This window comes from Pomacea canaliculata, linkage group LG6, assembly GCF_003073045.1.
Source record: "Pomacea canaliculata isolate SZHN2017 linkage group LG6, ASM307304v1, whole genome shotgun sequence".
Taxonomy (NCBI): Eukaryota; Metazoa; Mollusca; class Gastropoda; order Architaenioglossa; family Ampullariidae; genus Pomacea; species Pomacea canaliculata.
The window spans coordinates 7010097-7082185 of NC_037595.1; the positions used below are offsets into that span (position 1 = coordinate 7010097).

General features: G+C 39.8%; 3 protein-coding genes and 1 long non-coding RNA gene across 18 annotated transcripts; 2 read left to right on the forward strand and 2 right to left on the reverse strand.

Moving 5' to 3' along the window:
* Positions 1–374: 374 nt before the first annotated feature.
* LOC112567276 lies at positions 375–6844 on the forward strand. Of its 2 annotated transcripts, none has more exons than XR_003099781.1 (10): positions 375–1472; positions 2257–2407; positions 2626–2851; positions 3069–3286; positions 3616–3787; positions 4731–4798; positions 5100–5138; positions 5522–5618; positions 6150–6278; positions 6729–6844. It is a non-coding gene; the product is annotated as an uncharacterized LOC112567276 (long non-coding RNA). The 2 variants fall into 2 exon arrangements; XR_003099782.1 differs by lacking the exon at positions 375–1472 and adding an exon at positions 1755–1889.
* Positions 6845–9999: 3155 nt separating this feature from the next.
* Positions 10000–33889, forward strand: LOC112567026. Of its 3 annotated transcripts, none has more exons than XM_025243468.1 (5): positions 10000–12041; positions 25498–25833; positions 27139–27332; positions 27636–29937; positions 30816–33889. In XM_025243468.1, the coding sequence occupies exons 2-5, from the start codon at positions 25536–25538 to the stop codon at positions 31406–31408; spliced, it is 3387 nt and encodes a 1128-aa protein (XP_025099253.1). In that variant the 5' UTR covers positions 10000–12041; positions 25498–25535; the 3' UTR covers positions 31409–33889. The 3 variants fall into 3 exon arrangements, with proteins under 3 accessions (XP_025099253.1, XP_025099252.1, XP_025099254.1); XM_025243467.1 differs by lacking the exon at positions 10000–12041 and adding an exon at positions 23967–24122; XM_025243469.1 differs by lacking the exon at positions 10000–12041 and adding an exon at positions 24007–24116.
* Positions 13089–23758, reverse strand: LOC112567027 (fatty-acid amide hydrolase 2-like). 8 transcript variants are annotated; one of them, XM_025243472.1, is made up of 11 exons: positions 23348–23758; positions 22522–22560; positions 21866–21901; positions 21183–21549; positions 19057–19276; positions 18687–18896; positions 18172–18291; positions 17285–17439; positions 15886–15984; positions 15470–15654; positions 13089–14673 (listed from the first exon to the last, which is right to left on the reverse strand). In XM_025243472.1, the coding sequence occupies exons 4-11, from the start codon at positions 21363–21365 to the stop codon at positions 14262–14264; spliced, it is 1584 nt and encodes a 527-aa protein (XP_025099257.1). In that variant the 5' UTR covers positions 21366–21549; positions 21866–21901; positions 22522–22560; positions 23348–23758; the 3' UTR covers positions 13089–14261. The 8 variants fall into 8 exon arrangements, with proteins under 8 accessions (XP_025099257.1, XP_025099256.1, XP_025099258.1 ...); XM_025243471.1 differs by having other exon boundaries at positions 21866–21904; XM_025243473.1 differs by having other exon boundaries at positions 21866–21923.
* A 304-nt stretch (positions 33890–34193) lies between the features above and the next one.
* LOC112567029 (guanine nucleotide exchange factor for Rab-3A-like) lies at positions 34194–54678 on the reverse strand. Of its 5 annotated transcripts, none has more exons than XM_025243479.1 (12): positions 54622–54678; positions 50731–50951; positions 50147–50278; positions 48762–48939; positions 48385–48480; positions 47898–47975; positions 46949–47188; positions 46448–46576; positions 44133–44212; positions 43137–43236; positions 42588–42654; positions 34194–41969 (listed from the first exon to the last, which is right to left on the reverse strand). In XM_025243479.1, exons 1-12 carry the CDS (start codon positions 54661–54663, stop codon positions 41902–41904), a joined length of 1431 nt encoding a protein of 476 aa, XP_025099264.1. In that variant the 5' UTR covers positions 54664–54678; the 3' UTR covers positions 34194–41901. The 5 variants fall into 5 exon arrangements, with proteins under 5 accessions (XP_025099264.1, XP_025099265.1, XP_025099267.1 ...); XM_025243480.1 differs by lacking the exon at positions 54622–54678 and adding an exon at positions 52021–52162 and having other exon boundaries at positions 50731–51032; XM_025243482.1 differs by lacking the exon at positions 54622–54678 and adding an exon at positions 52021–52132 and having other exon boundaries at positions 50731–50997.
* Between the last annotated feature and the right edge of the window lie 17411 nt (positions 54679–72089).

The following is a 72089-nucleotide window of genomic DNA, read 5'->3' on the forward strand; positions in this document are numbered from 1 at the left end:
CCGCACATCAGTTGAATCCCTTCATGTCTGAGTGGCCGGCTCTAATGTCGAACAGTGTGTCAACGGATGTGTCGAGGACGCGTCTTCCCCGCTGAAGAGCTCGCTCCTCCAGTCGCCCTGCCCACTACTTAGGCCGCCATACTCTGACTTCGTGTGAGCATCTACACCACTAGCACAAATACATGCTCACCTGCTTTTAACCGCCAGAGACTAGAAGAAAGCGTGTATAAGTACAATGCTTACTTATATATTTAATACACATTACCAACTTTTATAAAGACATTTACATTAAAACATACAAGTACGCATAACCATTATTGAACATGTACTATACAGCAAAACGTAGGTGACGCATAGATACCTCTATATACATTCTTGGCGATTAGAGATCGTCTTATTATTATTAATCACTTCCTTATTTTTGATTTTTTTTCCTTTCAAACAGTATACTCAGCAAACTCTTTCATCCAAACAGGATACACATCAAATCCAGTCTCTCAAACAGTATATACATCCAATTCCATCGTTCAAACAGCGAACTCAGAAAAATTAATCTTTCAAACAGTAAACGCAGCAAATAAAATATTTCAAACAGAATAAATAATAACTTGGATGTTTCAAACAGTCTATATAGAAAATCATCCTTCAAACTGTACACACAGCAATCTTTCAAAAAAAAAAAACCACTGCACAATTAAGAAAGATAGGTATCAGTGTTAGAAAGTCTCCGGCTGTGAACAATTCACACCTTCACGAGACGTTTTCTGATGTCGAGGACTTACTCGAGGGAGCAGGGGTTGGTCTGCTTCAGTCGCATCGATATAAGTAGACCTTTCGCCTACTTCGTCTGGGGTCAAGTATGTTCCGGCCTGTGTACAAGAGGCCATCATTTCTTAGGGCCAGTAGACCGTGAGCCCGAGTACAATTTTTTTTAAAGTCCTTACTCCCCCTCTCCTCCACACCCGCACCCCCATCACCGGCCGGCCACAAGTGCCCCACGCCCAAAGCCTCTTACTGTGGGGTCAGCGCACTTAGCAGCCAGAAACACAGTAGAAATACACGGAGTTGATGAAGGGGGAATTTTCTCATTACCTCCTCGATGACGGAAGACTGATGTGCTGCCCTGGGCTGTCTGCCTGGATGTTGGCCGGATTACTGGCTGGCCTGCTGGGTGCTCGTCACGAGGACAACTTCTCCCCGTGGTGTACAAATCTTTAGCTGATGTTACCTTTTCCTTCTCCTAATGTCGAGCTGAACAGATCATCGTTAGTTCGATTCCAATGATTCCGCTGTAAAGTTTTTATAGTGTAAACAACAACAACAACAACAACAACAACAACAGAAAGAAAGGAAGAAGGAAAGACGAAAACAAAAACTCTGTGTAAAGAAAATGGAGATACGTGTCTGCCGCTTATCCTGTGTCCTGATATTTATCGTAGGCATCACGGATTTCTTCTTTGAATCGCCGAAAGGTGAGTTATGTATTGTCGCTGACTTCTTAGTTTTGTTTGTTGTGTGACTATGGTTGGTATCACAGCATATGGCAACGGATTCCGAGCTCGTTAAAGAACCAAATGACACTATTTATAGATTGTTACTTCCCTTTAGTAATGCGAATGCTGCATATTGGAACAGATATAAATAAATATTTTCATAAGAATGCTAGGTAAAGCATGCATAAAGATTTTGATGGCAAAAGGTAGCCTAACTTGCATTAATTACTTTAGCGGAGTCAGTTCTAGCATCTGGACCTGAAAAATTTGTGGTTTGAAAATAGTAACCAGCATTTAAGATTATTTTCTCTCTCTGCATCCCCCTTTCCACCTTTTGTCATGCTAGTGATTGCCTGGATAGCAAAACATCTGCTGCTATGGCCATCATCGCACATCGTAAGTCCATTATCATTCCCATCTCTGCTTCAGTCGTAGTAGTCGTTGAAATGACATCTTCGTTTCACACACCACGAACCTAGACAAACTTTGTTTCTGCTTTCTTTGAAGCTTTCCTCACCAGCAGTACAGTATGGTTTGGATGACTGTAGTTCAGATCTCGCTTCGACCATGTGTTCTTTCTCTACACCTGTTTATTTCTGGTGTGATGAGGTCAGAGGTCAGTCTAAGCCTGTGAGTCCTCTCCTAGCCATTGTAACACGACCATTCGAGTTCCCTAACCTTTTCCTAACCGACTTATTTTTTTCTTGTTTCTCAACACACAAATACTCTACACACTTCTGTTATTTCCGGGTGGCACCATCAGGAGCGGTGAGTGCAGCCAACGTGCAGGAGAAGCAGGTGAAGGTGTGCAACACCCATGTGGCACACAGCACCTGTCGTGTCCCTCCGACCACAGCATCGCCATCAGGGAGGCAGCCTTCAGCGTGCGCCAGCAGCCCTCGTCCTGCAGACAGGTACGACCTCGCAGCAAGGGACGTCACTCTCAAAAACAACCACACGACTGAGTTATTTTCTCCGATAATTTACTGTTGCAAATATACTAGTAAAGATAATAATAATGTGATAGCAGGTGATTCTTAATCTTTGTGTCCATGGCATCTGCGCACCTGAAGCAAACTTCCGAGACATGCCTTCCTCCTCATTTAAACTATTTAATTGTTTATTCAATCAGTCCCAGACCTGTGGCGGACAGACCCTGTGCTGCGCAGAATCGCAAACCCAGTCTTGTGTCTTCAGCTACTCTCCGTCTCATCTCGAGGCTCTGCACCGGAACTGCTCGGGCCGCACATCTTGTGACGTCAGGACGGACCGCACGCAGGAAGAGTCGGTTGCTTGCCCTGTGTATCGTCCAGAAACCACAGTCAGCCATACTGTACTGGACTACTTCTGTATCAACGGTAAAGACCTCTTACGACCGCATGTGCACAATGTCTGTGAAAATTAATGCTTAAAAATTAATCAAAATGTTATGGAGTTTATAGCAGTGGGATTTTTCCAGGTGAGAATTACGAGACCACAACCTTTGTCCCGAGGAAACCCACATTGTGAAGAGAGAGAAAGTGGAGAGAGAGAGAATGGCACTCAAACCTGTATCCCCTTCTACGCGTGTTTCAGATTCGATCATGATCGACATGTGCATGCCGGGGGAGACAACCATCACCGGAAGGAAACTGTTTGCGCACCTAGATTGGCGCATCCAGCGGAGAGATCCGCTAGGCGGCGCTGTGTGTCGGTGCACGGCAGAGAGCACGCACTGGCCCACCACCAACACCATCGCTGTCTTCGTCGTCGACGTGAGGCTCAACGTTGCTCGTCAAGCTCAGTGCTCGGAGGTGAACACGACGGCAACGTTGACATGTTCCCATCATACACATCGTCTCACACACACACACACACATCTAGAAACAAATATTTTATATATCTATAATGTACATATGTGTGTGTGTGTGTGTGGAGAGAATAGACTTTGATTCTTTACTAACGATACTTAGTTTGTTTTTAAGGAAATATACAACACAGACAACAACACAGACGTTGCTTAAATACTGCACACGTATAGCAAACAGCCACATTAAAACCTGGAGGAGGTCTACACTGCGAATTGGGGTGATGGTCACATGCATACATAATTCTCTTTACATTGTGTCTGTCTGTCTGTCAGACGGTCATAATGTTGCGGTCGGGACGCGAGTCACGCCGGTTGGACTGTGTGACCAGTCGTGACCCTCGCCTCGCCTTTCCGTTCGTGGCTCTCCTCAATCACAGCAACGTGGCCACCATGGAAACCTTCCTGGCGGACCAGCAGCCCGAGTTTCTCTGGATCGGCTTCGAGTGTGAGTAGGATCAGAACATACATTTGTGTGCGTGCATGTGTGTGTGTGTGTGAGAGAGAGAGTTTTTTGTTTTTACTTTGACACTGACACATTTTCTCAGTTGTCGGCATAAAGACAAAGGAGATTACATATGTATTTGGAGATATACACCGATGGTATTCTCATCAGATATTGAATGATGTAGCTTGATGATGTTGACATTTATTGTTTGCTCGTAGGCATAAGGATGGAACTAAGTTAACTCTTCAAATTTTTAATATATGTTTAATACATTTAAAAATAGTAATATCTATACAATACATACACAGATGTATTTGTTTAATGTTACCTATACCGACGCGTCCATTATATTATATAGCCTGATAAAGTATACATTTCTAGACTGGTGATTACAGTTATTTGATTTGATTGTGTAGTATAATTATTTAACTCATTGAAGACGGATAGGCTAGAGGCAGTTTGATCCACTGGTACGAATGGGATCCCGGCACTGCAAACTAATATCGACATCGTTACTTCTGGTTTTCGAGGCCTTTGCGATAAATTTGGGTAACTTGAATACAGTTGTGCCAACACCTCGTAATATTTTCAAGGTACTTATTTCGATTAATTGGCATGTATACAAGTTGGTTGTATATTACTTTGAAGAACAAAGGTAACATTTGTCAGGGTGTATGTATATTGTAGATTTTATTGGTAGTGTGTGCGTTATTTTGTTGCATGAACACTTGCAATCGAAGAAGCAAAACAACCATGGATGACCAGAAAGACAAAAATACTAGGAAGACTCTCGGCCAAAAAAACCTGCGCAGAGCCCTCTGTCCGCCAACCTAACGGCGTGTGCTCATGCATATGTGTGTGTGAGTGTGTGCGCGTGCAAGTGTAGGGTACACCAACGCGAGGACATGCACCTGCACTAACATCATGATGTTTGTCTTCACAGCCAACGAGCAGGAGGACATCCGGCTGACCTGCGGCCTACAGGGCTATGTCCCCTGAGCCGCGACACAGGTAATTATTGTATACAAATTTCTTTTTTAGTTAATTTTTTTCTTCTGTTCGATTGCTTTTGGGCTTCTTTAAAGGAGTGGAGAAGTTATTCATTATACTAATTTAAATAACCGATGTCACAACGCTCTCTTTAAGAAAAAATTGCAATTTTAATGAACACTTCATTTTTTTTTTCGTTTTCTCTCCATGCTTTAATTTCTGATTATGATTTCTGACGCCTAAACACGTACTCGTTAACTGGAACATAAGAGATCTTAACATTCGCACTTGTATTCCTTTTTCTTTCTTTTCTTTCTCGTAGAGGAGACAGAGAGCAACGCCACAGCCAGCGTGTCTGAAGGTAAAAACGAAGAAATAAAGCAGCAGATATAAACGACGACGACGAAGACGACGACGATGATGATGATTATGATGATAAACCTCGTTTTGGCCTGCGAGAATTCGATTATGTGTTTTTCGTGCAGTGAAACCATCTCACTCACAGGTCACCGCGCCCCCTTACTCCCACTCTTTATCCAATTCCTCTTCATAATGATCGCATTTTGTATATGTCAAAAACCTTTCATTTTCGTTGTGGGTAGGATGTCTTTGGTTTTGATAACTTTAAATAAAACAGTGAAAAATGTACTCGCACCGCTCCCGTAAGCCCTCCATTTCGTTCTACAGCTCAAGATGACTGCACATTGTTGTCAAGGTTCATTTTTCTCTCTCCTTTCTTTTCAGAAAGCGAGCAACATGTTGGAGCCATCGCTGGTGGGGTTGCCGGCGGCGTGATCTTGTGCTTTGTTGTCGCTGTTGCCGTGACACCGATTGTTGTCAGGTGAGCAGCGTGGTCCTACTGCACTCGATCACGGAACCATGTGCATGACACAAGGAAAAGTTACGTGAGTGGCTCACTGGGTAAATTATCGACCGGCTCGCTGGTGGGCTAGTTGGCGGATAACGTTGTGGATTGATAAAGTTGTATTATGTAACGACCGTGCTTATTTGTAAAGAGTCTATCTTATCTAATATGAGATTTTTTATTGGAGACTCCACCGACCACACATCTCTTCCTCCTCAAAGATTGCAGTGAAAATGTTTACACGCACCATCGAAAGAGATCTTGTGATTTGTCGCAAAGTATATACGCCTCCTAATATTTTAATGTCGTGTTTTGAAGATGTTTGGAGGAGCCAGTTGCTGGTGGTCTATTCGACCAGCTAGAACGACTTCGTTGTTTTCTTCTTCTGTTCGTTCCATTTTACCTCGCTGGCTTATTACAGTACTATACTCCTTCCTGTCTTTCTTTCGTTGTTATTTCATTTCTACCATTGATTGATTGATTGACTTGACGAAGTCTTTTTGTCAGACGCTGTAAGCGAGGTAGACACGGACAGTACAGCGAGCCTGGCGATTCCGCTGATGTTTTTGGCGATGTCTACTACACCACCCCTGACGTCATTAACGGACAACGGCCTTCGCCTTCCATGCTGAACAGGTGTGGCAGAATTTTACTTGTTCCTCATTACGGTTCTTTCAGTCTTTTTACACGCCCTCTGCTGTCTCTCAACATTTTGTTTAAACGTGGGTTTTTCAATTCTCTCTCTCTTTGTGCATTATCTTGTTGATATTTAATTACAAGTCCCTTAGAAATATATCACTTTCTCTAAACATTTTAAAAACTCTCTCCCTCTCTCCCTTCCTCTCTCTGTCATATACATCATCTATATCATCATGTGAAAGTAATAACCAAGTCGGTGGTATGCAGTGAAATATCTGTGATCATGATTGCGACTTCGCTCGTTGTTGGTTAGAGACGAATACCAGTTCCTTGTGCAAAGAAAGATGACAATAGGTGATTCGTAAACAGAACTAACCATTTCAGCCGTCTGATATTTTCTGTATGATTTGTATAAAATTAATGAATACTCGTTACTTTCAAACACAGAGACGGCAAACTTCCCCCAAAGACGACCACGGTCTCCGATTACTACAACAGCGGGACAGGGGGAGGGGACTTCGCTCTCTACATCAGTCCAGCAGACGTGAGAGAAAAGAAACGGGTGGTGTGTCACGTGGTGTGCTTCAAGAGTATGACGGCAACACTGTGCTTTTGCTTGCGGTCACTGGCCTGTATAAAATGAGAACTCAGTAGTTGTACTACTTTCAAAAGTCTCCGAGTGTAAGCAGACATAATACTCAACATGGCCTGTATTTTAATGCCTAAATTTAACAGAAAACTTATGTTGACATTATTTTTAGCATTATCACTGTAATTACATAAAAATTGTGCAGAGTTTGAACTTAATTCAATCCTTTCTTAGTGTCGTTGGAGAATGTCCTGTTACTAACATTCATTGTTCATTCTAAGTTTCTTTTTAAAAAAATGAGCTGACAATCATGTGAAGTATCACATAAATATCGCCTAGATGACTTTAAACCGGATAGACTGCTATTTAATGCTGATGTTTTCCCCTTGTCATCTCTCTCTCTCTACAGACACCATGCAAAATTGGTGTTTCTTCTTCGTCCTATAAAAGGCACTGAAAACAAAGAAGGTTGTTAGGATAATGTGTACCCCAAAATAGGGAGGCTACCTGGGAGTGAATCTCACGTGAATCCCTATTTTTAAAATAACAATTCTTCCTCCCTCTCACAACATGCTATTCGCAGTAATTTTATGGAGCAAAAACTATATTATGCGCATGCAACAACTCACGCCCAAGCCTCCATGAATACGATAAACATCAAAAGCCATTTCAAACGCCGAAATAAAAATGACCTTTTTAACCTCTCAAACTCAGGTGCGCATCGTGTCGACACCAGACATTGCAGACAACGGCGGTGACAGCTATTCCTCGCCCTTGGATTTCCGCGACCGACGTCGACAGCAAGACAGCGTCGACAGCGACAACAAACCGCCGACTCTGCCACCCAAGCTGGAAGCGCGAGCGTCAGCCGTGGGCAAGGCGGACGCAGAGGAAGGGTACGCAACTCTCGAGAGGAACAGAAGCGGAAGTGCAGTGGAGAATGAAGAAGCAGACGGCAGTTACAGCCATCTTGGTCCGGCGCCGGGAGTCGTGCAGCGCCAGCCAGAGCTCAGACAAGGCAGCAATAAAAATGTCAGCACCGCTGAGGACTGTCTAGAGGAGGCCAGGTGTAAAGAAAATGATGCCTACGTAGGTGACGATGTTTTTGATTGAGGTTTTGCTTATTTGTTAAGCAGATTTTTTTAAAGAAAAGTTTTTAAAAAAGAAAGAAAAAAGACCTCACGCACTTCATTACCTTCCTCAGGTATTTGTGCAGCTGTAGAGCTGATCGGTCTCCGAAGCAAACAGGGGATCTCTGTATTATATTCATTTGAGAACCGCTTTGTTCATCTGCCGGGTTAACGTGATTTTCGAATATACTCTAAAGAGATGTGTAGCTTTTTTTTTTTTTTTTTTGGTAGGTCGGTCGTTTTTTTCACTCTTATTTAATTTTGTTGTTGTTTTGTTTACCGTTGGCAAGACCTTTCAGCCGTTCTTTGAGACGAATGAGGACGTGATTTATGCGTTTATTTATTTATTTTGCTTTGTTTATGTTTTGATACCAGAAGCATTCTTTGAAGTGGGATATTTGTTGGTCACACAGTCCGAAAATAAAGTAATATGCGAGGATTGTCTGTCGATCTTATGGAAATGCATACCGTTTGTCCGATCCTCACCTCATTTGGCAAGGATGCTCTTGTCCTGGAATGTCGTAGCCTTCATATATATGTTGCTCCAGCGCATGCTTATTTATTTTTTTTTTTTACAATTATTTTCTATATTCTAAGATGTCGGTTGCACCAAATAAAAGGGAAAAAAATGTACTACGCAGAGTCAGTTGCATCCATTACGCAAGGTAGACATGGACAAGGTGGTAATAGGAGATAGTATTGGCGAGAGAGAGAGAGTTCAGAAGGTAAACGGATGTCGGTGAAGGAAGTTGAGACGGATGTAGATATATCTGAGAGAAATAAAGCCACGACTTCGTTCTAAGACTGATTGTCTAACTGTGACTAAGCCAACCGGAGACACTCTGGTGGTATGATACATCCAAGTGGTATGCCAAGTGGTGGGTGATAACACCTTTCTCCCTGTCGCTGTAAAACCTGGGCACTTCGATCAAGGCATCAGCAAGTTCATAACTCTCAACGAATCATAAAACAATTTCAAGGGGAGTAATCGTTAAATTGTAGGAGTGGGAGGAAATTGTCGAAAGTGAAAGGGAAAGGCCAAATGTCCCCATCTCTTTTCTTTTTCTTCTTTCACGCGCTCGCACACACAAAGATGCAGGCTTTCGGAAATGTATTGATACATATACTCCATTTCCCTCTGTTCAGGCCATTTAACCACATCTTTGCATGTGTGCATAGAAAGTTCTCAAGAGTATGCAAATTTAGCTAAAACGGAAGAAGTGCACGCAGCATATGAAAGGGTTTATTCACATCCCCTCCCTCAACCCGCGCGTGCGCACGCACACATGGACGGAAGCAGGCGAGCAGCACCGGAGGTAAATGACAGATAAAGGATGCTTAAGGTAGTACTGTGAAAGAAATCTTTTGTCCATTTTTCCAATATACTATTTTATTAAGGTGACCAGACGTTTCGGGGGCGAAAGCGGGACACGTGCCGATGATGGTGTCGTCAACGTCAAAGAACGTCGAAAAAAGTGATTTTTAAAGACAACCAGGACATTTGATGGACTTGCCAGAAAGCCAAAAAGCGGGACATTGGGCGTCCCTCCCGATGAGCAGGCGGGACAAGAGGTCAAAAGCGGGACTGTCCCGCCTAAAGCGGGACGTCTGGTCACCTTACTATTTTATATATGTCATCACGGGCAGAGGCAGTTTCACCTAGAGTCAGAAACCCGTGCAAACTGTTTTAAGTACTGCGCATGTCAGAGACAGGCTCCAGTCTATTATCAGGTGAGCTCTGCATTGTGAGAAGGGCGCACACATGTAAAGATGCCTAAATTTAGCTGAGTAGATGAGAAAACTATGTTACCAGGGCCCGTAGTAAGAAATATGTGTAATATCGAAAGCAGATCTTCTGGTGTTCGGAGCGATAACTAAAGAATTTGTTATTTCTGCCAAGAGTAAAGGACAAGCAGTTACTCATTGAGCATAACCTTCCACTACGTCTCAAACAATAATAACTCTCCTCGCAAAGCATACTGCACAAGAAGTCAGATTTTTATATAACTTTTAATAACCACAACAAACATAACTTTTGTTAAATTTGTCATCCTAAATTGCTGGAAGGTGCAAATGTGTGTGTGGGGAGGACTGACGCAGAATGTCTCACGATGGCACAATACGAAATTATGCATATATATATATACACACACACACAGGTAGAAAGTAGGTTCATGTGCATTTCTGGATCCCATTTTTTGCATTTTCGGCGAAATATCATGCATGTGACTAAGTTTACTGTAGCGGTTTGACTTCTTACAGCTTTGATGTCTGCTCATCGCTATGTGTACAATATCGGATCAACGTCTGTGCTTATTCCAAAAAATGTTTTGTAATTAAAGTGTTTGGTTTACTGCATTTATGTTGCTGAAATGTTTGAAGGCATTCTGACAAAGTTGATGCAAAATATTTGCCACCAAAGCTGAAAGTCATCAAGCAAAGCTTGAAGCAAAATTATGTTTAAAAATGTGTAACCCCATTCCAAAAAACGACATATCCTATTGATCAAAATGATGATCATGTTAAATAGGAAGGGACATCAATTCTAAGTCATTAACTGTGATACAATTGCATATTTACATGCATATTTGAATCACGAACGTCTAACTAAAGATTTAATTAATTCAGTAAAAATGTGGAAAAAAAGTATTTCAATTTTTCAATTGAAGAATGAAAGACCACCTCCTCCACTCGCCATTTTTAACCGCTTGACCAGCCTTAAGGCAAATAAATGTAAATTTTAACAAGTGTAGCCTGATTTTACAGAAATAATTAAACTTTGGGGAAATTCCCTCAAAAACAATGTTACAGCGTAACAGAAAAAAACAAACAATTATAACGGCTGTCAACTAGGAAAGTGAAGAGCGGTAGCAGAAGATATTACGAGCTTTTTTATTGTCTCTTAATTATTTTTGTGTACATTGTTGACTACAGCTGGAATCTGTTTCGTGCTCTTGATGTTTGTCATTATTTTATAAGCTCTGTATTAACACGTGACACAAGCTTACATTTCATAAGCTCTATAGTAACATGACAGTCAAGTTTACATTTATATTTATACTTGATATCAAAGTACTTGTACCCGGTCTTGCACTTTTGCTTGCCTCAAGGTGGGAATACTTTGGAACTAGAGGGCTCCTCAAAAGGAAGGTTTGCTCACTTCGGACAAAGAGACAAGAGGAAAAACTCTTGATTCAGACACCATTCAGCTTTCACCAGGGGAGAGGGGCGGGAGTATATTGGGAGAGAAAACTCCTCTCTTATCCTTCCATAAATTAACATTATATTTGCATATACCACTGCACGAACCTACTTTCGCGACGTTTTGTGAGACACCAGTAGAAAGTTGAGCTTTCGTTTCTACTGCCTGATATACAGTGTATATAATTATATGCTGGTTTCGTCTTTTCGAGGTAATTGTGGGTACGTGTGGTAATTTCTAGAAAAGTGAAAGCGCTAGAAAAAAAAAAAAAGGACGTATAGTCGAGTTCTCAAAGGCCGACGTGATATTAACGTTGACATAACGTTGAGGTATGTCTCTCTCTCTCACACACTCTCTCACCATCTAACCTTTGCCCTGTTACGCAAGAACTAGAAAGCCCCAGTGCGTCACTGTGAACTAGTGTTGCCAATCACACGTGATGTAACTGTAGTATCCACACCACACCTTCAACAAACACGTTGTTTGTCAGTAGCCGACGTTATCCGATTGGCGGGATATAAATAGATCATGGTGAATTCCGTTTTCATTGTGCAGCAGAAGCGTTGGTTCTAAATATAGTAACACGAACTCTCTCGTACGGTTGAGTTGTTAGACAAAACCAAATTATATCTCGAGTATATTACTCATTGACGGGTACGTGTGCCCACAGTTCACTCTTTAGAGAACAGTGTCATTACTTCCTACAAGGTGGTGAAGTCGAGTACCTGACATTATCATCTCTAACCTTCGTTTGTGGTCAGTGAGTAAATTTGCTTTGAGTGAATTGATCGCATCGACTGACGACATCAGAGAGGAAAACTGCCGTCCAGCTCAGTGAGGTAAGGTCTTTTTTTAAATGTAAAATCTCCGAGATAAATTTTAATGGGACGCACGCTCGAGCGAGTGCGCACACGTGTACAGAAAGACGATTAACATTTATTGATGTGTATTTTTTGAAACAATACCCGTATCAATATGTACATCATTGTGAATTTCTGAGGATAACAAAAAATTTGAGCCGCCTACGGCCTACGCGCAAAATAAGCAGTTTTGTGTGGGGGATAGGGGGTGGAGAGGGAGAAGGGAATTTTGAAAATCAAGTCCGCCTTTTAACTTGAGAAAAACCACCCATGAGAGGAGGGGAACTAACCTCTACTATTAAAGTTGCCACGTCATCCCACCACGTGCAGGACAAAGCAACAAGATAAACATTGTCAGCATAGTAGGTGGTTTCGTTCTCTCTTGCGTAAGATATCAATGCCTTCAACATTTTGCAGTTATTTCATGATTCAGCATACAAAACTACATGAAAGTTTGACTAAATGACATCGTTTAACTACTTATTTCACCATTAAAAAAAAATCCTCTCGTCATTTGGAGATATCCAGCCGTCGTCGTGAAAAATAAAGAATTGCTATTGTCTCTCTCGGGAACACGGGTGCAAAGAGACAGGTAGCTATAGGTGTCTATGGCATTCGATATTTGAAAGATTGAAGAGATGATAAAATCCTTGTTTTACAATTCGTTACATTAACTTTGCTAAATATCATTTTTAGAAATTTCTTGTGACAACGTAAACTAGACAGGAAGAACAAATGGTCCCATGCTTTTTATCCACTTACACCTTTGATTGGTAGTTTATTTAATGAAGATGTAACCTTTACTCCTTCCTCTGACGGTAGTTATTATTTAACACACGCGCATCTTGTTAATGGACATTTGACTATATTTGATACATAGTTCGCACACACACATACACACGTTTGCAAGTTAGAGGAGGAGGGTAGTATTAAAGAAGGTATCGAGTGGTGACGAGAGAGGCGACAGTTAACATACTGATTTATACTTAAAAGTCGGCGATTTCATTTAAATACTGCCTTTAAGTCTCAAATTGCGAGGGATTTTTATTTGCACATCCTATAAAACAACTACCATGATGATTCATTATAAATGAAAGTTATGATTTGTTTGAGGCATCAATAATTACTATTATGGCGCAGAAAGATCACGCAGAAGTGCTGAAATTGTACTAGTCTCCGCCAGGCTCATCTGCATTTTACTCCCGTCCTATAAAGCTGTAATGTTTTTACTAACATGCTGGCTGCAACGTTTTCATTTATGAACCCGTATCTTCTGGGGTGGGCAGATTTTTCCAATTACAGCAGGACTCAAAACCTTCTGATCTGCTGTCGGGGGCACTAGGGTATAGAGGTATACCCTGGGTTTACTTCAAGGGCATAGAGCATCTTGCAACATGAATAATAAACTGCAGAAAAAACAGTCTACCCTTGAATGAAAATTGCAAACATCTACCAGTTTTTTTTTAAATTTAAAAATCATTAGGCTAAAGCATGTAGACTGGCTATCACATATGACAATAAGTATTTATCAAAGCTGAGCCCTTTGACACTTTCAGGGGGAATGTATTGAACAGAAAAGTGAGGTGCAACAGTTTAGTATTTGGCATTCGTACTGAACAAATGATAGTGATCCAAACAAGGGCATTCTAAAGTCTAGGACTCCTAAAGGCTTACAATTTCTCTAAGGCATGAAGCTAAACAGGACTACAGAGCTGTAAATTTCTGTCCTATGAAACAAATAACAAAATGTACAGTAAACCTTGTTTTGCTCTGCCAAGGTGGGGCTAAGGATCACAGTGATTGGATATAATCAACAAAATCCTTTGAGAAAAAAATAGTTGATAGGCTTGAACAACAGTTTGGGAGCATGTTATAATTGGCTAGACGAAAAAATTATTTTAAACATGTCTCTTAAACGCTCCTGGCAAGTGGCCAGGCCAAACATGCTGATAACTTGTCCTGCAGATTGCAATGTATGTACCTGTCAAGGACTTGATAGATCCTGAGTTGCATGTATAGGTTCCAGTTGCTATCCCCCATTGCAGTTTCCAAGAAGTTATGGGCTTCAGCCACTTGTAAGAGGGATATAGGATCGATGTAAATTTAAGGCCTGGACTTGTTCTTGCCTGTTAGTAGATGGCATGAAAGCTCTCAAAGCTGTTGGGATTACCTGGATGTCTTTTGGTATGCACACACTCATTAACTTCCTCCAGGTGTGACCCATCCCCCAAAAGCTCGTTCAAGTTCCTGGGCGACAGCAATAGTTAAATGGTCTTGATATGGTGCAGCTACTACTTGCACTCCAAGTGGAAGCCCATCAGGACTTAACCCCAGTGGAACCTGGGTCACAGGCAATGCCAAAGCATTGAAGATGGCAGTGTAAGAGAAGTTTAAGGGGGTTAATAGTGGGTAGTTGTGGTAAGGGGCTGTCACAGGATGAGGAGGATACAGAAACACGCCGTCGTCTCCCAGGAGAGTGATCAAGTTTTTACGTAATTCACCAAGCAGGAACAATAAATGGGGCAGACGAGGATCATTCTTTGGCAACAAATTTTCAACTATCCCAAGACCAATGGCAGGAAGAGTGTGGTCTGACCGTCCACCCAACCATCTGTAAAAGAAAGTGATATTACTTTTGAAGCAGTACTACCTTAGGCAACTACTATAGTAGAACTTATGACAGAACAATAGCTCAAAGTTATGAGAAAGAAAATGTTCCCACCTCATTCCATTGTGAAATTGCACTTTTTTATAAATCCGAATAAAATTTATTTTGATACAGATTTACCCACAATTGATATCTTCAAATTCGTGTCTTCCTTTTCCCCTGTTAAGGGATGTAACTATTTTCAAATGTGATTCCTCTAGCTAAATGACAGGATTTTGTCCATTTTTGCATGCACAGTTTAGCAGAAAAAATGATTGAACATGACAGAAACTGGCTTAGACTGATGGTGCGACCTGCTTTTCCGTCTCAGACTCAAAGTGTTAAAGCTAGTGTCAATAATGTGTCCTGCTCTGCGCCTCACTACTAGCACAGTTACTACTGTGCCCTGCCCCTCATTATGCTAGTAGCAGGTCATCTTACAGGTGGTACTGTGCCCTACCCTGCACCTCACTACTAGCAGAAGTCATCTTACAGCTGGTATTGTGCCCTGCCCTGCACCTATGCTCTAGCAGGTCACTTTACAGTCAGTATTGTGCCCTGTCCCTCATCATGCTTGTAGCAGAAGTCACCTTACAGCTAGTATTGTGCCCTGCCCTGCCCCTCACTGACAAGTAGCAGGTTACATCCTTCCCTCCTACTACACACACTGCTCCTGCAGAAAGGGATGTAACATGGTTTGCCAGCTTCTACAAAAGGAATCCTATGGGAGGCAAAAAAAGTGCAAGTGAATGATACAGACTTGAAAATTTCTTTGAAGCAGTTGATCTTCTGCCCAGTGTCCTTCCCTCCTGCCATGAAGCAAGCAAAAGGGATCTCTGCATCTGAAGCCATTTTAGCTGACCACAGATCCAGGCTGTATTTCATAAGGCCAAAATGCACACTTTCTACAGTTGCACCACACTCTTGGCCTAAATGCTTTGCCGCCTGGAAAATACAAAATTTATTGTTTTATTTAATATCCCTATAAAATATTGATATAAGTAAAAATAATAAACAATAACTAACATATAATTCCACAAAAAGGAGCCTTCAAACCTAAAAAGGCATAAAATATGCAACTATGCTGGAAATATATAGAACTTTTGTCAGTTTCTTTCTTTTTTTTTTTTTTTAAATAAACCGTCACTGATAACCTCTGTAGTAAAGACTACCCACTTTCTGGAGGGCTTGTTGAATGCTTTGGTCCACGTTACTGGAAAGCAGGCTGCCTCCATCATCATCCATGCTTAAAACTCGCAGCTTACTGAGGTCGACCTGTAAAAGTTATATTCTGTTGCTGACTAACAGCATGCTAAAGTCCAACTGTAAGACATACTGGTTGTAGATTAACAGCATGTCAAGGTCAGCCTATAAAGCCTTATATAGTAGATGATGATGATAAGATATTGATAAAGCACCCATTCTTGCTGCAGCAGTTTATGGTGCACACATGAAAAAGCTCATGAACACTTGCACAAGCACATTGACTCACACACACACACACAGAGACACTATGGAGGAAAAAAAGGTAAATTTTAAGAGATGTTTTGAGGAAAGAGTAGATTTCTGATGATTTTGGAGTGGAAGTTCATTCCAGGTAAGAGACCAGAGTCAGAAAAGGAACACTGACTAAATGTAAAATGTCTGGTCCAAAGAATTCCCTGCCTGAGGGAATCAGAAGAGAAGTAGAGAGAACATGGTGGTGTGCAGACATTTATATTTTATATTGAATACTTTTAGAAACTGGGAGCCTGTAGAGTGCAGTAAAGATAGGAGTGGTGTGATCAGCTTTATTATTACAGAAAACGAGATGGGCAGCATTGTTTGAATATGCTAGACGATATGGATGGTAAATTCAGGAAGGCCAGCACAGAGTTACAGTAGTTGATGTGAGAGTGGACTAAGGAGATAACAAGTTTAGTTGTACCACTAATAGGAATGTTTTTGAATCTGGCTAATGCATTGGAGGTGAGAATAGAATGCCTTAGCAGTATACAAACTGATGCATGAACAAGTGTTGTTGAATATGACCCACTTTTTTTAGCAATCACAAATAGGAATGGTAATGTTGTCGAGTCAGGGAGGGAAAGAGTGAGGGAGAAAGCTGAGCAAGATTTTGACGTGCCAACAAGAAAATTGCAAACATGCAAACCTTGTCCAGCCACAACTATAAGCATGCTAAATTCTTACTATTAACTAATGTTATTAGCATGATGTTATTTCTTAGTATTAATTGAGAGTAGTGATGTGTGATGCACACCATATGCAACAATGTGGTGCTGTAGTATAATGGGAATTTTTTTTAAAACAGATGTCAAAAAGGGGTCAACATGGGAAGTAGATTTCTCAAATAAAGAAATAATTAGCATGACAATGTAGCAGACCATCCACTTATGATGGAATTCCAAAGAGTGTACCTGTTGTGTGTATATGGGGGACATAATTTCAGGACCTGATGATGCATGTTGTAGGCCTTTACCTCAGTGTTTGCCTTAAACTTCATTGTTCCAACTTATTTTTTTAAACCTTTGCTGTATTATTTTAACTTGAGGTCACATTTTGATACCTCTCATACCTCAGTGTCAAGGCGTATTTTGTTGGCAGTTGGGCCAGCCATGATACGGAGGGCCAAGGGCAGGTCCTCTGCATACCGACATATTGGTCCGGTGGATAGTAGTTCTATCTGCCCACCAGTAGCAGGGGGGTGCTGTCCATCGTTACACACTAAGTCTGGACATAAACATGTAAGGTTTCTGAACATTCAAGTAACAAACAGACCGATAGAAGAAACTCATTTGTTCAGGTGTCAAGTATAATGCATCACCAGGAATTGCATGGTACTACACTATATATACACACAAACACCTCAACTACAAAAGTGAGGTTCTACTAGCATGTCAGTATGACATACAGCTAAAGCATCCCAGTGATAGCTTGCTCCAGATGATAGAAGTATGGAATCTTGTGGTTGTTCCATTGGTAAGGTATAGGGATGATGAGGCACTCCAGTGACAAAGCATATGGGTTTGAGGATACAGTCAAGTGGCTTTCTCACCCACTGATTGTTAGCATTACATCATCAAACTCTTTGCACTGCCATTCAAAACAACTCCCCAGAAAAAAACTTGCTGGTGGTTTTAGCATTACACTCTATAAACCTTTTGAATACTTTTAATAACTGACCACTTAACTTAAGACTGGAAAAGCCCTAAACACTCTTGTCCAGACCTGGGCAAAGGCCGGCCCACGGGCCGGATCCGGCCCGCCTCCTATCTCTGACCGGCCCGCCCGCTGGCCTGCCCGCCAGTATATATACTATATATACAGTATTGGGTAAAACTGAGTTAACTATATTAGTCCGGCCCTCTAAAACCATCTCAATTTCTGATGCTGCCCCTTGGGAAAATTAATTGCCCACCCCTGCTCTTGTCTTTGCCCAAACAGTTGGTGCACTCTCCTTACCTTTGCTTGGACGATGTCCAAAGACTCCATTGAAAAAAGCTGGCATACGAATGCTGCCACCAATATCTGATCCAACTCCTATGAGTGATGCTCCAGCTGAAATGATGCAACCTTCACCCCCTATAGAAAAAAAAAAACCTGAGTTGTTTTTGTTGGCAATTATATTGTGAAAATAGACTGACATTTGTTCTGTCATCAAAATCTGTCTTCCCCAATGAAGAAATCAATACATTTCAGAAACTCATTTAATTGCAAATTCTCACAATGCTTAGAACTAGCTGCATTCAATTATAATTTTTTAATGGATAAAATTCTGATTTACTGCCATATTTGCTTCTACAAATTGATTCTTCCTCATTGGCAGCATACACAAAATATAATGTCTACTTATTTAGACCCTTTCCTATGTCACCATGGGGTCCTGACAACTGTTCAGTCCATTTGTGGCTACCAGTCTTACTCTTGTAAAGCAAAGCCAAAAATAATTTTAACAGAATTGTTGCTTTTTCTCCAACCTGAGCTTCCACCTACGATCTTTGTATCATCGTAAGCATTCTTAGTGCGGCCATACACCCTGTTGGCAGACTCGTACCACATGCACAGTTCACTGGTATTGGTGCAGGCGAATGGGATCATGCCTGCCTCTCGAAGGTTATGCACCACTGGTGAATCATGGTTTGCTATCAAGCCTTTCCTGCTGACTAGGCCAGAAGTATTTGGCATGCCTTGATGACAAAGCAAAACAAGTAATGGATGGTTATTGACTTTTCAACATGAAAATATTGACTTCATGATATCCAGATAAACTATAGCTTCACTCATAATAAGAAAGAAATCTCTTTAGAGAACTCACATTCTCATTTCCAAAATGTGCATAAAACTTACCTTTGCAAGCAAATGCCTCTTTCACAGTAAGAGGCACACCCAACAATGGTTTGTCCTTGACACTCAACTCTTGCGGCACTGGTTTCAGGCTCAACAGTCTGTCCACCTCTCTTGCCTCTTCCAAGGCCTCTGTATATCTTGTTGCCACGACGGCATTGATGATTGGATTCACTTCTTTGACCCGATCAATATAGGCCTTCATCACTTCTTCTGCAGTTAGCTGGAATTAAAAAATCCAACACATCATTGGTAAGCTGCTGAAAAAACAGCCACGTTAATTGCCTTTATAACTTGGGTTTATGATCCAATATAATAAAACAGAACAATGTGCACCTGTGTTCATTTACTTCTGTCCCTTTATCTGGATGGTCAATGGGAGAAGAACAGGCTGGGGGAACAGAAGCTTGTGATACTAGATACCCCCGTAAAGTCCAAATATTTTCAGTTTTTTATAGAATACACTTTTTTTTAGTTTTTATTGGGTTATTATTCAAACCAAAAAAAAATATACTAACAAATCTATGCTTGCTCAATGCATGTTTATCATAATCAAGACTGAGTGAATGTTCATAACATTTAAATGAAGTGAAGCTCACCGCATAAGAGATAAAACTAGAGGAGTTAAGAAAAAGTTGTCCCAATATTTTAATCTTTTACAGTCTAAAGTGTAGTCAAGCAGTGACAAGTACTCACTTGTTGATACATCATATTTAGATAATTACAAAAAGCTGCCTTATAATGTTGTGTATTCTACAACTCAGAAAAGATCAACCATGGTAGACAAATAATGTAAGATTAATCAACTTTTATTTACATTCCTGCAATTAGATTCAACTGATAAGGGACATTTATTGACTGCTTTTTTTTACAAATTACAAAGTATTTCACTAACTACACACTGTAGTAGGAGAAAGAAAATTCAGTCAAGTATTGAATTACAACAGGATCTTACAACAGTTTCAGTTTCATCCTCCTGTACTGACTAAGTTCTCAGTTTATAATCATGTCCTTGAAAGATGTTATACAATATCCTTCCTATTTCATTCTAACTTTAGCCATAATATAAATAGCATGTATATTTATGTATATTATGATCCACATGTACAGAATAAGTGAAGACATGAAGTAGAGATGCGGATAAATAAGATAAGGACGGTTTGTGTTCTAGGTAAAATTCTGTGTTGCGAGCTCCTCACAGACGAAGCCAAATGCTAGCTGCCAATCATCTAATGATAAGAGATTATTTCTGAATTGTTCCATAGGTGGTGAAAGCTGACAAGACATACAGGCCTTTACGGACCTAGACACCAAGCTTGACCTATAAAGCCATTGGTATAGGACAAGACCTAGACACCAAGCTTGACCTATAAAGCCATTGGTATAGGACAAGACCTAGACACCAAGCCTAAATTTTGAAGCTAAGGTTGGTTGTGATTAGGACAAGACCTAAGAGCTGGTGGAAAAGTAGGAGGATGAAACATAAAGTGACCTTTGAGATAAAAAAGATGAGACAGGAAATGATTGGACTGGTTATTTGTGAAACCACCCACAAAGAATAAAATGCTATGAGGCTGATGTGAACAGGCAGCTTCTAATGCATTTCTGTGGACTGGAAGGAGTCACTTGACAAATTTCCGTAAGCTACCACATCACCAAAGTTTATACTAAAGAGTGAATTTTATTTCTGAAAGCTTATCTTCACTGACTAAATATGGATAAATACTTTATATAATTTGCTTAAATATTAAATGACAAGCTATAACTTGATTATGAAGTGTGTTTGAGAGATTAGCCAGTATGAGAGAGGTAAAATTAGAACCAAGTGTATTAGCAGGAAGAAATTACTCTGTGGATATGTATGTTTGTGTGTGTGTGTGCGCACATCGAAATTTCCTTCAGGATAAATACAAGACATTACATAGAGTTTACATTGTATTTTACTAGGATAATTGGTACGATGCATCTACAAAATATCTCAAATGAAGATAAGATAATAAAGAATATTGAATCTTGACAATTTTAAAATGTAACATACTCAAATGCTTATATACTCAAATTACAAACATGACTGATAAATCTTAACACAACAGAACAAGAATGCGCTGCACAATGCTGGCATGCCTTACCTCTCTGGACCGAATCTTTTGTGCAAGAGACTTTGCACTCTGAAGCAGTATTGGATTGGTGACTTTTGATACACTCTGTCCTTTAGGCCCATATATTAGGTAGAATACAAACCGAGACAGTGGCCCAAGAATGAAAGTGACAGCAGATAATGTGTAATACAGAAATTTGTAACCGATGGACATGGTTGAAGATGCTGGTTTCTTCCTTTTTCCTAAAAGACTAAGGCCCTATAGTGTGGAATATAAAACAGTCTACTATTAATATTTTTGTCCTCTTCATTTTATGACATAATTTGATGTCTGCAGTCAATGGCTTCACGTTGTCATGGAGATCCGCTGTGATTCAATTTGGTTGGTGTTCTTGCAGCTGTAAGAAGAGAGGCATGTAACTGTTAATAAACTGTTCATAAAGTAAGCATAGAAAATGTATCTAAACTGCCACTTACTCAAAATACATGAAACTGACAGAGCCAACAGACGTGCTACAAGTAACCTTGAGTAAAGCAGCAAACAAATGTATAAAAAAAATATTGATCATTGCGCGCATGCAAAACCATGCAGCAATGTTATTTTTTTTTTCAAAACTTATATTCAGTAATTTCATGAACCAACTTCAGAACTGTAAAACAAAACTGACATCACTCTAAATTTCCCCAAAACAAACGTTTTTAGAAGCACTTTACCAGCCTGCAGCCAAAAACTTGACTTTCCGCATTTTACTGCTGACAAATTGTACATAACCTGTTCTTACAAATGAGAACAGACTATTACTTCTGAGATATGCAGCGTACAGATAATGAAATTTAACACAATAGAACAATGATGGCTGTACTTCTGTGTGCAATTGAAGGTGACTGCCACATGGGGACACTACTAATTAGCCACTAGTAATTGTTTTATTTTAAAGAAGTATGGAACAGAGGACTGGAATAAAATGGACTCTTGCAGGCTACAGACATCTACAGGTCACTCTTATGTGTTGTGTTCCTTTGCTTTTAGTTTAAAGGTCTAGTGGGGTGCAAAATATTTTCTAATAACAGAGAAAAGTTTAGTGCAAGTTATTTCTACAAATCTGTATGAATATCCCTTTTCATTCTTGAGATACACACCTACAAAAATCACATAAATGTATTAATGTACAGTCCTTATGTCTGTGCTGTTGACCTCTTTCTGCACTTTATTCAGTTGCTAGAAAAAGAAAAGCACTTAACTAGACGTTTAAAACTGGCGGTAAAAAAATGGATTGAGTACAGGTTACCTATCTGTCATCAAGCTACAAAACAGCAGTTTTCGCTTTATGAAAATTGTGAGTTTAGCCACAGGGCATCTAGGCACTCACCTAGTTATTTCATGCTGTGAGTCGAATAAGCAAGCAGGACTGAAAAAGTATCAGAACCCATTTTATGCATAATTTAAAAAAAATATATTTAGGCCTGACATGAATATCCTAACACGAATAAAATGCTACAAGGCAAGTGAGGTACCAAAACTTCTTGTACAATACTATTTTTTTTTTTTCAATCTGGTGTGTAGTTATGAAGTGGCTATATGTGGTTATCTGCAGATGGAGATTGAAAGACAAGCTTAGATACTTCATATGCCTAATGCCTGCGATGCAATTCTTAACAAAGTACAAAACATGGTAGAGGAGCCAAGAGAGGTTAATGACAAACTTATATTTACGAGGGTAACAGAATAAGCAAAATTTATGCTCACTTGCAAACCTTGAATGTGATTACACACACCCTTCTATATTTCGCAATGTCGATCGTTCGCTGTCAGAGCTAGTGGAGTTTGCCCCCCAAACGCCGATCGAGCATATTCTTACCCCGATTTCTTCGCTAGATTTGCATGTATAAAAGCTACAAATAGCCTAGTTGAGCAGTAGTTACTAAACATGCATCTAGCTTCACCTTCGAATCACACTTCATTTAATCACCTTCAAGGTATATACCTAGTAACAACTCCCGAATCAAACTCATCAAGATATATCGACGTATAGTGTCTGTAGAAAAATAAACCATAGCAGAATGGCTAACAGACGCCAACGGTCTAAGGACAGTTTTTACTCAGAAACAACCTGGGATCCCTCTCAAAATGTTTAACTCTTAAAAAATGGTTTTGATTGTTTAGGAGTAATGATAACTATTCTTTATATCACTAACCTGCAGACGTAAGCGGAAGTTGTGGCCAGTTGTTAATCGTACGAAGACATGTGATCTACATGTCAGGTCCTGTTGATCTCGTCTCGGGGCTTACGTATCTGCTTCCCTATGAAAGTTAAAAGTTATCTCCTGGTTCTCCGGTTTTCTTCCTCGCGTCAGGACATTTTTTTGCGAGCACTGTCAAATGTTAACAATTCTGTGCTTACTTATAAGCAAACAAAATATAAAGGAAAGTTATGTTGCACATATGCAACAATATTACTGTTAGGGTTAGATACCGGATAACTGCATACAGTGATATAATCACCAGAAAAGTATGTTCATTGTGACAGACTTCTTTTAACTGTCTATGGAGACACAGAGTAACTATGTTCATCATTGTTAAGAAACAGCAGATTATTTGTTTACGTGTTGCTGCACCACATGTCTGTAGACCTGTAAATGATATTTTTTTCACCTTCACTGATTCGAGAGCTCGTGAATCGTCTGCTCGTTTGCGCATTCGTTCTTTTGTCTAATGATTATGAGTATGCAATATTTATTGCACTATAAAATTTAAAAAGCATATGAATTTTATTTACAGACATATTTTTTAAAGATTCTATATTGAATCAGAAGTATATGTGCGACGCATATGTATGACGTCAACCAATCAACAGGCGGAAATTTTTAGGGGATTTCCCTTAAAACATTCCCCTTTTCCTTAAGGAGGAAGGTACATTCATCCTAAAAGATTTGTTACTGATCTTCCAAGAACTTGTGGAGCAGAGTATGTGTAAGTGTTTATCCACTGGCTATTCGAGTAAAAGAGATGCTTGTGTATGTAACCTACATATATGAACTTCGCGAACAAACTATCGATCAAAATATCTAGAAATAATATTAAGCAAATATTTTTGTATTTTCGTTTTAAAATTGTGACTAAGGTCTTCTGCTAAGCTTGATAATTGTTGTGAATGAGGAGATATAATGATATATTATCACATTCTCAGCAAAATTTAAACTCGTCCCGTTTTGTTTTGTTTCTATCGTCAAGACATATATCACTTCAAACTAAAACGTACCATGACATTGTTTAGCGTATGTTGAACAGAGGGATCCTTGAAAGGACGAAAACTATAAACACATAAATATTCCACCAAAAGCAAAGGTTGTTTTTGTTTGAGTGATACTTAGGAAAATTTAAAGCAAATGCTTATTGTAAAATGTGTGTATGATAATTAACATAGTAAAACATGCAGTAGTAAAATTAATGTTTGCAGAAGAAAATTAATGTTTGCAGACATCTTCACTTATATATTATCCATGTACAAGCGTGCATATGTAGCATTAGCTAAACTTAGTAGCTTAAGCAGTTCGTTATCTGTGTGTTTAGTTGCTTAAACTCCTATCTTAGAAATAGAAGATATTTTTTACAGTATATGTAAGTTTTGTATGTAGCATTTGGTTACCAAAAAATGTGTATTTATGCATCAGCACATGTATATATAAGTGAATGCATGCATGTGTATGCTTGTCTTTGTGTGAAAAATGGCAGTTTGCCTGCCTGTTTATGTATAGTGCAAAGATAGTTTTGCAATCTGTGTATGTTGAATATTACCATTTAGTTTTTTTCCAAATACTGTTTAACAACCACATACTTTTCTGTATGTTGATAATACACATCTCTTCCTTTTTGAGATAACATGTAACCATTATTGCTGATGGTAAAAGTCTTCTGCTTATGTCTTAGTCTGATGTTTCAAGACCTTGCATCTTTAAAATTAAGACCTTATAACCTTTCATAGGTACAGGAACATTTCTAGTCGTAGTAATTCAGTGAAAATAAATGGAGTCTAACAGATGCCATTCCCCAGATGAGCCACTACTAATTGTTTAAAGGTGGACCTTTTAGTGAGTGCTTTTTAAAATGGTTGTGCCCGGGTGAGAGAAGGTATGGGGTACCCATGGAGCAGTAATGGGACTTGTGTGTACTCCTACCTTTCTTTGCATGAGCAAAACCATTCTTATTCTATGGTTTGAAGAAGTTTTGCCTTTAACTTGATGAAAATCAAATATTAAACCACTAAACAAAACAGGCTGCATGTTGTGATCAATTATTTGCTATATTGTTATCACTTGTAATTTTAAAGGGATGTACTATTTTTCAGAATCTGTGTAAAGGACTTACAAGGAATCAAAGTACAACATGGCAAATTCATTATATGCTTATTGGATGCAAAAATCACCCCAAAAAAAATCATTAAGGAAACGTGTTGAGAACAACATTGACTTTGACCAGGGCAAGCGAGGTTACCCTATTTGTTTCAAGAACAAGGAGTCATTCTACCTGACAGAATTGCCAGATCTGAGTCATTTGCCTCCAAGCTTGAAGCAGCAAGCACTTGAAGGAATTGAGGACAAGGACATGAAGCAAGATCTCCTGGCTGCAAATCTAATCAACTGGTGTAGCAACACAAGATATCTTCTTCCATTAACAGTACCAAGTAATTATTTGTTGTTTGAGAAAGAGAGAGACTGCATGCATGTTTGACAAAACTGTGAAGGTCTGTACATTTATCTCTGTCACTTTTTTAATAGCTGTTAATGCAGAACTTAGTGAACTTGCGATGCCTGAGTCTGGAATGAGCCATTCTCAATCTCGTGGTGGTGTATAGTTTTCTTATCCAGTAGAGGATGCCATAGAAGGTTGGTGCCAGGGTAGTTAGTGCTCTGTACTTAGGTGAGAAGGTCTCTAGGTTAAGATTTACCCTGGTATGTGACTGAGACACACCCAAATGCATTCCTGATTTATCCGGGTAAATGTCAGTGTGGCAGAAAGAGAGAGTAATGCTCTGGCTATGTGCTAAACATTGTCACTTATGTTGACTGCTGCTGTAGCCAATTGGAAATGGGACATATTCACCACCTACCCAACATCAAATTTTTTAAATGTGCACTGAAGACACACCTCTCCCTTGAGCATTACTTTTAACAACAATCCACACAATGCTACTCCTTTTTCACCACCCCTCCACCCCTTTCCGTTTATTGCTACTTTCCTACTGTCTTATTCTGCTGAATCACGACACTCATAGTTGTTGTTACCTGTTTCCTCTTTGCATTTTTATATTTTTTCATATTAGTCATCAGTGTTGTTCTTCATCCTTCCATTCCTTTGTTTGTTGTGTATAATGTCTGTCTCCTTCCAGAAAGTCCAAAGGTTTTGAAACTGCTGAAAAAGTAAATATTTGAGAATAAAAATTGTAAAAAGCTATCTCATGATTGCTGATATAAAAATTGAAAGAGTGTAAACTGTTATTGACAACAACTTTACATCAACTCTGTATATAAAAACTGCCAACAGTTTTTCTGCTATGTAAAATACCCAAAAAAACTTAAACCTTGTAATCTAAAGGAAATTGTTTTGAGAACATTTCAATGGACTAATTGAACTTGTGTTGAGATTTGGCTTCCTGTGTTGTTGTAAGGGTCTGAGTGGAATGAATAAGAATATGCTTAGCAGCAGACTTCCCTCTTAGTCAACCCAGCTTTTGGAAATGGCATCCTGACTCCATAGAAGGTTGAGTCAAGAAAAGGATATAAGCTTTGCCCTCACATAAACCTGGCCCCAACAACCTTATAAGAAGTTAGGGGATGACGACCTACCAACCACCTCCATCACTTCCAAGCTGTTACCAGACAGTGCAAAAAACAGCTTTCTTTCTGTGTCTATAACACTGTGTCTCTGTGCTTATAACACTATATCTAATCAGAATGAGATAGATGTATGTTGCTTTTTTTTTTTGCAGGAGATGGAAACTGCTTGCTGCACTCGGTATCTATGGCAATATGGGGTTTTCTTGATGACCAGTTTCTTCTTCGACGGCTTTTGTGCTTTGTCCTTAGCACAGACATAGACCGCCGATTTTACAGCCGATGGATTAGGCAGAGACAGCAGCAGATATCTGCACTAGTCAATCAACTGTTGGAATCAAATACTGAGGTTAAGCAGTTTTCTAATATTGCATAAACGTTGTTATTTGAATGTTTTCATAGAATTACATTTAGTCATTGCAAGGATATGTGTGTTTTGAGGTATAGATATGGGTGGCTTGAACATTTGAGAGGTATTCACCTGCATTTATAATTCACACTGTATTCTTGCCTTCAAGTGAATGCGTATATGTATGTGTGAGTGAGTGTGTATATATATAGATATATGCAGTATGTTAAGTGTGTATAAAACAAACAGTAGGATTTATTGATTGAACAAACTTTATAATTAAAATTTGTGAATTCTTTACAGAGCTTGACAAAGGAATGGAAAGAAATCGGCGCATGTCTGGATCAAGTAAAATCCGCACCCCCTGCTGCTCCGCATCGCTTTCTGGAGCCAATTCATGTCTACACACTTGCCAACATTCTACGAAGACCAATCATCATCATAACAGACCCCAAAGTTCGGACATTTTGTGGTCTCACCCTCCAGGACAATGATATGGGAGGAATTTACCTACCGCTAGAGTTCAACTGGTCTGAAACCTGTCGCACACCTCTTTTGCTGGGCTATGCTCACAGTCACTTTTGTCCATTGATTTTAGCCGAACAGACTACTGGACTGTCAGATTCCAGGAAAAACTTAGTTCCCATAGTAACAAAATATGAGCAGCTCCCTTTGAGGTTTCTGCTAGAGGGAGAGGAGCCTGAGGTGGCAGAGCTGCTAAAGAAGTATCTGAAGGTGAGAGAGACTGTGATAACAATAGATAATGAACTTCGTGAAATTCTTTGTGCTGAAATACAAACCAATACCCCACAAAATGAATTTAATCTGATGAAGGACTACTTCAGGCAGTGGGAGGGGCAATACAGACTGCAGCAACAGCGGTTCACACCTGTCGCTGGAGACACTTGCTTTTCTACACCACACCATCAAGGCCAGACAGGAGTGGGGTTGGAGTACCAGCCTCAGCAAATACTGAGTAGAATACTGCCGCCAGGAATGCCACCTGTGGCCATGCTTCCAGGAGGCCTGCTGGGATCAACACAAGCACAGCAGATGAGGCTAGAGCAGCTGCAGAGAACTCCACCAGCACTTTCTCCAGGCATAGTGCGCTTAGGGGTGGGGAACAGTGGCTTTCCCTTGGCAAGCACATCTGTTCCACTTCACAGTCCTCCTCCTCCAAAGGTAGGTCAGTTAGAGGGCCAGAATTTAAGTTCTTTAGAAGGCAGGCAGTGTATCACACCAAACTGTACATTCTGTGGGGATCCAGCTCTTGGTGGGATGTGCAGCGTCTGCTTCAAGGACTACACCATCAAGGATTCTCGCTCAAATGCTACAAGACTGATGATGGCGGAACTGCGTCAGAATCCATCAGCACCGCTGTTATCTGGAATGGCAGATGAGGAGAGGTTTGAAATGTCAATGATGGCAGAAAGATGTCTTGGAAAGTGTGGCTACAGGTGTTCAGTCAAAACCTACCCTTACTGTCATGAATGTGCTGAGAAGTATCGCAGAAAGGCACAGGCAAAGATCAGTTCTGAAGCACAGGCTAGCAAAATCATCTCCACGTCTCAAGCTGCAGCAGCAGGGACAGACATTTTGCCTTCATCTTCACGAGCACAAGAGCCAATCATCTGCAATAAATTTACTTCAGAAGCTGTTATTGCTGAGGCTTCTTGTGCTGCCCCTAACTCCAGATCAGAATCAGTTCTGCATCAGTCTTCTGCATCTGCAGGTAACATAAACGGCAGAGAGGCTGCTGCATCAGTTGGAAGCCTTGCATCACCAACCCAGGCTCTTGCATCTGTGAATCTTGTTGCACCCCTTACACCACCAGATGAAGGGGATCAGGATTTGTTTGGCTCAGGAGTCAAGTCGCCAGCATCCTCACGGCACCCAAGTCTTGTAGGTTCCCCCACGCCAGCCACCATGATGGACCCACAGCCGAACACAGCACAGCAAGCAGTACCATTTTCCTATGATCAACAGCAAGAAAATAAGAATTCAGGTTCAGTACCTACACTCAGAAACCCACCAAATCTAGAGATCAAGCAGACAGAGTCACCTGCAAAATGCATCCAGGAAGGATGCCTTGAAATGGCTGTCATTAATAAACTTTGTGGCAGGTGTTTTGTCTGTAGAGATAGAGATGAAAGAAAAGGGGAGGAACCTGCTTCAGAGGCACAGGAGGCAAGTATCAGCAGTGCTCCTCTAGCTCTTGGAGCAGGAAGTTCGTCCCCCAAACCAGGCCTCATTCAGGGAGCAGAATTGGCGTTGAACCTGGAAAATGAAAGCCACATGTCGAGCGTAAGCAACCAAGCTCATCCGCAGACTGCACTGAACTATAACCCAGCTTATGTTAGAGAGTGGGTGGCTCAGATCAGTTTAGGATTTCCAGATCGTCACGGGAGTGAACTGGGTGAGCAAGATCGTCACGGGAGTGAACTGGGTGAGCAAGACCTCGTCGCCTCAGGATTAGCCTGTTTCTCCTCCACGTTTCCTTGCACCAATTCACAGTGCTCTAACCGAGTTACCAAGCCCAACCAGCTTTGTTCTGACTGTACTGAAATACTCAACAAGGCAAGAAGAGAGCAAGACTTCACGCAAGGTGTGTGAACATTTGAATTTAATGCTTTTAATACTCATCTCTACGAGATAAATATCATACTTTTTTCCTTTCTTCTAATTTCTTTTGCTTAAATTGCTGCAACATGAAATATGGCTGACAGCTATTGTGACTTTTTGAGTTGTGTATGTTCTTTCTTTGTGCTCCTGGGGATCACGCCAGTCAGACCTTGATCCCCTCTCTGGTGACAAAGAAGGCTGTTGTTTGTAGGTCCTCCTTGATCCCCCAGAGCATCTCTTTTAGTTTGGCTACCTGTGGCCACTGCTTTGTCCATGTTTTGTTGCAGAACTGCAGAACATGTTGAGTGGATTTGTTCATACATCAGAATGATACAGTGTACAGACACAAGTCTTGTGTCTGCATGCCTTTTGAGGCAGTGTTCTTTTGAATGTGGTGGTTCTTATTTACAGCTTAAATAAGGACCAGTGTTTGCCACCCAGATGCAGTTTTTGGCTGGTTTTATGATTTTTGTGCATTGTTTCCATGTTTGCACAAGAGTGTTTTATTAATCCTTACATGGAGAGGCCACATAGCCTAGTGGTTAGCAGAAAGTGATGAGTTTGAGGTCTTGCTTGTGTCTCTGGTTAGAAACTTCGCCAGCAGCTGTTTAGCAGAAGTGGGTACAGGATTTATCAGGGAGGGTAGCAGTGGTTTACTTTGTGGACGAATTCTCTTATGAATTCACACTAGTGAAGTATTTTTTTAGAAGTTTCTAGAAATTGCAAAAATCTCTATACACCCTTACCTACAAAATATTGATCGTATCGTCTTACTCTTAAAAAAATTTGTTATAAATTATTTTTTTAAGTTCTTGCTGACACAGTGGTATATCGATTTAAATGTCTTATTTTACTCAACAGAATCAGCAGCAGAGAAAGCACAGAGGATTCGCCCATCCAACACAGTCCAAGCTCCTGCAGCTCATCATAACACTACCAAATCCCAGCTACGACCAGCCACAGCACTCATAGGCAGACGCGGTAAGCCTTGCTCAGTCCCTAATTGTGAACTGTTTGGTGACCCGAAGCAAAATGACATGTGCAGCAAACACTACTGGAGCACTGTGGGAGCCAGACCGCAGCTGGGCAGAAACAGTTCTAACATCAGAGTTGCTGGCAACCCATACGAAAGTGTACATTTTGCTATGCCCGAATCGATGGGCAGCGCATGCTGCTTGCAAGGATCCATTTCTGTACCGCCACCTTCATTTCCAGTTGCAGAATCATTAGCAAGTGCTGGGAATGATGATTTTGCAGGTTTGCGTACAACTGCCAAGTTCAACGACGCCTACAACCGGGTGTTACAGAGGCCTGAAGGCATTCCTAGATGCAACACCTTAGGGTGCAGAAATTATGCCAGCAAGAATGGCCTTTGTAACAGTTGTTACAGTCAGAATAGTAATTTTGAGGAAGCCAGAAGGTTTGCCCTTCTTGGTGAAGATCAAATCGGCTAAATAGAACTGTCAGTAGAATGTTGGTCAATTCTTGGCTTAGGCGTATATCAGTGACATGGCATGCTGCAGGTAAACGTCACTGACACTGACGACAGCTCATCTGTATATTTTCAGTTCATGCTGTGGAAGCCTAAGGACTTTTGTTATGTTTCTATATAGTTTAACTTATTTGAATTTTCATTAAAAGTTTTCACTTAGTATAAATACCTTTAGGTGTTTCTTAGAGTCAACTTTACAAAGAAAATAAAGAAGCAATAGGAACATATGTTAACCATTGTGTTATGATAATGTGGATAGGATTCATGTAATTCTCCCATTACAAGTCAACATGTAATTTAATTATTATGCTAATGTTTGATGTAGAAAAGTGTTTGTGTAAATAACTGAAGAACTTTTTCTCACATGCTTTGATTCAATTAGCATTCAGCACTGAATTCTTTCTCCTCTGTCCCCACCTTTCACTTTATCAGTGACATTTATTGACATTACAAGTTACAATAAAATTACTTTATGAATACTTTTAATTACATACTGTGTTTAGTTACTCTACGTTCTAATTACAATGGCACCTTTGAAGCTCATAAGGTTTGATATGAGCAAGAGTTAATTTCGCTTACTAGGAGTAAACAAACATGATCATGACTAAGTGTGCTATTGCTGAGACGGTATCATATTTTTGAGCATTTAAAAGCTGTCTTCACAAAATTTTTTATTGAAATATACATGGTAAATATTCTGTCGAACTATCTACATAAATTGATGAGTTTTTTGCTAATAAATTGAGACAACAAAAGTCACTATACTGTCATAACTGTGATCTGCTTGCATAGTTACTGAGAGGCATTGATGCTAACTCAAAGAATACAGTCTCAATGCCTTCATGGCTTTATATGTAGGTTGGTTAAACTATTGGTCACATACACCAGCTGTATGTGGCTGTTATATAATAGCAATAACAGTCGAATGAAGACACATCTCATTCCATGAACATTAATTCATGGAAAGGCACTTCATTTTGTATAGTTTGTTGAAAGCAAGCATAAAAATATTTCAATGAAAGGAAATAGAAAAACAAAACATAAAAGGAACTAATTACAGAGTGCATCATGCACCAAGTACCAAATATTTTGTAATTTTACTGTAAGTTTAGTACAAAACTTCTGATGTGACATGCCAATTTATCAGTTTAATTTTGACAGATGTTCTCTTCATTCCTAATCTTGAAAGTTACAAAAACCTGCACCTGACCTTAAAGTCCTAAGCTTAGTTTCTTTTTGTCTATTTGGAAACAAAATGTATACTGTTCATTTATTCTAAGTATAGCTGGGGCAAAAAGATCTGCTTCCATCTGCATACACACACTGGTTGATAGAAAAACACAGATATTCATTTACACTTATAGATGTTTGTCAAAGTTTGCTTCAGTTGTCACTTGTTTTGACTGACGGAAAGAGCACCAACTCATGCTACAGATCTCTTGAGCAAATCGTATAAATATCATTAATTTACTGTTTTTATGTTGCATTGGTGAAAGTAGCTGTCTAGGAAATGTTAAAATGTGTTTCAAAAGAAGTCTAAAACTTGGTTCCCATCTGTATGAATCCTGCATTTACAATAAACAAACCATGTGTTTTTATTTTTTGATGAGGCTTAAACTTTGACGGTACTATTAGTCATCAGTTTTTTTTTCACTAGACAAAATTTGCACTCAAGTCGTGTGCCAGAATTATTTTTACATTTTGTTGTTAAGATTAAAATATTTTAACTGAATGTTTATCCACCAGTATGGCAACTTCTGAAATCCATGTCGGGTTTTAATTACAGTAGGTTAAAAGTCAGGGTTCAGTGATTATATCTACTTCCGTGATTTTTATGCAGATATATGACAATCTAAACTGTGATGAACTATAACTAATGCTATATTAAGTTTGTGTTGACTATCAATGTTTGTTAAAAGTAGCAGAACAAGAACAAAATATAGAACTCAACCTACACCTAAAATTCAGTTCATCAGATTTTAGGGATCTAGCACATATTCCACATAACAAGATGGTTATTATACATCTTTTATATATTTATATTATAGTATAAATTATATTCTCACTTTGTTAGCTAACAGAAAGACTTTTAACAATAAAAATGTGGATTAATACGTTTATAGCATAGAGCGCATTAAGATTTTTAACACTACATGTAGTTCAAAAATGTCTTGGCCTTAAAGCTTTTGATTCTCATGAAACTGGCGGCTTTGTTTACCCCAACTAAGGAAAGTCATTCACAGGTGATGACCATGACATCAACTTGACAAGCCTCAGCTGACACCATTGTAATGTGTACCATGATGCTAAATAAAAATGTGGAGAATTTCATCAACATCACAGTGAAATTCTTCTAGCAGCTTTTGTGAAAGTTGTCTAATGACTTATCATGCAAGGCTGCGTGTTTTCCACCAATTGATTAAAAAACAAAGTTCAAAGATGCTGCATGCTGAATAATTTTTGTAAGTTGGTCTTGTATGGCCAGCTTAGAGAATGAATGTTTAACTAGACACAGTACTCTGAACATCACTGCATTCACCTTTCAGTTTGGAGTTCAATTAACGTTGTTATTTATAGTTACTTTGCAATGTACCTACTCACTATAAAAGAATTTCTGGAAAAAACTGGTTAGCGCAGCTTTGACAGAGCATAAGAACAAGTCAGGCACATGCACACGGAGAAATGGAGAAAGAGTTGGGAGTCTGAGAAATCAAAACAACTCAGTGACATAATCAAAGAAGATTTTCAATGGTTTCAGGGCTATAAAATATTTTATTCTCTTTTTAACACATTTACAGTCTTTGAGAGTTTATAAGCTAGTGCAGATGAAACAGGTCAATACTTCGATGTCAGCACTGAAGACATGGAAGCCTTTGTTAACTCCAGTAAGATAAAAGAAAAGTTTACTGGAGTTGTCAATCAACATTCAGACATGACTGTCTAGTATATCTAAGTTCTGCAGATATGCCTAGAGAGAAAAAGTTGCAAGTAAATTGAAACTGCATTTCTGTACATGACCACTACATACTGTAATTGTTCATAGTAATTTGTATACAATTACCATTCCAGATGCCAACAAAATTATTTTTGCCTCATGTATACAAGAGAATTAAGCTTTTACACTTCTTAAATTCTTTTGAAAGATGTAATGAAAAAAGCAAGTGCATGACATTAACAGAGCATAGCTACAATCTGAGTACCTATGGGTTTAATGAAATTGCTGGGGTAGGTGGGGTTAAGACTGAACATTTAATGTTTATATTAATATTATTTAAAAAATATAATTTCTACACGTCTTACTCAACATATGAGGTAGCTAATTCTGTAAAAATTAACAAACATGTGACATATACATGTTTTTAAATTAACAGACAACTTTTGTGTTGAATTTCCTGGGGCTCTTTTTTTTATTTTTTTTTACTTACCTTCACCACAGCAAAAGCTAAGAGAGATAAAGCATGCAAAAATTCAAGTACATCAAATGCCCTTGATTCAGTTCAAATATAATTTTTTGTCTTCCACCCATAAGATTACATTAGCACTGCTTAAGGTTGTGCAGCGGGCATTGAAAAGCTTTTCAGCCAGATACAGAGGAACAGAGCTTAACTGTTCAATAGCCAAAAGTAAAAACAAGGACAGTTTGATACCAAAAATGTACACTGTTGTCAACCTATCACAGAAAACTGTTGTGTAAAACTTAAAGTATTACACCAGCCTTTTGAAGCATTGACACACAAAAAGGAAAAAATTAAAACGAAACAATAAATACAAAAATCTTTACAGTACAGCTTTATAGACATATGAATGACAATGTTCTGCTGAACTCCAAAAAATGATTCAAGAGGACATGGGGGATGGTTAGTAGAGATGGGAAAAATATCTACAATCTCTTTGCCATAACTCTACAAGTATCTGTGAGCACATCTGTCAACCTTTCATTTATGTTCATTCTGGGTGGAGACAAGCTTCAAGGGTGAAGGTGAAAGCATGTGAGCCATGCTGTGCTTGGGATTGAAGGGGCTCAAGGTTTGTTTCCACTTCGCTGCTATCCTCAGGGAGAGAATTGTGCTTGCTCACTCTGCAGTCATTATTTCACAACGTTCTGCTGAAGTAGGGGTGTCAGCTGACATTTGAGACGGGGATGTTAGCAACTCTTCCTCGTATGTGCATGGGCAATGTCTGCTTTTTATAAATTTCTGTATCACATTTATGCTGGAGCTTTGCGCTTTTTGAATGACATTAAAAGAGTATACATTACTTCCTTATATAACCCTTTCTTTAACAGAACACCATAGACATTGGTAACTTTTAACTGTTTTGTATCTACTGTATAACGAATCCTGTCAGACAACATAAAAACATTCCACCATCATTGCATCAACAAGTGAGAAATCAGAAATTCCACTGTCTGACAAAGCTTCGTGATAAATATATAAACAAAATACAAAGCACAGAAATTTCTCATGGACAGCATATCTACTCACACAAGTCAGTTGAGAGACAGGCCAGTAAATGAATTAAATCTTTAAATGAATTGTAAAAAGTGGTCAAACTTGATTTCTTCACTGAGGTGAGGAGTCAGTTTTTACTGTTTCTAGTGATTACTAAAACAAAATCTACATCAGACTAAAAATGATGTTGTACTGTATTAGCTGTTTGAAGTTTAAATCACAATGAACCTGAGACGTGGTTCCAAAGAAACACTTTCAACCTGTATGCATTCTTTAAAATACATTTATTTTTGGAAAAAAAACCTTCATTGAAATCATGGCATCCACACTAAACATTACTAAGGCAAGTTTTGGTGAATCAACCATGATAAGATAATGGGTTTTGGACGGAAACTTCTGGAGCAGAACAGGGAATAAGATGCAGTGTTTTGCCTTTTCTTACTCGGGTTCATGTCTTTGCTGCAAGATAGAAAATAGATATCTAAGCCTTCAAGAAGGCTCAAATAAGAGGCACAATGGCTCACCAAGAAAGCAGACTAAAATGTCTTCCCAAAAGATCAGTTTCACACTAACAGGTCTTGTGTTAAAGGAATCCCAGGTTTTTTTTTACCTACTCCTCTCTCCTACCTGTAACACCTTCCTCCTTCACTTTTATGGGTTGTGTGCCTAATGTTGTAAAAAAAGCTGTGAACAGTTTCTTAAAGTGTTAAAAATTGTATTGATTTATGGTTTGTGGGTGACGGGAATGTCAGATATGAATGTCTTTAATAATGTACAGTAATTGTAAGAGCACTGATGTCACTGTATTTTCATTAGTTTTGGAATATTCACATCTTTTTTTTTTTAACCTCTGCCAACATCTGTGGAATTTCATAGCATCTACACACACACACTTCAAGAGAAGGTTTACAAAATGCCAGATGAAAGGACATGAAAAAAAAGCTCCAGATAAGACTTAAGGCGAAAAGACATGACTCTGTTGCTGGTGAATGACATAACACACATGCAACAGTACAGAGTTTGTACAATAGTTGACTGCAGCTAATTATATATTTTGTTTTAATGTGCAAACACATATTGCTTCCTTGTACTTAGGTAAAAATTATTCTGAAGTGTTCAACACTGTTCCAGGGTGGTGATCCAGCAAAATGTTAGTAGATAGTCATTAAAAAAAAACAACCCATGTTGAACTTACAAAAAATAAAACGGCGGCAATGATTAGATGCCGCAAAGCCTGGTGAAAGCCACACCTTTTAACACCAATCCTCTAACAAAGGATATTACTCAGGTTCCTTCCTGTAAATAGTAGAGATTCATAACATGATGCCATGGCTACAACATTCATCTGTTCTTTCAACTCCTTATACTAGCACTTGTTTTGCCAGGATCTGCTTTCCTTTTGACTCACAGATAGTGGGAGGAGAACAGAGGAAAGTGTCATGTGACAAATAATAGGAAGAAATATTAATATTAAAATGAGGTAGAGGAAAATTCTCTCACTAACAAATAATACCTGGACAGCTAACATGACTAAATCTTTTAACACCAAAGAAACAAAAATGACTATTAAAACAGCGGGATAGTTTAATTCAAACATTGATTTCCTGGTCACAATCTTTTTAAACAAAATCTTTGTCAGATAAATTCATTTGTGCACATTGTTCATTAGATTAAAAAAATACAAAAGAGAAAAACACTGAATAATAAACACTGGTTGTTATGTTCAAAACAAAAACATTCTTTGTAGATGTTCATCCAACATGGTGGCTGATTTACATAAAGTGTTCTTTGAACAGAGTAGCTCAAAACATCCCAAATACACCAACATGTCAACCCCAAAACTCTTACCAATAAATCAAAGTCAAAGAGAAAAGAATCCATAAAATGAAACACACATACCCATGCACGAGTCAAAAATGTTCTACTAGACTCAGATTTGGGGAAAAATGTAAAGTCTGATGATTTTTTTGATTTTATTATTTTCAACATAAATATATGAAAAATTCTCAAAATATTTGATCTTCACTTGATTTGGTATTCTGCTGTAACTTCACCATCTACACAATTATGCACTGGTACACTAAATTAGCAGTTTGCCATTTGAAATATCTATCAGATGATCTGTAGCTACTGTCATGTATTGAAGTCAACAGTATTTCTAGTGTCAAAAATTATTTTCTTTAGCAATGACTTAGCACTGTTCATTTTTACTATTGAAATGATGTTCTATTTACAATGCTGTTCAAATGACAGATTTTATGCAATACTGTAATACCAAAGAAACAGATACAATAATATACTTGTGCACGCACATTAAACAGTCTTAACAACCATTTATCACTAGAGACACATCTCTGCTGTATGACTTCGATGCTGTAACTGCCACAGAAAACATCTTCACAACCACATATGGTGTTAAGCTTTATGCTTCTGAAATTTGTAATTTGTAAAGAGACTAAACGTATGGGGAAAAAATGCCTGTCATATTGCCAACCTAAACCACTGGGAAAAAAGTTGATTAAAAATCTAAGCTCTGCAAATCTCTTACTATGATCTCTCAATGTCAACCAGCAGGGAAATCTCCATCCTCCCTCCCATCCCGTGCATTTGGCTTGTTTGCACTATGGCATTAGTTCATGTTGAACTTGTTAAGCTTATTTCTTTACATTTATTCACACCAGTTGCAAGCAAAAGTGAACATCCACTTCTCACCACCACAAACATACACTGTGACCGATGTGAGTCAGTAATGTACCTTACTGGCCATGATAAAAACAATGAAGATCAACAACACTTTAAGTAGACATATGGCATCATAACGAGTTGAGATAACATGATAAAATCTGATAACTTGTAATGTTGAGAAAGACAAAGATATCTCAAATAAACCTGATCTTCAACAAGGAACCTGAGTATCCTGTGTTACCTAACACAACAGGATATGTCAGGTCACTGGAGAGAAGCTCAAGGATGTAGAGGCCTGGCAGGATACTACAACTATGACAGGAAGTATGTAATATGAATGACTGCCAGCAAGAGACAATAACAGGAATGATGATATCCTTTTACGGAGTTCAACAACTAACAGTATTTACAAGGATGAAGCAGGCTGCTGAAAATTGCATAGACAACTACTCACTGTTCAATGGGAAATAGAAACTCCAGAAGGCATGTGTAGAAAAAAAAGTCTGAAGAGAAAGACAAGCACATTTGTTCAGCTATATCACTCTTTTCTGATGTGGGCCCTACACAACACCCACAAAGATTTAAGTACTTGACCATACACTCAGATATTTTTGATGAGAAAAATGAACACACATAGAATAGACGAAAAAGCAAACTGTTTAAAAAAAAATAATGCCATCACAAGTTATTCCATACTTGATGAAACCATGTACAAATTTCAAGACAGTCATAATAATAAAGTGCACTTACATAGCACCAAAAGACAAGCTCATGGAGCATTACAACTAATAATAGAAAAAAAAAGAACTCAAAAGAATACAAATGCAACTATACACACCACTATTTCAGTCATAGAATTAATCATATAGGTGCAAATAAATTTTTGCTGCCCATAGGGTAGTCTGCGGAATGTCTCTTTGTAAAACCATAACAAGTTCACAAACCATAGGAAGGGATGCAGTGCAAACACACTGACATAATACTTTCGACACAAGTTCAACTTGTCATCCAGATCTGTTTGCGTATGTATATGGTTTTGGTATGGTGCTCTATGAATTGTTGAAGTATTGCTAGAATCTTCTGTACAAAATAGTATCACAGAAGACATGCTTCTATTTCTTACCTAATCACAAAAGTCCAGAATGATGTGGCAATTACTATGTGATCAAAAAATGAACTCTCCCTACTCTCCGTTTAAAGTATTACTGTTTGTACATGCTGTAGCTGACCTTACTTCACAAACACGATTGTAAAATGAGAAGGGGCTACAACAGTCAAATCTTCATCATCATCAATTTTGTTATTTAAAAAAAAGGATAAAAGCAGTGTAGCAATCAAGACAAAATAAAAAAATACAAAATACTTTGGGAAAACATTAAAATGTCTTAAAATTAACCTTTTCAGAACACTTTAACATGAATAAATCGTGATTCATGTACAACAAATGCACATGCACTTCTGCATGCATGCACCACAGGAGACTAAGTTTTCGTATATTTCCTAGTATTAAGCATACAACACTGTAATGCGTGGCTTCACAAAAATCAAAAATATAGTCCTGAACGAGCAGTCACAAATTCATGTATACCGAAAAAAATAGGTCTCAACATATTTTCTTCGTACCAGCATAAAGGTAAACTTTTACAGGCCAATTTTTTAAGCACTATTTAAGTAGTCAACACATCCTTGGAATAAAATCTTGCACCACAAAATACAAGAACAGTCATTTCTTTGGGATACGTCACATCCATCATTTTTGGTTAATGAAGCTTACAGTTTAATTGCTAAGATTGCTCTAATAATTCCTTGAACTCTGGCAACTTCAAAGTGTACGCAGAGAGGAGTCTAAAAATTTGTTTTAGCCAAACTCTCCTTTTCCCCTCTCATGTCCACGTGCAAGCCAACATTTTTTAAGTATTTGCTTGAAATTTCTGCAATTTATGCGGTAAAGAACCCTACTAACTTTAAAAAGTGTCTCACAAACCTTTTCTAAAGTTTTAGAAGTGACACTGATATCAAAGCATCTCAAATGCTTTTAGTCACAGGGCATCATTCTTAAATGGTAGCTTGAGCTGATGGTAAGAAAACATGGAGTGCTGCCTTCCTCGTGTCCTTTCAAATGTATTTTTTTTTTCATAAAAGAAATGATATAAACTTAAGAGTGAAACATGGCTGTTAATGCAGACCCATTCCTTTTATTTGAAGGAGCTACTTGCAAATATCTGTGACGCTACAAAATGATGTGAGTAACCAAAGGCAAGTGATTTTTTTTTCCTATAAAGATTAAGTAGCCTGCCAGCCTACTGCCTAGCAATATTATGCAAGCTGGCTTAGAATGACTACACAGCCAATATCATGAAAAGTATATTACTGACATAAAAATGCCTGTCAAGACAATGCAGCTAATCAGCCTCCTTTGCTTAAAAAAAAACAAAAAAAGCCTGAAGAGAGACTAAGCTGTCACTCAACACAAATGGAACAATAAAGCTGAGTGACTATCAGCTAGGATCATCAATGCGTAATAATGTCCATGTTTGGGTATCATCTTGCACCAGTCCACTATGCTGTGACATTGGCACAGCATTGATTTAATTGTAATCATCTATGAAGGAATATCACTTCAAATTTTGGAGTCCAAAATTTAGCTCATTCAGTACAGATGCATCAACGCAAATGAGCTAGAGATATAAAGTCACTTGCATTCACGATGCACACTTTTAAAGAGTTAAGAATACACAATTCTTGGCCCCCAAAAAAGCCTAAACAAAAATAAACCCAGCACTTTTCTTGATGCATCATATTTAACAGTAAAGCTATATGACAGAATCTTTGGATGAAAATTAACTGTTGCAAGTAATTATATCTGAAAACATACAATGTCAAAATCAACAGGGTTTTTTCCGTAGTTAAATCCAGCTGATAAAACTTGAAAAACATCTGTTCTTCCACTAAATGTAACCTTATCGAGAAAGAAATATACTACAAACTTTTAATCAGTTATTGCCACATAATGGGATCAGCTGCCTCAAATACACTGAGTGACAACTTTTCCACCAACAAATTTTTAAAGCCACTTTTTTCTAGGTTCTTGTTAAAATGCTGCCAAAACAATGAAGCAACCTGTCAACCTTTTTAATCCTTCATCCCATCTAGCTGCATGCACGCATGATGTGCAAAATGTTATTAAGAAAGTGTAATCATCTTCGAAACTTTCAAGCCAAGTGTTGCCATATTAAAATGTTGGGAATGCTTTCAAAATTCCATAATCTGAAATAGGGAATGCTTCCATTCTTTTGCAGTCTAGCTTGAGCTTCAAACCTTAGCATCCTAACCGTGCTGCACTCATCTGCATGCGAAGCCTCACAATCTCCTGAAACATCTCTTTGTCTGAAATTTAAAACAAGAGTTGTGTTAATGACCCTTCGCTGACCAGGTTATTAATTACACATATCACAGAAGGTTGTTCACAGTTTTTGCAAAGAACAACAGCTTTTTAAAACAACTGTAGGCGAAAAACAAGCTAAATGAAGTGAAATTTAGAATCTCCATCACAGGTTTCCAAGTGGATTAATGTTCTTTTTAGAAACTGATGTCATCTTCAATATGTTTTTCTGGAAAGTGTGCTATTTATACTATCAATTATATTCCTCAGAGGATGACTTGCTTTTTTGTGTTAAGGGGAAGTAGCTCCCCACATACTACAATGGAATCTGATTTGTTAAGAATCTTGTACGGAATATACATCAGCCTGCAGAACACTGCAGAACACCACAGGATTTCATGAAACTAGATGTAGCCAGTTTACCTTTAATACAATAAAGTTCTGCCCATAAACTTGGAGGTTGAACTCTACTTTATTGTAAAACTTCAGGTGTGAAATTTTCATACAAATGTCATGAAGTCCTTCTTTGAAACAGTGAACATTTATCTAACTGATGTTTGTGGTACGACTGCAGTGCAGTGTAAAACTGTTTAACTACAAAATTGCTATTAATATAAACTGACCTGCACTTTTGACCAAGCCTTGTACAATGTAGCGGATGTATGTGTAGAAATCACACACTGCGGCTATCTGCAATGAAAAAAATACCTCAGCCTAGTTCTTCCTTTGACAGTTTATTCCTCCCAGGAGCAAAGTATCAATTTCAAGCAAAATCCTGTTCATATGAAAGTAAATTTTCATAAAATTGTGAAAAAGAGAGTTGATCTGTGATGAGAAAATTATATGCTAATGACAATGAGATTAACACATTTAGTTTTTTCATAAAAAATCTTAATCTACCAGCAGATGTTAATTATGTTACTATAATTTTCCTATCTTATATATATAAAACAGCTATAAAACAGCAAATAACAATTTAGTGAAAGGACTTTTAATAAGTCAACTGTAAAAACATGCGATAACATGAGTAACTGAAAATCCATGGATTACAATGAAGATACATTTGTTGTTGCATCCAGGAACCACTAAAAAAGCAAGTATGCATCTATGTATAGAACACCAGCTGATTCTATTTTCCCCACCCCCACAAATGCTCCAAAAGTATGACTTACTCTGTTACGGCACATCTGAGATATTGAGTACCACTCGTCATCCTCTTGTAGCTTAATCTTGTAATTACATAATTTATTTGTCTCTGAAAGGCAGCACTTCCTGTATAATATAATAAAAATAATAATAGACAAAAACTGAAGTACAGAATTACAAAACATAATCAAGAATACAGGTGATAAAGTATAGCAGTAAGAAGCAATAAAACTTGCAGACAATAAAACTGCAAAAAAAGTATTTAAAAATGTTTGATTAATTCACTTCTGACATTCTGAACACATTCACAGCATAGTGTATAAAAATGTCCAGTGCCTTCAGTAACTAAAAACACAAAGCCCCGCATGAGTATGCATCATATTTAATAATTTTTAATTCTAAGCTATGTAAACAAAAAAGGATGAATTTTGAAAATTTAAGCAGGTGAACTATTTTTGAACAAAGTTAAATCCTTTAACACAGGAACAGAAATGCCTGAAGATTTGAATTTTTCCTTTCTTGCTCAGAAACAATGACATGAGACACACCAAGACAGCTGATATTATTTTTCCCCATTTTAGGGTCTATTTTATACAATAGAGCTGCTTTCCATTGTGTTATGTTTATTTGCTTCTGCATGTTTTGTGGCTATTAGAATCCACTGTATCCAGAACAACACCACAGTGATAATACATTTCATATAAACCTGTGTCCAAAAATACTTTTTGGAAATGCCACTGGATGTACTTGCTTTTCTTTGATTTACAAATATGCACATTGAAACAGTTTATTTCTGTTACTTTTAACTTTGATATGTTGTCCTTTTGGTTGAATTTTTGCTGCAATGATTTCATCTGTAGTTGAAAATGCTTCAAATTTTGCATGTTTTGGTATCAATATGAATGTTGAGGTCATGGAGCCAATTAAACACCAGACCAACAAATGTTATTACTAGCTGAAACATCAAAATTTAAAGTGATAGTAGCACTGTGTAAAATTGTACAGAACATGGCTATACTAACCTGGGGTAAGAGCTGTCACCAGGTATTGGTTCAATTGTAAGAGTGTTGCCTTCCACGCTCTCTTGCACTCTTTGAGACAACTGCAGAAAAACAGTCACTATGTCAGTGACTTGCACTACATAAAAGAAGTGCCACTTACAGGAACTAAAGCCATTAAAAAAAGCCATTCACTATTTGTTTGTCCAACATATTTTATGCACTGCAATCAATATTTTTGTATATCAATATATACAAAATGTAATTATTTTACATATCATTCAACACCTTACAGTAAGGACACATTTTTTTCAGCATGCACAAAAAGACAATTGAGGAAGGAAATATTGGGGAAGGTGAGGAAAAGATAAAGAGGACTTCCTGGCATCTGTGTTCATAGCAATAGTTCAGTGGATGGCTTCTATTATTAGTGCTCACAGCAATAATTCATGATCGCTTCTATTATTTGTGTTCACAGAAATAGTTCAGTGTATGGCTTCCATAAATACATACATAAATCTACATTACTATTAATCTTGCTACAATATCAAAATATAACAATTAAAAAAATATATATATAGAGAGAGAGGATGTATTGTTTTTCTATTTGCCTAAAATAAAATAGTACTTTGCTAGCATGATTAAATAATAAGTAGATGATTGTCATATGCCTGCCTTATCTATAACGATCCTCCTCCCTGGGAAGAGAGAAAACAACTTTGCCATCTATACCACAATTCCCCATTTTGCCGCCAAGGACAACACAGTGATACAAGAAAACCTGCATATTGGAATACTAGAAGAAAAGTACCCCCAAAAAGCATGGATACAGACTACACAGATAAGTCAGTAATGGATGCCATCCGAAATGGAGGAGACGGGGTATACATACAGTCCCCCAATTAACAACGAAATATGGTTATCACCATTAGACTCTCACTGCACCAGCTACAGAGCTAAAGTTGAGGCACTACTATGTGTGATGAACAGCGTCAGCATCAAAGCTAACAAATGTCCTGTCTGTGCTGCAAGCTGTCAACAATAACTAGCTATAAGCCGACAGCAGACCTGAAAAATAACAACTACCTAAAAATGGTACCGCAGTGGATAGCCTCACATTGTGGTACTGAAGGCAAAGAGTAGGTTGATAGAATGGCAAATTAGGGAGAAAGGCAAGCAGGATGAAAACAAGGTCTGCATTTACTGGAAACTAAATCTGGTGTCATCCTCAATGTTCTTGTGGAGATGTAAGGCACATCATACAGGTGTATAGGTTCCTCCTGGAACTGAGGACAGAGGTCTGGCCATCACCAATGCCCCTTAATACCAAGCTGTACAGACCTGTTAATGCTTTGCAGACGACAACCAGTTTCAAGTGTGACAAAAACAGGTGAAAAAGTACAACATATGCTGGCAAATAGATGTGCTTCATAAAAGATGATGTTTCAGAATTAGTTTCTTGCTTCTTTTTTCCTTTGCCAACTTAACCTATGATGGTTCTGTTAGACAGTTTTCTTCAGTAAAAAACAATGTATAGTGGCTAGCTTTGCACTTTTCTGATGAGCCTACACTACTTTGTTACATGGGTTTCGCTCATGAAGTTCAGGAGTTTAGGGAATATTTTTCCTCGTAACTTTTTCCAGGTTGAATTTCAAAATACATCTCCAGATTCAGCTTGATAAGATGAGTAATGTGGACTACGATATCATTCCATTATTAATATCAAGCAGCTAGTAATTTAGGAAATACCAGAGACCTGATCCACTGCTGCTAAATTTGGTGTATAGTCCAAACTCATTTGCACAGAAGTTCTAAAATTCTCAGTCTTATTTATGCTAGGCATATTCCCTTGCATAAAATGTCAGCCATTAATCCTGGAACCTAATCCATATGCTTTACAAATGGGCATTTGCTTCAGCAGCTTACTGCTATTATGAAAAGGCTTATTCTCAGAAAAAGGCAAACACATGAGTCCTATGCCCCATTGGGCCTCACCTGATACTTTTCTGCTTTAGAAAAAAAAGTCCATCATATTAATATGTACAGTAATATTGTACAGTCTGACCTCGATAAGTCGAACTCAAAGGGACCCGAAAAAAAAAATTCAACTTACGGAGTTTTCGAGTTAGGGAAAATGGCATAATAGGCGCAGGTATTTGGCTGGGAACTAACAATTAATTCAATATAGGGAGGTTTTTGACTTAGGGAAGGTCGACTTATCGGGTCCGACTGTATATATCTTTATCAAAGCGAGGGAAGAATCCTTATTTAAGGTGAGACTAGATGATCAGACATGAAACTGACATACACAAATGTGTCAACAAATACAAACAATTTACCTGCTTGTTGCGGAAGTTAAGGCAAGGCTGGATGTCCTCCCAGACAACACGGTGCATGAATGGGGATTCTTGACTTAGAGAAGCTTGCAGCTTCCATCGCTGGAACTCGTCAAAGCAGACACTGTCCGTCTGGTTACAATAAAAAGATGTGCAATATCAGTGCCCTCATTCCTATTGTTTTTCACTTCCAAGAAAACTGATTTTGCCATGTTTGCTGCCTTCACATAAGCTTCCAAAAGTTTCGGTGAACAACTGGAAATAATAAATTCCTTTCCTATGATCACACAGCAGTGTTCTCTTATGTCACTTATAAAGGCTTTTGAGAACATAAAGTGCAAATAAAGATTCAAATAAAGATTCAAATTCTACAAGTTTTTATATTCCCAGTGTATGCATGTTCAGATTAATTTTACATCTCTATCCCTGATCATAATGTACACTGCATTTTTTAACCAAAAATATTTTGCCCTTGGACAAAACCAGATTACCAATACCATTTACCTCTTTAATGCAGCATGAATTTTCCTGCGGTTCCTCTGGCTGCTGTCGCTGTTCTTTAGTAAATTCATGGTGAGAAGTGGAGCGTCGATGAGATTTCCAAAAAGGTTTAGAGTTAGCTCCCTTTTCTTTTTTGGGGCTTGTATCGCAGATCTGTGGGTGCAGATGCTTGTTGGGGGCACTAGGGGTTGAGGTCAGCACCAGCTGTTTCAAGGCAGCTACTTCTGCCTGCAGCACCTCTATCTGTGTGGTAATTTATAGACAGCAGTTTAAATTATTTTAAAAAATTTTTTTAATATAAGAAAAGAACAAGAAATTTTTCCTGCTTTCTTGTAGTAAATGTATTTTAGGGCAAGTCAGCACCCCAGGAAGCTTTCAGACAAAGCAGTCACAAAACACAAAAAATAGCACTTAATTATCAACCAATAAGCACACAACAGGTTAATTTAATGGAGATTCATATAATTATTTGTATGTTTTTTTTCTCAGTGTGTTATGCAAATCCACAATGAAACTGGCAACAAACACTGCAACTAAATGAATCTACATAACCAGGAATGTGTACTCTGCTTTCCAACTTTAAAACCAGTCTTCATAATGCTTAGTATAATAAACTTTTTTCAGACTAAAGTACTGGAGCAGCGTAACCATGTTTGGCCAACTCTCAGTGTAACATTTAGTTCAAGCAAGTCAAAAATTAGAGAAATAGATACATCTACAGATCTTCTTTATGTATAAGAAAAACAGCTGTGTGTATTGTAAATTGTGCCTCAAGGACCTCTCTTGTTTATTCTATTCACACACACACAAAACTTATCATACCATGAGTAAGACAAACCCAAATCTCAGAACGTTTCCAACCAAACCGTTTTGTGCAAATGACATATGCAATTAAGAGACCTTATTGTTTTTAGTTTAGTGCAATCCCAATGATGGTAAAATATATACCAACCTTTTCATTAGCCTCAGTTAATAGTTTTTCTGTATTTATTCTCTTGATATGGGCCTCCTGCACCATTCTGTTTGCCTCCTGCATAGCAATTACATGTTATTGCTATCGTGCATATAAGATTCATTATAGCACTACAAAACTAGTAAATACTTGTACTTTACTAATGAGATCTCAATATGAGCATTGTTCTGTGTAAGCATAATTTACTATATATAAAGTATGAAATCTGTGCTGCTGTAGCAAGTTGTCTCTATGTACAGTGTACATTACTTTGTGGACATTCTTGTCTAATTACACAAGCTCTCCCCCCAGGCATTAACATTCTCTCTCACACATGCTCTCTCCTCTGCTGTGTCTGTGTATATATATATTTTTGAATATCTCAGTACCCCTTAGAGGATGACAGATTAGATCTTGAATCCTGTTACAAGAAAGAAGTTTACCTGTTAGCATTCATTTTTAAAAATCTGTCCAAAAGAAAGCTGACCTCAAAAAGACTGGCTGTGAGATCTTCCAACTCCTCTTCCATCTGGTAACGCACCTTGCTCAGCTTCTCACATTCTTCATCCCTCAGCTTGAGTTCCTACCACAAAGAGCCCCAATCAAGAGTCATTCATCATCCATTTGTTTTGTTACCAATAACTTCAAAAGTATTTTTTCAAAGGCGTGTATCACAACAGATTTGTAGAAAATGCCATTAGTCAGATGTCGATGTTTGGTCTGTGCCAGAGGTAATACCCAAACTATTTTATATTGCACGTTCATTAACTTTTCTTTACAGCTCAGACATCCTTACTCATTTGCAAAATGTGATGTTTCAACTGCCAATGGAATGTAAGGTAAATTATAACGAGGTAAACTTACCTGCTGTGCTTTGGTCAGCTCTTCTTTGAGGCGCGCATATGCATGTTCCTTGGCATCAGTGAGCGATTGAGAGCATCGACGATGGTCCTCAAAACTAAGATAGGACGGAACCTCCGATTGTGCATGTCGGAGATGTCGTGAAGAGCGTCTTAGTTCAACATCATCATTTTCAGAAATGCTAAACAAAAAACACATCACTGAATATGTTATAACAACAAAAAATTTAACTGAATGTGTGAAAAAAACAAAAAAGTTTTTTGTTTCTGTTCTGCTATTCCATTTATCAAGAAAGCTAGTGCATCCATGTTAGTAATTAGCATAATAATAATGAGCATTTATACAGAACTCTTTCAACAATTCGCTCAAAGAGCTTTACAGAAATGATATACAGAAGCAAACTGAATCACCAACAACCATGCACCCATATTCATAAATGACAGACAAGCTCACTTCTACAATAGAAATGCCCGCTCATACATGAAATAAATACGGACACTCGTTAGGCATGCTCATGGTCAGGACAGGATCACAGTAAAATCACTGTTCTGTAAAGATGCATCTAGACCAGGGATGCACAACCTACGGCCCGCGGGCCATATCCGGCCCACGACGCGGTGCCATCTGGCCCGCGAAACTTCTGCCCACAGTGCAGGAAATCGGCATGTTAGTAATAAAAGAAGACCTTAAAAAAACGAAAAAAAGGAAGAAGTATTTATCCCCACGTAGGGGCGTCTCTCAATCTTTTTTTCGATGGACGAACATTTCGATTTAGTGCTCTGACTTGGTGTCTCTACGATGCAGCCGGACATTCAGAAGTTGGTTTCGGGAAAACAACTTCAAATATCCCACTAATTAGTACATAACTAATGGTAAGTACAACTTGTTTCTAATAAAAAATGGTATCTGCTCTATTTTTTTTTCCTTTTTGTATTTTTGCGGCGAAGTGGCCCGCGACACGGCTGTCCGAAATAGATATGGCCCGCGACACGGCTGTCCGAAATGGATATGGCCCGCAGGCCGAAAAAGGTTGGGCATCACTGATCTAGACTGTTTAGACTTAAAGATGGTAAAAGAATCAGAAAGATGAAGAACGCTGACGGGTTATCTGTTCCAAGTTGATGGGGCCTGGTAGGAGAAAGACCTTTGTCCACTTGTCATTGTCTTAGTGGGACCTGAAGAGGTTTGGTGTCAAAAGATGTCGTTCAGGTGTATAGATCTTGATCCGAATGAGATAGAATGCTTAAGACCTGTGTGTAAATTAGTTCAGGCTATGTGCAGTCATGGTGGAAGCTACAAGAAAATACACATGTACACATACATTAGAGAGAACAAAGACAGGCCAACTGGCATTAAAGGTAAGAAGTCAAAATGCATTTAAACCTAACCTTTTATCTGGAATTCTCTTCGTAAGAACAGTTCTTCGTAACTGTGGACTACTAGATGAATGTGACGCCTGACTGCTAGGAGGGCAGCATGGAAGTGCCACATCTGGTGATTGTGCCACTAGCACTGGAAGCCTGTTGAAAGTAATTTAAATCTGATCATCATATGCATTTAAATATTTCTTTAAATGTTAAATTTAAAATCATGCTTTAATATATGCTCATTTACCAATAACTTACTTCCAGTTTTGAACTAACTTCTTTGATATAATTTTCTCACAACAGCATTTACTTGTAATGCATTCAACATTTTTACGATTAAAGGAAAAAATTTCCAGTTGGATAACCTTTTTTTCTTTTTATTATATTTTGACAAAACTGTAAAGAGCTATGGTGCATGTCACACAAAATAATTGATACTGAGGACAGTAGTGGAGCATTTCCAAAGTAATAAATAGACTGTCTCAACAAAAAATTCTTCAATGCATTGTTGTTAACCTTTTCCTTCAACTAGTACATTCCCAGATTATCATGGTTTAATAATACTGATATGTCCTGATCATAATTTCAAAAACATATTTGGCTACCTATCAGATGTTTCAGAACAGGAATGTTGGGCTTCTACTGGCGGATCATCTGGAGACAACTTTGCACACTGAAACTGCTCACGTCGCTGTGCACCTTGACTTGAAGTGACTCTATGGTGAGCAGACAATGGTAAGCCAGGTGCTGTTCCTCTGGTGCAGATATTTGCCATCATTGTTGTTGAGGAAGTGCTTGAGGAAATCACAGGACAGGGATCTGCCTGCTGAAAGGTTGCCTTGCTCATTATGGGTGAGCAGGGGGGTGGGGCACTAAACACAACAAGCTGCTCATGAGACATTGTGCCCTGAAAACCATCAGATGCCAGACAATCTCAAACATTGTGCTTTAAAACAAAAATTCCCACATCAATGTCTACTTCTTTCACAAGACACCACACAAAAAATAATACATCAGACCAAAAGTGTGCCTTTGAAGAAAAATGGCAACCAGAAAATTGCCACAATTCATCAAGTATTCGTGAAATACCAACTTCTGAAAGAAGAATCCTAAATCTAATGACATCTAAATTTTACAAACTTTTTACACAACAGACGTCAAGCAACAAAGCTGTCTGCACATGCACATCAAAACGCCTAAGCCTATCATGAGAAACTATATATCCTGACAAATGCCAGCACGACAAATCATCATTTCAAACCTTTGTCAGCATTTGTGTACCTCTGGGATGGGAGGCAATACTTTATCTTTGTATAAAACGGAATAACAAACCCTCAGATATTCTTTCCTTTCACCTACACAGTATTCACGTTCATTTTTAAAGGACAGTAAGAAATGGTTTGGTCAGGCTTAGATGCTTTTTCTGGTCAATCAATTCACATGTGGCCTTCTTAGCCATCTGGACGATGCCATGTTCATACTTCCCTTCATCCCGACCCCCCATCCCGTGCCGTTTGAAAAATCTTTGGAATGTATGACGTTTGCCTTTACTCTGAAATGCCAAATGATCGTACCGCCCTCCAATTCTTGTGTCACATACTAAATAACAGTTGTCAGAAACGTGTATAGTTCATAACTATGTGTTTTGCTGCGCATGGTGCACGGTCAAAGAACTCAGCAAAACCGAAAATCGAGTTCAATGACCAATTATCCAAAAAAAAAAAAAAAAAAAAAAAGTTGAACTAACCCAAGGTTTGAAGCAGGAGAATCATTCATTTTGGTAACTCCCTTCCAAAAGTAAAAACAAAGCCAAGTTTAATTTCCTTAAAAAATAAAATAAAACCAATAAAACAGTGTTTACGAACTATCTACTATGCCTGCTGATTATGTATTACCTGAATTCAAGTCACAGGTTACACGACGAGAAACGAAGTTTTCATGCAAATCATTCATCGCCCCCTACCGATCCGCCATCATGGTGTTTATGTCCTACTACGCATGCGCGTGTGAACATCGTCTGCTACCTGTGAATTACCTTTGAAGAAACCACGGTATATCACACACACAAACACGAAAAGTGCCACGAACCTGCGCAGCTATGGTACATTGACAAGAATTTACGCCAACATGAGTAACCCTCAACTGAATTAAATTTCACGTTAATAAATTCTATGCATTCCGAAGTTCAGCCATTCCATACATTCCTCAGATAGCGAGAGGGCGTAAGGTTTCAGGATGTTGTACGTTTATCTTCCGTTTCATCTGTACATCGTGCAAGCATATCGCTTAACACTTCATTTATATTCATAAAAATGATCTCCGTTGTACAGATTACCTATTGTATGTGTTTATTTACTAGTCTCTTTCTTCTCGCTCCTCTCTCGGAACATGGCGGTACATGACCCACGGGACGCTGCACTGGCTTTATGCCGGTGCACTGAGGGCATGTGCACGCTTTTACGTCCGACGTACAGGTGTCAATACTTGTGAAAAGGCCAGCTGCAGGGAAGGCGTGTTCGTTCACATCAAACGTCTGGCTGTGAGGCGTGGACGATCGTATCTCCAAAACGTCTATAAACACCATGCGCTCTCTTCTTAAACGATCCCTGGCTCGAGCTATGCTCAACCGTTGTGTATTTATTATTATACAATTCCATCTACCAGCTAGAATTCTTTTCATTTTAACCTGAACTAACTTGTAAAGCAGATATAAGCACCCATGAATTATCTTAAAACTGAACTTTCATAAACGGCCGCGCAGTTCCCATGCAGGCAGCCGAGCATGGCGAGATGTCAACCACCAGGAGGGCGTAGGTGACGCCAAGTGTTTGTTCCACATCGTCACTTTATTGCCTTTCTAAGAGCAACACATTCCCCATAAGTCAAGTCAGCGAGAGAAATAAAACAAAAACTAAAAGAAAAACAGAAAGATTTTCTTTACGATTGGGATTATTTCAATGAAATAATACAGTCTTGGTGATAACACAAAAATGACAATGTGTTTGTGGGAAGGTGGGGTGGGGATTCCATTTTCGAAAGGTTAGCTAGACCTAAGTAAATAAAAGGGATCAAAATCGTGTATCACCCTTGCGTTACAAGCAGACGTATCAACATAAGCATATGTTCACATAACCGTTCTCCATACAAATCCGTGCTGAGGAAAAAGATGGCGAGAACACGAAAGAAGGAAACAATAAAATGTCATTCAAGTAACATTTTATTTCTGCACCAAGATACGTCATGTGGGGAGAGAGAGAGACAATCTTGGATATAATGATCACATAAATTTAGAAGCTTGTAACTTTTCTTTGCTGATCGCAGTTTTACAGCAAACAGCATGAATCCTCATGCAATTTAATTTGGATAAATGATAAGTTTTCCAACCCAGGAGAGGGAAAGGTCGGTGGCGTAGAAAATAGAGGTCGACAGTCACCTTAACTGTTACCATGGCAGTCAAAAGGCTGGATGATTAGCAACATTGCCAAAGGCAAAGATGGATCGAAGTTAATTGTCTGGGAGACTTGTTCAAGCTGAAAGAAAAGCGTTCGCACCAGGGATCGAACTTTTGCTAAGGGCTCATGTATAGTTCCCTTTGTCTCGAGGAGGTTGGAGAGAGTAGCATGGGACCTCGGGAGTAGCGGGTGGCCGTCTCGAGAGGACAAGTAAGCGATGAGGCCGGAGGGCACGGTGAGGGGAGGAGACGCTGACTGCCTCTGACGTAAACAAATAAAGAAGTCGCGCGGCTAGTGGCGGGAAAAGTTCTTCGACACAAAATTAGTGGTTTAAAGGGGTGGGAAAGTTAGGCTTCGGAGGATGTAACTGGCCTGCGTTTCGACTACTGTTCCAAACACCCAGCCTACGCAAAGACTACAAAACACACACACACAGAAACGTCTTCTGCAAGTATGTTTAAAAGACAAGCAACAAAATCAAGATATAACACAGACCTACAGATTTAGTAGATCAGTGCGACATACAGACAATAACAAGGATGAAAGTAAAATAATAGACGAATCGACGCTCTACGCTAAAAAAGGCTATTCAAAAGCATAAGCCACATATTAGACAACCAGTATTCAATGATTTCATTATTAAAAAGCCCCATTAAAATCACATTTACAAAACATTTGATTGTATCACGTGTAATACAAGTTTGTCATTGTATAGACTCAAAATGAACACAGCCAAGCAGTCGATAGATCATGTCGACGTTCAGATGACGAAAATCCCTTTAGCTTCGTCTAGTTTATTTATACTGCACTTAACTCCCGAAAAGTATATATATATTTTTTTGCAATGAAAACTAGAAAGTCACTCTTCAAATTATCGGGGCATTTTGTTCAAAGCATATTTTAATCTCGAAAAAAACTCACATACCCTAGAATCTAAGTGCGCTACCACTGCTCTAAGAAAAGTTATCATAAACTAGTTTGAACTGAATGATTTAGGTTTAAAAAAAAAGCAGGTTTTATTGAATGGGTGTTAAGAAAACAAACCTGTTTCTGATTACGTTTGTATCTTGACATTGAAGTCCCCATTTCCAGTGTATTTATGGGGAAAATGCTGCAGATTTCCATTACGAGCGTTGACACTTCAAGGGACGTAGTCAGTGAACTCTTGAGATGGTGACAGTGACTTCCCTTAGACCGGTATTTTAAAGATGGCGACAGGCGGGAGGGCAAGAAACTGGTCTACGCACCTGAGACTCCTGTGATTAGTGGATAATGGAGCTTTCGGAATGGAACTTTGATGACGAGAAACATTTTGCCAGACTGTTTCCTATTTTTAACTCTGTTAAAAAATCACCTTTATAAATATTTTCCCTAGCTTTCATATTCCAATCCGCTCTTTAAAGCCGAGAGATCTTTGTTTATGGTGTGTACTGCTTTGCTAGAATGTGTGTAGGAATGTGTTTATATTGTTTGATGACAAGGTCTGGAAGGGGGTGTGGGTGTGTCTCACAATGTGTGTGTGTGAGAGAGAGAGAGGTCGGCCCCAATCATAAAAATTCCAGAGTTATCTGTAATTCTCACTTTCTATATACACATTGCGCTTTAATAATAATATTATTATTAGTTGTAGCGGGAGTGCTTGTTTAGGGCAGCCTCTCAGACCTAATGTACAGACTACAAATTATATTAGTTTAGTTATGCTCATTTAAATATATTGTATAAATAATAAGAAAACTGCTAAACGTCTCCAGCCACTTCCTCCGCGTCACTTAATTAGTCCTTACAAGGTCTCTAAAAATTGAACAACTGAAGCACACAAGTCACGTTCTTCAGTACTTCCAACTTGTTGTTAACAACAACAACAACAACAACAACAACAACAACGACGTTTGTTGTGCCTATAAGCTTGTCAGGTTTATAGTTCCCAGTGTAGTATGGGAGCAGTAGAAGCAGCAGTATAAGCGCACTATAGCTGAAGTAAAGTGAGTTATTTAGAAAGCGTCGATCCTTCTCACCCACAATGAACTCAGAAAGAAGCCCCATTGTACTGAAAGGCTTCTATAGACTCTTAGTCAAATGAGTTTTGTTAGATCAAAGGATACCTGTCATAGGAGAAAACTTTCACTCAAAAGATAAAAAATTGAATACATGTAGTGCACAATAAAATCTCAACACTGTTTACCAGTTTTGCATAATTCAGCATGAATGCACCATACTGTCCCGGTGAATCATCACAAAATTTCGCTCAAAGTGGGAAAATGCCTCACCCAAATTGTTTTGCTGTTTGTTGTAAACACCTGTCTTTTCTTCAGTAGGTATTAGAAATTAGTATTGGAATGTGTGAAAGTAGCTGGTGTGGAATTTAACGATTCCTTACGTCTCTTCGTGTTTCTGAGGAAATGGCCGGATGTCTGGATGCATTTTCCAGAAACAGCTGGAAGCTTTCTTTGGCCTTCGTTGTACCAGGTACCATCGTGCTAGGAAACTTGTCCGTGGCTCACACCATACATCTTAGCACCTGAGTGTGGTTAGGCTGATAAGTTGATAACGACTGACTAGCTGTGTCGACGTATAGAAGCGATCTCCCCTCTCCTCCCCCATCAAAATTAAGTATCCTCAAACGAAATAAATATATCTCAGTTAAAAAAAAAAATCGTTTCATGAGGAGTGGGGAAAGTAAGCTAACTTCTCACTAACCAGACTCCTGAGTGAAAAGTACTACACATGGAATGTTGGTGCATTAGTATATACCTCCACAGTTGCGTGTTTGTGTCTGTTTGTAAGTGCATATGAGCTCGCATATATAATACCCAAGCGCGTTAGGGTTCACACCAAGATTACTATAAATAATACCTTATAAGTTTTTCGATTAAAAAATGCTTCGTGATGTTATTTCAACAACAATATTTTGCTTAACTGAAAACGTTTCCCTTTCTATGGGAATAAAATATCACCAACACCATCCCCTCAGCTAAAAGCGAACAAACAAAAAATACTTTGGCTTATATCATCGTCCTCATTAATAAAGAATTATTAATTGTCTTTCTTCTTTTTATTTTTCTCTTTTTTTCAGAACGTGTTTGTGTATGAAGTTACAAGGGAGTTCTTTATGCAACCGTGGAAACTTGGCACGGTTGTTTGTCTACCTCCGAGTGTGGATTAATGCTTAGTAACACTAAAAATATGTTATTTACAAATATACATCTCTAAGAATAGAAGAGTCAAACATTTTCATAGGTCACCTTTAACAGCAACCCGTCAAACACATCACGAAGGCCAGAAAAAAAGTGTTTTTTTAAACCCCACTCTCTACAAAATGCAATTTCATTTGATGGAAAGCCTAGTGGCAGGTGTATCAAACCGAGCTTTTGACCCCTTTGAACAGCTGCTACGCCGGGGGAAAGATAAAGGGGAAATTGAGCATTTGTGGATTGTTTCTTTAAGCTATCAATTACCTTCTCAGACAACCAAATTGTAAATTTTTCTATCATTTGAGTATTTATTGCAGCTTCTGAAGAAAATATGTCAAGCCAAACAAAAACAAATGTTTTTCATAAAGTTTTGAATTTTCACATTGTTCAAGCATTTATTTTAAATTTAAAGTAGGAAAATTCAGATTGTGTGCTAAAGCCAAAGCATAGAAGTCTCCTGAAAATATTCAGGTCAGATGAGTGACTTCCGTCCACCTGGTGTCGTCTGCTGTTTATTTACGACAGTTGTGCGTTCGTTTGTTTGTTTGGTTTCTTTATTCCTAGACTCATTTCAGTACATACAACGATGTCTTCTGTGAGACAGAGAAATGACTCAACATCGAAATCAACCCTCCATGAAATTATAATCAGAAACCAGCGGGCGGCTTGCTCTTGCCTGCGGATGACCGCTATGCCATTGACCTTGACCTCCAGGAGGTTGCTGCTCTAAACAACTGGTCTGGCAACGAAACCAGAAAAAATATAGAGAGAGACCTGAGACCACAGCTGGGCGTGAAAGGGCAATGCTGACGTCGTCCCTGATGGGGCTCCGACGCTGGCTGGAGTCGTCCTTAACCCGTTCATTGTCACGGGACTAAGTCTGTTCTGTGTGAATCTGGACCTGGATGGTCTATAACACAAAAACAATTAATAGATATGCTCGATACGCTAGGTCGAACGAACACAACAGCAACAATTCACAGACACGTTGATAAATAATTACATCAAAGTAATTAGAGTCGCAAGAACAATAAAACGTTAATTTATCCACCAGGGAAAATTGCAGCGATTCGTTTTTTTAAAAATTGATTACAAAGAGAAGCAACAAAAATCAGATTTCACTATCAAAGTGATTATTTAATAATATGTAAACTATACTGCGTTAGCTGAGGTCAACAGGAGTTCGCGGACTTGGTCACGTGGATGGTAAGAATGAATGGTGGTGGTAGGGCAAAACATCGGGAAGCAGAGAGGATTTGCAAGTTACCCGACGTGTGCGCGGCGACAGCGGATGGTGAAGGGGTTAATGTTTCCGTTGTAAACATACGCTAACCCCCAGCCCCGGTGTCGTCTGTTTTTAGTGCCACTAGGAGATTTATCACCTTCAGCCAACGCCCTGTAAGAAATGAAGTTGTTTTGCTCGATCTTTTCGCTCTACTTGATATTGGTTAATGTTGATGTTCGGTAGTTTTTCCCCTCATTCGTCCATTCCTTTATTCGTTCATCTTTCTGTTTCTCGTTTTCTTTCTATCATTCATTCCCTTCCTTTTTCTCTATTTCTTCGTTTCTTTCTCTTGCTTTCGTTTCTAGTTTCACTGCTCAATCAAAAGTCTTTGGACGATAACATCAATTAATTTTGCTTCATCACTAAGTGTGTAGATGCGTGCCCTTATGCGGGTATGCACATAGGGGTGGGTGAGTTCACGGCGAGAGTGCTAGAAAAAAAGGAAAGATAAAAGAAACAATTAAGTAAAACAGAAGAAAATGAAAAAGGTATACATATAAGTTTCGGAAGAAAGACAGGTATGGCGAGAAAATTAAATTTCCTGTTATCCAGGTCCTCTGTCCTTCCTCAGGTAAAAAAAAGGTAAGCGGATGGCCGACTTAGACGTGGGACGGTTCGATACCCGTGTGGCGCAACAAACTTTCCCCAATTGACCCAGCTGTCGGTACCTGACTCCATAGATGACTGAAGAAGGAAGAGCAGCAAGTTGATATGGACACCGCCCTTACTTATAGCTGGCTCTGAGAAAACAGGTATCTAACACCTCACTCCCGAACGACCTGAAAAACATTAGGGGATGAACTTTACCTTTACCTTTTTTAAAATAAAGTAATAAAAAGGTGTACAAAGAGCCATTTTGCTGAAAGAGCTGCACCGCTGACTGAACTGCAATAGTTCCCGACACACAAACACACCCTCGAACATGTAAAGCTCTACACCAGTCGGCATGTATTTATCTTTCGGCTGTTTTCACAGACCGCTCAAGTCGAAAGGCCAGCGGCATACAAGAATAGAGCAGGGATGAAAACAATCACATGGAAACATTTCGACATTGCCAAGACAAGTGGTGTGCTTAACGCCTGGCTTTTCTCTTGAGGTGGAGAGGGGGATGTGATGGTGTGGGGGTGACAACGACAATAAACGATGTAGGGTGTTAAGTGTGCTGTCTCTTCGGTGTACATGAAGTGCAAAAAGAAACAGCGAGTTTAAACAAACTATGGTGCAGAAGGATTGCAGACGATCTTTTAATCTTTACTCGACATCAAGCGGGTGCGATTTACCTTTGCTCAATAAACACTACATTTCTGTGTAGCAAACCCTCGACTGTACAAAATAAATCAAACGCCAACCTCCTACAGGTCTGAATCTAGTTCCAAGCACACCACCTTGCACCGCTTCCGGTCTGGCATAGCTAACCACGAGGTAGCCTTACCTCTACTGTATGACTACTGCTCCAGAAAGAGAAACCATAAGAATATTAAAGCAACCTTATAAAGATATTTATAGAGAGACAGCATGTAATTAGGATTTCGTTATTCACGCAACACAGACTGAAACAGCTTTCACAGGTAAAACCGACATCGAATCGCATAATTACATCTCCCACCTCATTAGTATAAGAATGGGAGAGAACAAAAGGCGCAAAACTAAATCACAAAGTGACATAACTAATCACGACTTAAATACCTGTGAGATTATTATGGTTTAAATACCTGTGAGATAAACATCTCTCTTGACAGATAGGCCTACAAAAGAAATGCGAGGCTGTGTGACACCACAACAAAACTTAATGGTCTGGCGAGCTGTAAATCGGCGTCCCATAAAGAAGACAAGTTCAGGTCATCTGATTCTCTACCTTGAAAACATTATCGCCCTTGAGCTGAAAATTGATACGTGGCTTACTGTAAGAGGGTGGAGGGCGTGTCTTTAAACAGGGTCGCGAGCTCCTTGTGGCTGTTTGTGGCCCCCGGCTGATAGGGTCTGTGTTTGCCTGTGTTTGTTCCAGCTATTGCTAACAGGGGCTGTGATCTCGCTTTTGGACAGCCGGAAAAAAACAACACAAGATAGGATAAATAGACAACACTGGCAACTGATTATCCTTTCATTGGACACGACCACCATATACAACTTCTCATATGTCAGATCTTTTGCGATGTACTCTTGTGGGAATGGCACTGAGCTCAATACCCAGCTATAGACGAGCTCAACAATAATAATAACAGCTTCTTCAAGTCACGTGCCAGTCTCACTCCAATCCTGCACATGTGGACCTAGTGGAGCAGTTCTGTGTTCACGTGAGCTCATGCATGATGTCACGCTCTGCCAGCACAAGCAGGTTAAGGAACAGGTTTTGTGGCCCTCGAGAAGTTTCACAGGGTGTTGATTTTGATAAATTTTGTAGCTGTAAAAACGGAGACAAAGAAAAAAAAACAACAAAACAATAACTACCACCACCACCACGGATACATCATCATCATCGTCAACAGTATGCTGATTTTCTCCAGGGGTTTCTAGCCAGAAAGAAGTGTATAACAGAAATTTGTCAGTCGGAGCAGAAAATTCTGACCACAAACTCCACGATGAAAAAAAGAGGAAAGAAATCGTTGTTTGCACTTCTTCGCTGCTGAACCCTAAGGGAGGTGGAGGGAGCAATCGAACTGTCGACCTTGAACTTTAATGCGTGACACAGCAGATACAGACTTTTTTTTTTAAGGTTTTTTTGGGGTTTGGGAGGGGAGTACATATTAACCCTCCACCATTAGCAGAAATGAAGAAGGAGGGCTGAGAAAGTGGAGGGGAGAGAGAAAGACAACGGAAGATGTATTGAAAGACAGAGAGGGTGTGGGCGGCTGAGAAAAAGTGGAGGGGAGTAATGAGAAACGAAACTGAAAGAAATATAGAGAAGGGGGCTAAAAGAGAGAGAGAGAGAAATGAAAGAGGGAGAAGGAAATGAAGGTGTGGAAGGGGTTAAGATAGAGAGAGCGTTAAGAAAAGCGCTGAGAGAACACGAGAGATCGCTCCGATAAACATAGGAAGAGTTTCATGACTCCCTTGTGATTCACACAAAATGCGAAATGAATGTTGTAATGAGTCAATGATGGCCTTGATCGCGGACAGGTACAAGACAGGTGAGAGAGATACAGCGAATCTGACTGATAGGTGAATGCTGTTTGTGCGGCTACCTGGCCTTCACCTGGGCGTCGTCTGCTGTCGTCAGTGTCGTTAAAACCTTTGTCCCTATGCCGCCTTTGACACGGTGTTTTGACACTACACCTGTGGTGTATGGTGCATACACTTTTTTATCGTTCGAGCCACACACACAGACAAAGGCCTGACATAACTTCCCAACCCCATTCTAGTCATTACCAACACGTGGCCTCTGTTTTGATCTCATGCGCAATTTGTGCACCTGTGACACCTGTGGCTAATTCACCTGCCATGCTATACAGTGGCCTTACCTGCCGCCCCCGTCTTGCCATTCATGTCTTCATCCTGATCCATTCTTGCTAATCCTATAGTGACATTTTAAACCCTGGGGATTAAGGTGGGGCCGCAGCCGACCTGAACAGTCTGAAGAAAAATCTTCCTCATCCCTTACTAAGCTGGGCAAAATAAAGATTAACTCCCCTTAATGACTCTTCCTGTATAATACAATGTTAGGTGTGTGTGGAGATATACTGTATATATAAAATGTTTTCTTTGAGTTAAAAGGATTCGACAAACAAATATGTCCTTCCTAGAGAGATCTTAAAATAAAAACTACCCCATTAAGTTTGTTTCTGTCTTCTTTTTAGAATTTCCATTAAGAGATTTTTCTACTGCACCAAACAACAGGTACAGTAAAAGGAATTGTTCAAATTCGCCATCACTCACCAAGAGAGAGAAGGCACGCACGTTACACATGACAGAGATACACCGACAGACAAACAGTAAAACTCACAGTAAGGAGCATTTATTTGCTTATGTCATGCATACACATGTGTGTGTGTGGACATGCCGGTAAAAACCGACGGGTACACCACACCACCCGCTCTCCAGTCCCCTAAGCGCATTTCTTCACTTTGAAGTAGACTCAGTAAGCTTCACAAAAAATTTTAAAAAGTGAAGCACTCAAGTATAAAAAAGACAAACATATAATAAACAGAGACAGAAACATAATAATAAGCAAATCCACAGAAAGCCATTACCACAGTGTGGTGACAAGCTACAAGATCTGGTGTCTCCCCAGCCAAGGCGAGGTCCGGCAGCCGCCTGACATCAGAAAATGTGCGGGGGAGGGGCCAAGGGGAAAAGGATGACACCAGCAGTATTTCCACCTCCCACAGTAGAGCCTTAGTCACCCTCACAGCTAGTGCCAGCTATCGATCACCGACACAACAGCCGGCCTGGAAAAACGACAGGATGGGGATGGGGATGGGGATGGGGATGGGAAGCACGGTATGGGGTTGGAGTGACGGGGAAGGGAGGACACCGGGCGGGTCTGTGAGAGATACTTTTTCAGATGGACCATGTTGCTGAAATAAAAACTAGCCAGCTGCAAAGAAATAAATAAAGATAAAAAAAAAAGATGAAAGCATGAAAGACGCATTAAGAAGAAGAAGAAAAAAAAACGAATAAAAGAGAATAAAAAGAAGAGAGACAGACCGATCGGAATGAAATAAAATGAATGAAAGACAAAATAAAATGAAGAAAAACATAAAGAAAGCCAATACTAGAATTAAAGAAAGAATAAAAGTAATAAACAATTAATAAATGAAGACACGAAAGAACGAAATGCAGAATAAAAAGAAGGAAGAAAGAAAGAAAAATGCATGGAATAAAAATAAAGAAGGAAAATAACAAAAACAAAAAGAAAATCAAAATAAAGAAAAACAAACAAAGAAAATTAACAATAAGAGGAATAAGAAGAAAGAAAGAGGCCAAGTTGGCGCTCTACCACTTCTCAGATCCTGTCATCATTTGACTCCCTCCCTCACCACTACCACCACCACCACCACCACCTCCACCACCACCACGTCATGTCCCAGCATCCTGCAGCTCTTCATCCAGGATTTCGTGTCTGCCCCGAGTCCCGCTGAAGTGATGTATGCTTTTTTGGAGATGTCATCCACAATTTAAAACCAAACCAAGCAAAAGGCTTGAAAGAAGCTCTCGACGCAGGAACTGTTTTCTAGGGCCATTCATCCGAAGAAAACGACCCGTGCCCCCTCCCCTCTCATCACCCCACTGCCCACCCACCATCTTCGATCGTCGCCCTGCACGCTGGCGTCATCTGGGGGACCAGTCACTCATCTCTTGGATGACGAGCTCGGTCTGCCATCCCACGGATCGCCGGCTTTGAATCTCTCATCCCTTCGATCTGCAATTTCTTCTCAACATCCTTCCATCTCTCATGTGTGCGCGCGTGTGTGTTTGTGTGCGTGTGTGTGTGTGCGTGCGCTGGTTTGTATATTGGGTGAGCACAGTATGTCCTCATTTTATTTCATTTTAATTGAACATTTATGAGACCAGAAATGAGGACATCTTTCAAATATCCTCATGGATTCTGTGTAGAAGAATATTGATGTGTTTATAAGTTTCGGGTGACCAGATGAAGGCTGTAGAAACTTCTGTTAATATAAAAAGAATGTGAATGAATTTAACTCTGAATCCTCATTGTATGAGAGATCTTTTTGGTGGATCGGATACGAATGTGTTGTAGTATTATTATTTTGTTGTTGTGCTTCCATATAAAGCTGCATCTAATTGCCCTTTGGGTTAAATACAATTTTATTTTATCACCATTCAGCAAGAAAACAAGAAAGAGGGAAAGCAAACGAAAAATATACGAATGAAGAAGAAGACAGTGTGTGCAGTGATGTTGGCAGTAAATGGACGGAAGGTACTAGCAGACGAACAGAGAGTCAAACTGATAAAAAAAGTATTCAGTTAAGTGTGTTTGTAAAACTCTTGAATAATGAGGGAAAGTGTACAATGCACCACCTCCACCATAATTTTTATAACCTGGTGTGATTACAGATATTTGTGTATTTATACCTCCTGTTTAGAGCTAACACTGAAACTGTCGGGACTTTCTCTGTCCTCACACACACACACCTTCTCTCCAGTGGAGTTTACCGAGAAATGAAGACTGTCGCCGAACGTGTTCTCAGCAATATTACCGCCACCAGGGAGGGAGACAAAACCAGGAAGACAGAGAGTCAGGATAACCTGACCCTGCCGACCTTCTGTCTTCACTGGCCAGGACAGTCCTGACCTCAGTGACATCTCTTCATTTTTTTTTCTTTTTTTGCAAGACTGCGTCTCTTTTTTGGCTTTCTCTCTCGTCTTTCTCCCAGTCATCGCAGAAATCGGTCTCACTCGCTGGGGAGCCAATCAGGTGCCGATTATTTAATCACGTGACGAGTTGTTCACTCCTTCCCCCTTTCCTTTTCACCACTTCTCCTCTTCGTTCGGTCTGTTGGAGGGAAAGAGAGAATAAGGGGTCGGACCCAGAGAACGTCCTGGACCTTGAAAGGTCATCTGTTGACCTCTGGAGGATAACGGAAGAGAGGGGCAGGGGTGGGTGACGTCTGTCAACGATGAGGTGTGACGTGGCCTCGACATGGTGTCAGCGGTGTGTCACATGGCTCCAGCAGTGAATCAGAGAGACACATGTCAGTGATGCCATGAAGTGTAATATCAACAAAGGCTCAAATTTCACACATCCACGAAAGTGTCAAATATAAGAACAAAACCAAAACTAGAAACTTAGACGTGTAGAGATTTTATTTTCTTTCCTTTTAGTTTACTACCTGCGTTCGTGTGTCTGTATGAGTATATGCATGACACGGAGAAATGGGTGTGGACACATTCCCGAAGAAAAGGAATGAAATAAATGTCTTCCTTTGAGCCTCCGCCCTTTTGAAGATGAGATGAGAGATGAGAGATGTCACAACTGTACAGCATGTGTTGAAATGCATTAGTAATATTTCGCCAACGGTGTGTCAGATATGACACTGGTTCCCACCTACCATGTCAACACATATTACAAAATCCTCCCTAAGGTGTCAAAAGTCACAATATTTTCCTACTCGGTCATCCACACAAACACTCTCCACAGCAAGTCAACAATACAAAAATCAAAGCTGCAGAAACATATTTTCCCAGGTTTTTGATGTTTATTACCAGCAGTTATTGCGACATTATTACATAATTCAACTTACTCGTGACACAGGATCGTCAAGTGTCAAGTGTAGGTTGAAACAAAGTTCAGACAATCATCACGTTGACACATTCGTCATCCTTATTGCAATCATTACACTGAGACACATGTCGTGTGTACATTATCGACACTGTTTACACACTGATCAAGTTTACATAGTAAACACGTTGGACAACCATGACGTTTACGTAACCGACACGGTTTACAAACTCCAGTTTAAATCATCAACAGGTTTTGACACATCTGCCTCGTGCGCACCGAGTCGCCAACGTCCGCGGTGACGAGTTGATGATGACATGATGTAAGTGCCAAGCTTCATGTACCTGTCATCACACTGTGCACGCACTTGTCAGCACGTCACTGGCGTCACGTCACACGAGCCGCAATGAGGTTGTTGTTGTTTTTTGTTTTGTTTGGGGTGGGGGCGTCTTGTGAGTGTGTGGAGGTGGTGGTGATGTGTGATGATGGGCGTGTGATGGTGACAGAGTTTATAAACACCTCGTGCCAGCCGTCTGTGCGTTGAAACTAAACATCATCGTGGAAGAGAATTAGAGTGGTGGTGGTGGTGGTGGTAGTGGTGGTGGTGGTGGATGACCTCTGTCCACTTTAATCTATCCATTTCGTCTGTCCACTCTCGCTCGTCTGTCCCTAACAAAGCGCATAGATGCTTACCTATATGCAAGAAAAAGCTGTTATTCATCATCATCATCACAGTCCGGTCAACACGGCATCTACATCATAGAACGACATCCATCTCATATATATGTTATCTGATTAATTTGATGTTATTACTGTTACTAACATTTTCTTATAATCTTGATGAGTGCCTCTACCGCTTCCATTTGCATCCTTCAGAAGGATTTCGCAGGGCTCGGAGATTTTCCAGAACCTTCCGCCGTCTTGTCTCCGTATCCCAAATTTCTTTTGCAAAGTTTGCCGCCAGAGAACCAGATCTGACATGCGCCTGGAGAGACAGGAGATGAGGAAGCCCTGAGAATATTTACGATACGAATGCGGACTTCCGCGAACTCATTTGTTTCTGCAGAAGTGTACTCGTTGCAGGACATCATATTAACCCCTGACCCCGCCTTGACTCCGGCCCTGCTCAGTCCGTCACTGTCAGGTTTGCGATAAAATCCCAAAGAGACAAAACTATATTGCTAGTAAATTATGAATAAATACTCGTCTTGGATTGAGAAAATACAGAAACTATTTTCCATTCATCTTAATTTACAATTTTTTATCTTTCATTGTCAGCATAAGACAGGCCAGAACAGAAATTTGTTTTTGCAGCACAAGAACAGTTACAAACAACGTGTCACACTTCGAATCACACAAACACACGCACGCGTACACACGTACCCCATAAACAAAAACAATGCTAAGAAAATACAATGTGATACAACACATCATGCGAGTCCTTGTGTCTGTTATTGAGGACGGCGAAGGCAGCTAGCTCGGTGAAGAGTTGTTGCTGTATCGGATGACTAGTAACGCAAAAGGAAGGAAAACGCGAAGAAAATTAGAGGCGGGAAAAAAAGAAGAAAATAAATGTAAAAAAAAAGCTAAAGGAATGAACTAAAAAAGCCTGACAGTGCTAAGAAAGTGAAGATTACAAAGAAAGATGAAAAATGAGAGGACCCGGATACAAAATACCCGAGTGACGACGAAGCGCGTGTTTTCTATATATAGATATAGTGTATTGACTAAATTATGTGTCTGTGATTGATGTGTTGATCAAATGATCACAAATCTGTGATGTAGATGCCATTTCTCCCGATTTATGCCTCTGTGGTGTGGAATAGACCAGATTATGTATGATATGGATTGCGATCCATGTGAATTGTCAGTCAGTCGTCCTTTGGCACCTATCGTTGGGTGGGTGGGGAGTCACGTGGGTATTTTAGGCGAGTGTCAGCAGGTCCTATACAGGACGACCAGTCCAGTCTTTGACCCTCGTAAGAAGTTCTTCCTCTGACCATCGACTAACCTCCAAGGTGAATTGAAGGGCCGACTTTGACAGGGTGTCGTGCCCGGTCACGTGGCCAAAGACCAGCTTACGTCACTTGACTGTTGAAAGTAGAGGTTCCTGGTGTCCTACCACTGTGGCCATCTTGTTTCCTACAAAGTCGTTGGCTCTGTGTTCTTTGTATGAGATCCGGAGCAGTGTCCTCAGGCACTTGTTTTCGAATGCCTGGATTCTCTGGGGATGTGGAGAGTCGCTTCGCTTTCAGCTACAGGTTCGTTAGAACAAGGTCATGGTCGCTACCTCTGTCAACTCCTGGGAACCTCCTTGTCTTGGCCTTGTTGTTTCTGGATTTGAAGCGGCTCGACAGCAGCTCATAGTCGATTTGATTATGAACCAATCCGACTGGTGTGTGCCGCGTGGCCGTCCTTGATTTCTTGTGGGGGTTTAAGGTGTTGGCGAGGGCAAGTCTCTAACTTTGAGCAAATTCTAGAAGTGTGATCCCCCTGTCGCTGGTTTCGCCAAGGCCACATTTGCCGACCTTTCCTGTCCATGGCTGGCAGGCGTCTGGGTCTGTGGACTGTGTCATGAAGTGGGTTGTTTGACTAGCTTGCCCGGTCCTTTAAACAGCTGCTTTGTCCAGGTACAGAGTAAAACATTTCGTGTACCAGATACACAGTTAAACATTTTGTGTACTAGAGGTGAGATGCGAACCCACCTTCCCCACTCTGCAGGTGACCTTTGCGTACTCTGACGTCAGTTCCGATAAAAATCAAGAGAAGGGAGCTCGTCTGGTGGACTGGTTGTCTCGTTGTTTTTGAGGGGAAGTGAGCCACTTAGAGGTGATTTTACACTATGAACGAGGAGGGAGAAAACCGAGTACCTGGAAAAAAAAACCCAACAGCCAGCTGTGAGGACAGGTGTCTTATACAGGTGTCCAGAGACGAGATCTGAATCCAGGGCCTCTCGCTGCACTGGTGACAGGTGTTTTAACCACTACACTAGTATAGGAAGTGCGTCTAGGAAAACAGCCATGTTTTTATACCCACTGCAAACAATCATCTTTTCTTTCAAAACTGTTCAAAGCGACACGCAGTGAGTGACAATAACAATTTCTCCCGTCTCCTCCAACCTTTCACACCCACCACACCTCCATCCACTTGCCGAGAACGAGGCCAAACATCTACTTTCCATGGACTCGAGCTAACAGCTTCTACCCTCCCACCCGCGACCTACACCCCACCCAAACCTCTCCCTTTGCCCGACCCAGGTCTACATTCAGGACGCCGCGTCCCTGCAGTCCGGTGACTTTTGACCCTCGCATCACGCCAGGTGCACTGGGATGCTGCAGGCCGTTCGTCGCACCGGTGGGGTCGCGAGTCTAGCGACCCCTAGCGCCAGCATCCTGTTTGTGCAGTCGATCGCGACAACTCGCAGACGCAGTGTCATCAGCTGCTGACGCCTGCCTTTTTTTTAAACCGTTATTTCACCGCCTCGTTACTTTTTTTTTTTTGCCTTTTAATATTTTATTTTATGCAAGGATCGCTGTTCCTCGCCATATTTACTTTTTCTACTGTCCGTGGCTGTCTCAAATGGCTTCTCTCCACCTCCGGTTTTTTGATCCGGCGAAGTGCATGCTGGTAGATTTCCATTCTTTTCACTTTCCTCCTTCTCTCTCTCTAACAACGATTTGTTAAATAGTGTGTTGTGCAAAGGTTCTGGCTCGGACTAGTCGATGTATTCGGTGACATTTTGTGTCCGTCTGCAAGCAGATGATTGTCTGTGGCCTTTACTCTTTGGAAGGAGGACTTAGTTGTGATTGTAACGGTTGTCGAGGAGAAGCTGAGAGCGGAGAGTATGGCCGTTACTCAGCACACAGTGTTGTTAGACGAGATGTATTGTTGTTGAACTGTTGATATTTGCTTTTAGTATTTTAAGTGTGTGGACTGTACTAGGCTAGTAATTATGACAGGTATTTTGTTGCTGTAGCACCAGCGGAAGGTGAGGATAATGATGAAAAAATAACGGTATTGTAAGTACTGAGCAAACATCTAGCTTGAGATTATACCATGGATTTGTTTATTACTGCTTTGATGTGTTCTCCCCTCACAGGGAAGAAGATGGGAGAGAAAATAAGTTGGGAAGGGAGGAGCGGGATGATTGATGGCGTCAGGAAGGAATGAGACGAGAGAAAGATCTCACTCACAGAGAGATGGAGAGTGTGTTGTTGGGGGGATAGAATAGAAAAAAAAGAAGTTAAATAAAGCGGAAATCGAAATGATGAATCGTGATCAACGGTTCGAAGTCCGGCCGTTTCTACTTCGAACCCTTAGCAGCTTCACTAGCGAAATGGTGAAATCAAGCTAAGGACTTTCTGTCGTTGTAAACTAAACTAGAACCACTCACAATGTCTCTACATGTGTCTCTACACACACACACGGAAAGCCCGGTGTCATTCGTCACGTGACCTGTGCTTTCACTTTTGTCTCTGACAGGTAAGGGGAGCAGGGAGGGAGGAACTAGGACAGGTGTTTTTCATCATGGCTCAAGGTTAGGACGGGCACACTTTGTCAGCAGATTGAATGTCACCGGGGAGAGACTGAGAGCCTCAAGTCCCAAACCTTTTCTGTCTTTCTTCCGACGCAAAAACCTACATTTATTTATTGGAACGAAAGCATTTAATCATTTAACTCACGCTTAAACACTTCATCTAAATACGCACGCGCGCACGAACACACACACACTCGAATTGCGCACATACACTCCTGCAAACAGATCCCACACACACACTTGTAGGGTTGTAGGGACATACAGTCCAAAGGGACCAAGATGATGCAGAACTCTGACTACACCAACTGCATACCTGTGCACGAGCCATGTTCACAGAGCCACACCTGAGAGAAGTACCATCTCACCTGCGCTGTTAAGCAACATCCGTTACGTGAAGGTCCTCCCAAACCTGTGCCAAGATCTGCAAACTCGAGTGTCTGCTCTTTCCCACCCCGCAGGTGGGTTCCCTCCGCCCCACCCCTGTTCGACATAATGGCGGCCTCGTGGGCTCAGCCCCGCAGTTCCGCAGGTACCAGTCCCTGTGACACCTGACCCCTTGCTGTTCATTCATCTTGCTGCCCGGAGGAATGTTGGAAAGTTCTGCCAGTCTGCCAGCGGAAGGGGAGGGTGGAGAAGACTTGGGGGAGGAGCATGTGTTACCACACATCTATTTGTTTTTATGCACAAGTGAACACACAATTTGCAGAAGCAAAACATCCGTCTTCCCCCCTCCCTCGCTATTTTCCTCTTTCTCTCTTTCTTTCTCCCATCCCATATAAATAAATCAGGTTGAATTTTTTTCTCATCTCATTTATACACACGTCGGATTTATACTCATTTCAGGGCATAGAATACATTGCATATAAATAGAAGTAGAATTTACCAGACAGGAAACAGCAAAACAAACAAAACCGGGCTCAGAAGAGAAATGATAAGAAGATAAGAAATTATGATTTAAAGAGATAAAGATATAATAACTGAATAAGTAGATATAGTTTACTACCTCCAGGCCCAGTGTTATGCACGGTATTGTGTTTGTGTACCAGCTGTTGTCTAAGATTGTGAGATGTTGCGTGGCTTTTCCCTGAGATTATTTTACAAAATACTGGAAAACAACTTGGGCTTACATTAATAAAAAGATGAGCCCTTTGATAAATACTTGGATGTGTGACATATGTGTGTGCGCGAGCGAGCAGTGTGGATGTGTTTGCGCGCGTGCGAGCTAGAATAGAGAGATGCACACACACCGGGAGGGAGAGAGAAGGAGATAGAGTGAGAGGGAGAGAGCGTTGAATAAAGATACGTGTCGGGGCGGGTGGGGCTGGGGATGAAGTGGGGTGTAAAACGAGCCATGTTTATCTTGAAATGCCAAGGTAGCTTGTCTCGCATTGGGGTTTGGAGGCAGGCGCCTCTAATGGCGTCAAACCATGGCAAGGGAATGGCTCGGAGCTGCAGCAGCCCGCATCACCCCTTCTTTTTTATTTTATTTGGTAGGTGGTGAGGAAGAGGGGCAACAGGAAAAGGAAGGGAGAGAGGTATAAATCAGCTCAGGAGGGTTCAAGGTCATTGGAATTACTGTAATTAATTTTTACTTTATGTTGTAAATTTGTAGTTTGGCAAGATTTCAATATGTTGGTGGAGAGTGTGTGAAGGGGGACATCCCATTTCTCATCATTGTTGCAGTTTTTATGTGTGTTAAGTTGAAGCCGCTTTATACTTCCCTACCTCTCGGCTACTCCTCTGTATTTTCTCAGCAATAAAACTTACATTATTTTCCTGGTCTTCCAACCTGCGGAGTTGAATAAATGTTGACATTTTAAAAGCTTCCGTGCTAGCAACAGACAAAACTGCAGTGCAAAACAGTGACAGGCTCTTACACACATGCATTCACACATGCACATACACGTACACACAGACAAACACCACACGCACTTACACACTTGCACGTCTACAAAAGACACGCATGCATACATACAGTCTGTAAGGGCTGTGCGAGCGCGCACACACACACATGTGCTCAAGCAAACATATATAACCATTATTGTAGGTACACGCACTACAGACGAAGTGCAGGTAGAAGGCACAATGGACCAGTTCCAGACTAATGGCAACACGTAGGTAAGTAAAAAGAATGGCGGCACATGCAGGTGGCGCCACTAGACTTCCTGTGTGGCGTTCCTGCACTGATGGCTCGGACTTGGTTTTCTCTTCTCCTCTAGGCGCTGGACTTTATAAACACATTGCCGTGTGTCAAAAGGACTGAGCAAACACATCAGTGGTAGGTTACTTTGGTAGGAGAGTGTTTCCACCGACAGG

Bases quoted from the DNA above. Each gene is read 5' to 3' on its own strand.
- LOC112567026 (XM_025243468.1), top strand. From the start codon at position 25,536: ATGGCAAATTCATTATATGCTTATTGGATGCAAAAATCACCCCAAAAA. The intron at 27,333-27,635 runs GTTAAGCAGTTT...AATTCTTTACAG, and splicing joins TGTTGGAATCAAATACTGAG to AGCTTGACAAAGGAATGGAA. The intron at 29,938-30,815 runs GTGTGTGAACAT...TTTACTCAACAG, and splicing joins AGAGCAAGACTTCACGCAAG to AATCAGCAGCAGAGAAAGCA.
- LOC112567027 (XM_025243475.1), bottom strand. From the start codon at position 21,365: ATGTCCATCGGTTACAAATTTCTGTATTACACATTATCTGCTGTCACT. The intron at 17,440-18,171 runs GTAAGGAGAGTG...GTTTATGTCCAG, and splicing joins TGGACATCGTCCAAGCAAAG to ACTTAGTGTGTAACGATGGA. The intron at 14,674-15,469 runs GTCTGTATCATT...TTTCTTTTACAG, and splicing joins TGCTTCAAAGAAATTTTCAA to ATGGTTGGGTGGACGGTCAG.
- LOC112567029 (XM_025243480.1), bottom strand. From the start codon at position 51,026: ATGTCTCATGAGCAGCTTGTTGTGTTTAGTGCCCCACCCCCCTGCTCA. The intron at 48,481-48,761 runs GTAAGTTTACCT...TCTTTGTGGTAG, and splicing joins AGCTGACCAAAGCACAGCAG to GAACTCAAGCTGAGGGATGA. The intron at 46,577-46,948 runs GTAAATGGTATT...TATTGTAACCAG, and splicing joins ATTCATGCTGCATTAAAGAG to ACGGACAGTGTCTGCTTTGA.